At 53.9% G+C, this 69,602-nt stretch overlaps 2 protein-coding genes across 3 annotated transcripts; one reads left to right on the plus strand and one right to left on the minus strand.

Annotated features, from left to right (window-relative positions):
- Positions 1-2,742: 2,742 nt before the first annotated feature.
- Positions 2,743-27,867, minus strand: NSUN2 (NOP2/Sun RNA methyltransferase 2). Of its 2 annotated transcripts, XM_062211701.1 has the most exons (19): positions 27,745-27,867; positions 27,504-27,661; positions 27,065-27,169; positions 23,568-23,673; positions 21,184-21,255; positions 20,350-20,434; positions 18,885-19,077; positions 16,852-16,926; positions 15,135-15,265; positions 12,141-12,214; positions 11,432-11,562; positions 10,983-11,079; positions 7,778-7,962; positions 7,395-7,487; positions 6,584-6,719; positions 5,428-5,508; positions 5,045-5,183; positions 3,766-3,805; positions 2,743-3,603 (listed from the first exon to the last, which is right to left on the minus strand). In XM_062211701.1, exons 1-19 carry the CDS (start codon positions 27,838-27,840, stop codon positions 3,330-3,332), a joined length of 2,271 nt encoding a protein of 756 aa, XP_062067685.1. In that variant the 5' UTR covers positions 27,841-27,867; the 3' UTR covers positions 2,743-3,329. The 2 variants fall into 2 exon arrangements, with proteins under 2 accessions (XP_062067685.1, XP_062067683.1); XM_062211699.1 differs by lacking the exon at positions 21,184-21,255 and having other exon boundaries at positions 27,745-27,840.
- A 391-nt stretch (positions 27,868-28,258) lies between these two features.
- Positions 28,259-57,987, plus strand: SRD5A1 (steroid 5 alpha-reductase 1). The gene is made up of 5 exons (XM_062212147.1): positions 28,259-28,660; positions 42,871-43,037; positions 47,737-47,838; positions 52,087-52,237; positions 56,541-57,987. The coding sequence occupies exons 1-5, from the start codon at positions 28,380-28,382 to the stop codon at positions 56,605-56,607; spliced, it is 768 nt and encodes a 255-aa protein (XP_062068131.1). The 5' UTR covers positions 28,259-28,379; the 3' UTR covers positions 56,608-57,987.
- Positions 57,988-69,602: the final 11,615 nt, after the last annotated feature.

Raw genomic sequence — 69,602 nt, forward strand, 5'->3', positions numbered from 1 at the left:
GCGAAGCGTCTGTGCGGTGGCAGCGCCCTCCCTTGCTGCCCACTTCTTCCTGGGACCTCACTGCACTGACCACCAGGATTCTTGACAGGAACTGACCGAGATGCTGTTGACGGGCTCCTGTTTGTACTGTTATCATCTCGTATGGTGTTGGATATAAGACTTTTAGATAATTCTCTTTATTAAGTTAAATAAAGTTTTTAATATTTTTAGATTAAAAAATTAGCCTTGAACTTTATTAAATATTTGTTTTTAACATCTCCACAGTCCTTATGCCTTAATTATTTATAGATTCATGTATAATTTACAATATATAAATTATTCACACATAAATGTATAAACATACAATTATTGGATTAACTTCATGAACACATCACAAAGGATTTGCTTTTCCAACCTTGCTTCCTCCATTCTGGTGTTTTTTATTTTATGGTTTCTTTATTTGAAAGGCACAGTGAAAGAGATCTTCCATCTGCTGGTTCACCCCTCAAATGGCCACAAGTGCCCTGGCCAAAGCCAGGAGCCTGGTCATGGTGTGGGGTTTCCAGTCTGAGAGGGGGTACACAGAACAGGGGAGAACAGTCAAGCCCAATGTTGAGAAGAGAGTTTCTGGTGTGGGATGGTTTTTAACAGTTTATATTGGGGCTGGCACTGTGGTGTAGTGGGTAAAGCCACTCTCTGCAGTGCCAGCATCCCATATGGGTGCCAGTTCGAGTTCCGGCTGCTCCACTTCCAATCCAGCTCTCTGCTATGGCCTGGGAAAGCAGTAGAAGATGGCCCAAGTCCTTGGGCCCCTGCACCCACATGGGAGACCCAGAAGAAGCTCCTGGCTCCTGGCTTCAGATCAGCACAGCTCCAGCCGTTGCGGCCAGTTGGGGAGTGAACCAGCAGATGGAAGACCTCTCTGTCTGTCTCTCCTTCTAACAACTCTGACTTTCAAATAAATAAATAAATCTTTAAAAAAAATTTATAGATGCTTCGTAAGGTGAACCTATCACTAAGTAAAAAGTGCATTCCTTGGGGCCGGCACTGTGGTACAGGTTAGGCCTCCACCTGCAGTGCCATCCACTTCCAACCCAGCTCCTTGCTGGTGGCCTGGGAAAGCAGCAGCAGATGGCCCAAGGACCCGTGTGGGAGACTCAGAAGCAGCTCCAGCCGTTGTGGCCATTTGGGGAGTGAACCAGCAGATGGAAGACCTCTCTCTCTCAACTCCGCCTCTCAAATCAATCAATCTTAAAAAAAAACAAAAGTGCTTTTCACACACTCGCTGAACACTGGCTTACCTTAAATGTGCTCGAACTTCCACTAGTGTATGGAGTTAGGCAGAACCATGCAACCAAGCCACCTGGCTGAGTACTGAGTAACCTCAGGTAGTTGGCTTTTGCTAATTTTATTTATTGGAAAGACAGAGATCGTGCATCCACCGACTCACTCCCCAAATGCCAGCAAATAGCTGGGGCTGGGCCGGGCAGAAGCCAGAGCGCTGTGTCCAACATGAGGGGCTGGAGTCAGAGCCACCGAGCCACCGCTGCCACTCGGCTGCCTCCCGGGTGTGGTCGTTGTCAGCAGGAAGCTGGCCTGGGAAGGCATCCCGAGCGCTGCCTTAACCATCATGCCCAATGCCCGTCCCTATGTAACGTACAGGAACCTGCACCGGAAAAGCACGGGCACACACTGCAGGGTCCGTCACTGCCTCGACTGTGACCCACAGGAGCTGTGCCCACGAGAGCGTGGCCCACAAACCCAATTCCAAGCACAGTTCCCACTGAGCGCGGATCACTTCCACACCTTCCTGAAGCCGAATGACGGTTAACTCCAGTCACCGCTTAATCACACAGCACGCGAGGGGCTGCCGAGCTGTTCCCGGGGGAAGTGTGCTATGACAGCGCCGGAAGTGAACAAACGGGAGGGCAGAGCCCCACTGTCTGACCCAGGGGCTGTGTGGAAGGAAGGAGCAGGCAGTCACGTTCTGCAGCCCTCCCGGGGAAGGAGGTGCGGCACGAAGCCTGGTGAGGAACAGAGGGCAGGGGCAGGGCCCGGCCCCGTGACCAATCAGCCACGTGAGGGAAGGGCCCCCAGCAAGCCTCTGCTGCGCCACCACCCACGCCACACCAGCGACAGCAAACTCAAGGACAGTCTGCAGTGACCCGCCTGCACCCCTCAGAGCTGTCTGGGTCTGCAGACCCTCGGGGAACTCTAGAGACCACCGGCACAGGGACATGGCAGACTGGCAGCCTCGAAAGCGCACCTGCTGGCCCCATGGTGACCCTGCCTGTGCTGCACTGATGCTAACCGAGACTTCAGCGGGTGAAGCAGGAGCTTCAGAACAGCCTTGGGAGACCACCAAGCAGGCGCAGTGTGCACTGTGCGTGTGGACAAGCCAATGAAAACCCGAGATGGACAGAGCTGACCACTCAGCTGCTCAGTGGTCAGTCCTGGGCGTGCAGTAACCTCAGCCTGGAAAGGCTCACAGGTGGACACGGTGTGGGGACTGACTTCTGAAGGGGGGGCAGTGTTTACAAAGAGGGCGCTAAGACAGGGGCCACTCTCGCTGCAGCCACTCCCCCTTCTGTGTAGGCTGGGCCTGCAGGGCCTGGAGCCCAGCGCTCCCCTGGGGCAGAGCAGCCAGCAGGGTGCACTCTCACCACTCAGAGACCAGGCAGCAACTCTACCATTTCCCTTGCACCAGAACTAAGCTTGTTCTCGTTCCTTCCAAGAGAGACGTGCGCACACACAGCATCAGTAATAACTCTTTATTTAAACACTCTTAGGATCCCAAACCCCATTTAAAAATAAAAACTGCAAAGCACCCCACAAACGCCCTCCCCCAGCGCCGGCGCTTCCGACACAGCTCCTGCTGAGAAGGCACAGTAGTCACGGAGGCCTGCCGGTCCCCCTTCCGCACTGCGGAGCCAGCGTGTGCGGCTCAGCGCAAGCGTGGAAGCTCACATGGGGCCGAGAACTCGCACGGAGCTGAGCTATCGACTCTGTAAATAACTTAGAGACTCTGGACCGCAAGAGCAGTAGGGGGGCAGCCGAGGGGACGGACACCCCTGCCCAGGGAAGGCTTCCTCCCTGGCGGAGGAGCTGGGAGGTGACAGAAACCCCGACGTGGAAACAGCAGGCACAGCTTTGCAACGGAGCCACTTCGAAGACACTGGAAGAGCCCTCTCCTGTGAGCCCGGGAGTGGGACGCCTCCTCCCACTGCGCCCTCAGCCCAGCGGCTTCCGGGTTCCCATCCAGGTCCTTCCAGGTCAGAAGCGCTCCCGGAGCTGGGACAGCAGAGGCCGGGGTGGACACCAGGTCACGTGGGCGCCCACCCTGGGTCCCCTCACCGGGGCGGCTCGGGCCCCGCCGGGTCGCAGGCTGCGGGGCCGTCAGCCTCTTCCGTCCTCTGCTCCTCACTCGCCTCGTCCTCCGGCTGCTGGGCGCCGGCTGCGCTCTCCTCCGATCGCGCGACCCCTTCTTTCTTCTTTTCTCCCAGCACCTCCAGCCCCATCATCCGGAGATAATGAAGCCGCTCGTTCTTGGGCACGAAAGTCCGAATGGAGGTCTTTCCCCGCCATCCGCATAACACGATGGGGCACTGCAGGGCCTCTGGCTTCCTGTAAGCACAGAGCTTCCGGTGAGTGACTGTCCCCCACCTGCAGCCTGGCCCGTGTGTCCAGGTGCCACTCACTCCGCACCACAGGAGCAGGCAGCGACACCACGCTCGCTCACGGAAGGCCCCCGGGAGCGCCAAGGCCGCAGGCAAGGCGGGTACTTACGCAGGGTCCGGCTCGTACTTCAGCACGACGCTTCCCTTCGCTGCAAGACAAACAACACAGGTGTCAAGCTCTCCAGGCGGGGGGCATGTCTATACAACTAATGCCGGGGCTGCATTAGTTTGAGCAAGGCGAACAATGAGGAACCTACTCCAGGTCTCAAGATGGCGACACAGGAAGCCACGTCCCCCACAAGTCGGAAACTGTGGACAGACTGAGGCCAAAGGCACGGGGTGACCCAGGGAAGCCACTTACGCGTCACTCTCAGGAGGGAGGCTGGGAACTCACTACCGGTTACCTCCCAAAATTCAGAAGCAGGTAGGTTACAGAGACAACTCTCAAAAAATAGTATAACACATAAAAACTGCCCAAAACCACAGTGCAATTACCGCAAAGTGAGGCTAAGAGCGTACACAAAACAAGCACACAGGTTCCCCGAGCCTTTAGGATATGCGGAGGGGCCTAGGCCGCGGCCGCAGCCTCTCCCCACAGGCCAGCCACCTGCAGCACAGGAGTGCACAGGAACTGTGAGAACGGCTGTGTGCATCTTAGCAACAGGACAACAGTCAGTAAGGAAGACAACGTGGAACAGCTTGGCCAGGTTATTTTTATGCTTAGGGAAATGCCAGCAGGGTGATCTATGTGGAAGTCAGACTCCGCTTTGACACGTCTGGCTAAGACACAGACGTGCCATCCTGCACACCCAGCGCCAACAACCAGCCCGGACACCAGAGACCTGCTTCCACCTGGCGCTCCCTGGGCACCTGCTGGCAGTCAGCGTCAACACCGGCTGCTGGCCCCACCAGGGCTGGTTTCAGCTCAGCACCTCCGAGAGGCGACCCAAGACAAGGACAGCTCCAAAGGCCACACAGAGCACCAGGCACTCCACCACGGCCTGGGGAGCAGAGCACCTCTAGCACCCTTCCAACGCTTACTGGGCACCCCGAGATGTCAATCGCATCTCTATACAGCCTTCCAGAATCCGACAAGCCACAGCGACTGGTCTCAGGACTGGGCCCTGTCTCCCTTCACAGGTGTCAAAATCCGCAGATGCCCGAGTCCCTTCTGAAGGGGCCCTGCTGCACGTCACCTCAGCACAGCCTGCCACACACTATGACCGCAGGAGCTAAACGCCTGCTGAGTGGTAGTAGCGCGGTCGCCCCAGCACTCCCCAGCCCGCCAGCGGAGCCTGCGCACTCAGGGCCGCCTGCAGAAGGTCGCCACGAGAAGCTGCACACGGCCAGTCTCAGCAGGGCACGCGTCCCGGCTCCTCGCAGCGTACCCAGGTCCTTGGCTTGATTGTAGGTCTCACTGCTGAGCTTTCTCAAAAATGGATTTTCCTGGGTCAACAGTATCTTAACATCTTCCATGGATACATTAATAATCCTTGAATTAATAAATGGGTACAGTGTATATATTCCCTGTGGGGATAAAGACAGGTCATCAACATGCCACTCTTAAGTGACAACAGTCCCAGCCCCAGACCCTGCCCCCCTCAGGAGCATGGGAGACAACACTGCCCTCCAGGAACTGAGTGAGTTTCCAGAGCCAAGCAGCTACAGGCGTCAGCCCCACCCTCACTCACTCACTCAGACCCCACTGGCTGGCTAGGAAGCGTCACACTTATTGGTGGCAAATGCTAGTCCAGTCTCCTCCCAGAATTACCTCCTGTGCCAGCCGGAAGGCACAATCGAAGTCTTCACCACTGTTATTCCGACACCAGACTTTTATCCCTGTGTTAATGACCTGCAGGTGAAAAACGGCGCAGAACACACACAGGCGCATGGAGAAAGCAAGTAAACAAACCCTTCCGGGGGAGGCTGAGCACGGAGCTACCACAGGGAGGGGAGGGAAAAGTGGGAGCAGCCGGGAGAGCCGCCTGCCTGGTCCCTGGGAGCAAGGGGCCTCTGCCGAAGTACCACAGTAGGGGCTAACAGCACACATCCTGGCCATCAAGGGCTGTGTCCCACAGCACCAGCCCAGCAGATACCCACAGCAGTGGACAAGACCGGCAACGTCACTGTTGTTCCAAACACACCTCTGACCTGGTGAAGCTCAGGGTGTGCCCCACGACCAGACAGGGTGAAGCTCAGGGTGTGCCCCACGACCAGACAGGGTGAAGCTCAGGGTGTGCCCCACGACCAGACAGGGTGAAGCTCAGGGTGTGCCCCACGACTGGACAGGCAAACTGGGGAATGTGCCTGGACAGCAGGGAGGCAAATGGAGAAGGGACCAGGAGTGGCCCAGGTCCAAAACGTGTGCCGGGGCTAAGCACGGGGATGCACGGGGCACCGAGTAGCACAGCCTCCCGCCCTGAATGCTCTCCTGGCTTGTGTGTGTGTGTGTAAGACCAACCACGGGATGCACGGGGCACCGAGTAGCACAGCCTCCCGCCCTGAATGCTCTCCCGGCTTGTGTGTGTGTGTGTGTGTGTGTAAGACCAACCACGGGATGCACAGGGCACCGAGTAGCACAGCCTCACACCCTGAATGCTCTCCCGGCTTGTGTGTGTGTGTGTGTGTGTGTAAGACCAACCACGGGATGCACAGGGCACCGAGAAGCACAGCCACACACCTTGCATGCTCTCCTGGCCTGTATGTGTGTGAGACACAGGGCACCATCCATCTGGGTGTGTATGTGTGTGTGTATCACAGACAGGAAACATCCATCCATCAGGTGTGTGTGTGTGTGACACACAGACAGGACACCCACCATCCACCTGGTCCTGGGTGCAGGAGGTCATGGCAGGGACCTCAGCCGACACTGCACCAGGACCTGCTCCCCCCAGCCATGTGCCTGCTGCCCCGCCCACGGGCCGCACCTTCATGCGCTCGCTGTTGTTCACCAGCACGTTGCGCAGCTCCTTGGAGACCATGTAGAGCTGCCTCTTCTTGCCTTCTGTGGTCCGAGTTAACAAGTTCTTCTTTGGGAATGAAGGATCCAGAGCATAGAACTTTCTGGAAACAAACAGCACCGTGCACTCGCACTCAGGCCGAGACTTGTTAGACCTTCTCAGAACCTTACCCCCCCGACAGGACTCCACTCCTGCACCGTGGTGCTGTCTCCCTACAGGCACTCTGCCCTCACCTCCAGCTCCCAGGCAGCGCTGATCTGGGCACAACTAGCTCAGGGGCCTGCCGGAACAAGCGCAGCTCCTTTCCCTAACTGCTGCTCAAATGACGGTGACCTGGCGATGAGAAAACCTACGCTACTTTCCAGCTTCCCCGAGGACCACAGGAGCGACCTCTGGCAAACACACACAGCACCAGGGAGAAGGACCGAGCCCGTCCCCCAAGCACCTTCCCTCTCCGTGCCGCCTAGCTCTTCTTCACTAGTGTGCCCCGCAGGCCCTCCCCAGACCTACGGCTCCTCACCTCCTACCAGGAGCCAACCTGGGCAGCCTCAGCCACTGACCTGGACCGCCAGGGCCCACAACCAACCACAGCTGGGTCACGGTCTGGGTTCCTCATCTCTGCCAGCTCTGCCTTTTCCTTCGACTCGTTCACCCCAGACAGGAAAGCCGAGTAAAGACAGGCTACCCAGAGCTGAACACGAAGTGCAGTGCTGTGCACCCAACTGCTTACCGTCAACCCATTCAAACCAAGAATTCAAAAGGCTGCGTCAATCCTTACTCAATAGGTGGAAACAACGGGTCGTCTTCAGGAATAAACACAAAGGGGTCTTCTTTAAACCCAAATAACTTCATTCTCTTTGACGGAGGGGGGCTGGGAAGAGAGAGAGGAGTGAGGCCGGAGTGGGCAGTAATGCTCAGTGCAAAAACACCTCTCCCTCCCCAGCCCTTCTCACTCAGGTCCGTGTACTGCAGGCCTCAAACAGGGCCCTGGCCCAGGGACCTCCCGCCCCCACCAAACACGGAGCACAGCACCCTGGCTGCACGCGGGCTAACATGTGTGCTGTATCCTGTATCCACAGCTCCACTCGGGACCCCCTTTGGCCCAAGGGGGCTGTGAAGACAGAAGGCATCAGGACCAAGACGTAAATCACCTCTCCCTACCCGCACACGCCATCCTTCTTATTCCCGCCGTCCCGTGAGTTCTCAGCTGCCTGGATGGCTTCCGGATCCTCAGCCCCAGAGGCTGACTGACCGTCCAGGTCGGGGCTGTCTCCAGGTCTCTCTTCTGCAGGTTCTGCAGGGCTGGACTGCGTGGGGTCTTTGGTCTCTGCAGACCTACCCTGCACCTGTAGGGGGGACGAGGTCCTTCAGACACAAAGAGTAGCTTGTTTCACGCTGCTATGAGAAGACTTAAAATACCAAGTTCACAAGATCAGCTCTATTTTCTACAGCTTCACAGAGACAGGCCACAGAACTCCGAAACGCATCATGGTAGCCCTAACTACTATTATCAGCACTCACGGGCAGTTTCTGTGAGGTCAAAGCTGATGCTCCCTGACTGCCACAGCCGGGTTCTCAGCAGAGCCCCTCCCTGTCTTTGCTTAAAAATGCTGACGTGCACCTGCTCCGAGAGAGGCACAGGGAAGCGCACAAAGAATGAGTCAAACATGGCCCCTAAAAGGCGAGTGGGGGGCAAACGACAAGTGCAAGAATAATGGGGACGTGATGGGGCGTGAGCTCTGCTCCACGGCTCTGGAATGAGGAGAGACAGCCCACCTCCAGGGCCCAAGAAGGGCCTGGTGAGGAACGACCTGCTGGATCAGGCAACAATGTAATTTCAGTTGGGCTTTGAGAATAAAAACACATTTTACTTACACTGAAACTTTTAAAAAATACGTGTTCTAACAGGTCACAAGAGCAGCAGTAGTAACTCACGTCCCCCATGAAATAAGGTTACGGTCAGGACACTCCCACAGAGGCAAGTCCCTGCTCGCTCGTGAGTGCACTTCAATGTAGAGGAAGCAACGACACAGAAGCTAAGCTCTGGACGAGGCCAGCGATGTGCGCGGGCTTCCCTTCTCAGAGCTTCTCCAACGGCCTGGCCTCCACGGCGCTTCTGTCCCACCCCAGTCACCACATCAACCAGGTCGTTAAGACCGCCTGTCTCTGGGACCACACACCCTGTGGGGCAGACAACCCAGACACACTGCTCAAGTGGAGAAGCAACTGACACAGTAACAGAAACGGGAGACCAGTGTCCACATGTACGTGAGCGAACGACACCATGTTGTCCTAGAAAGCAAGACAGCACGTCAGAGGCACACCGGGGAAGAGGGAGCCCATTCACCAAGGCAGGAGCGTGGCCCCGAGTGCCCCCGGAAATGCACGCGCCACAGGGCAGGCTCTGCCCCGCACCGTGCGGCTGGTGCGGCTCAGCAGCCCCGTGGGGGCAGAGCTGCACGCCCTGCCTGGAGGCTGACGCACAGCACTGCTGCAACAGCAGGGAGTCAGTGCCTCCTGGTCCTGAACACGTGGCTGCTACGTGACGTGACGCACACGGCTGCTCTCCCTACGATGCGCCACTGCACAGGAAGTGTAGGGTGACTCAGAGAGGTAGCACATGGGACTTCTGCGGCAAACCCTTCTCTTCTTTTTTTTTTTTTTTTTAACAGGCAGAGTGGACAGTGAGAGAGAGAGACAGAGAGAAAGGTCTTCCTTATGCTGTTGGTTCACCCTCCAATGGCCGTTGCGGCTGGCGCATCTCGCTGATCCGAAGCCAGGAGCCAGGTGCTTCTCCTGGTCTCCCATGCGGGTGCAGGGCCCAAGGACTTGGGCTATCCTCCACTGCCTTCCCGGGCCATAGCAGAGAGCTGGCCTGGAAGAGGGGCAACCGGGACAGAATCCGGCGCCCCACCCGGGACTAGAACCCGGTGTGCCGGCACCGCAAGGCGGAGGATTAGCCTGTTAAGCCAGGGCACCGGCTGTTCTGTTTTTTAAAGACTTATTTACTTATTTGAAAAGCAGAGTTACAGAGAGACAGAGATAAAGACACACCCATTGGTTCACTCTCCAAATGGCACAACAGCTGGGGCCAGGACAGGCCAAAGCCAGGAGCCAGGAACGCCATCTGGGTCTCTGACATGGGTGGAAGGGGCCCAAGTACCTGAGCCATCTTCCGTTGCTTCTCTAGGCCTGTGGGCCAGGAGCTGGATCTGAAGTGGAACAGCCAGGCTCAAACCAGTGTCCACAGTGGCTTAGGACACCACACCACAACACCAGCACCAGGAACCCCTTCTAACCTGACATGAAAGCCGTGACAGCTGTGTCCCAAGTGCAGGGTTTGCCCAGACCAGGAGCGCAGCGTGGAATTGCCCTGTTCTCTGAGGGGCCCTTCCCTCCCTGTTTCTCCGAGGGCTAAGCACGTGTCCTACTGCTCAAGCATGGACCTTAAAGAAGCAAATGACTCCAGGCCGCTCTTCAGCTGGGCACGGGCTCCCACACTAGAGCAACACTGCCAGGGCAGATCCCCAGGTCGAGGGCGGCCCCTGTGACCCAGGGCTGGCGTCCTGCACGGCTGAGCTTCACAGCCTCCCAGAGGAAGGAAGCAGCAGGCCGCTGGACTGGCAGGAACAGGGAGGCCTTAGCTGTGTGCCAGCCCTGGTCATCTTCCATCGCTCCTTGTGGCCAGTGCGAAGGGACAGGGGCACGGTAGCACCTGGGACCTGTAGTCAGCTGAACCGCACCGCCCACGGGGCCTGCTACAGCACAGGGGCCTTCCTAGTTCTTCATTCTCATCAAATACCGGGATGCGAGCTGCAGACGAACACCCCCCCACACACACACACACCCCCACGCTGCCTCTCCGGCCTATTCAACCCCTGGGAGAATCCCCACTACCGCTCTGGGGAAGTTCACCTGTAAATGAATTCCCCTCTGCCCAGGCTCAGCTCTCTCCACCCCGAAATCTTCCCCCAAAACAGCCTCGTTTTTCACTGAACTCCTGTTTTTTTAAAAAAAGATTTATTTATTTGAAAGGCAGAGTTACAGACAGAGAAAGAGAGAGAGACAGAGAGAAGTCTTCCATCTACTGGTTCACTCCCCAGATGGCTGCCATGGCCCAGGGCCAGGCCAGGCTGAAGCCAGGAGCCAGCTTCCTCCAGGTCTCCCACGTGGGTGGCAGGAGCCCCAGCACTTGGGCCGTCCTTTGTTGCTTTCCCAGGCCATAGCGGGGAGCTGGAGCAGCCATATGGCATGCTGCCATCGCAGGTGGCGTTTTATCTGCTGTGCCACGACGCCGGCCCCCCTTTTTTGTCTTAAAAGTACAAAAAGATGGCTTAGTGTATTATCCTGGGGGAAAAAACCTTACCTTTGGCTGACGTTTATTCCATGGCATTGAAGATTTCTTCACTAATACTGCCACGAAGAACCCTCCAGTATTCTGATGATGCGGTAATATTCTAAGGCTAAAAGACATACAATTACACTTTTTATCCAATGCAAAATGCATTCATTCGTTTAGCATTAAGACAAACACTAGAGAGATGACATGGAGGGAAGTCTCATCTTATTGTGAACCTGCAGCCCTCACTCAGGGAATGGCCATGAGGTCACCCCAGGCATCCAGGAGTTACCCTTCATTCTAACCCAATCTCTCCTAGAAACTCAACGACAGTCAGACATGGGAACATCTTGGTTGCTCGCAAGTTCACATAGGTGAGGCTGTGGCAATGGTATTGCTGCCTCTCACTCATCCCAACAACGTGAGTCGGCTGGAGGAGCCCACCCTGCCCACCCCCAGGGGGCCCACAGGCTCACCACCGCTCCAAGTGCATGGCCTGCAGCTTCTCTGGGTCCTTGGGCGGGAACATGGTGGGGCGGACCTGGGTATGTCTGCTGTGGGGAACCTCATCCCAGTCCGCAAACCACTGTCCATCTCTCGTCATGACCTGCCAACGAGAGGGCACCTTTCCAGCCTACCGCCCTAACACGGGGACACGGGGAGTGGCGCCACGCCCTCAGGCAGGGTGACGGTGACTCCCAGTGTCTCCAGGACAGGAGGCTGTTTGCAGAGATAAAAATGAAACAGTCTTTACAGATCATCTTCAAATCACACCGATCTGCTGGAAACAAAAGGAACTACTTTCATTCTGAAAACCAGGACAACCATCTCCGGCTTCCTTCTCCTTTGTAAAATACAAGTCTCAGACTTTTTGTGGCCTAGAAAAGTGTAACGGGACTGCTCCCTGTGGGAAATGAAGCTTGAAACAAAGCAAGAAAAGCAACAAAAAAAAGAGAAGAAAAGAAAGAGCAAAGCATACTTACGGACACAAGAACCATCGAGCTACTACTCTGTGGGATAAATGCAGACAAAACTCTCCCGTCACCGGGGAAGTCAGCTGTTTAATCATACCTCTGTCATTCAATCTAACTGCGAAAGTCTCCACTGTCTGACCAGACGTCCCTCTCTGGCCCTAGGTCCAGCGCTGCCCTGCTCTCTGAATTCCACTCCCCGCAGAAAGATTACCTTCCACTGTGTGAGTCCGGGCATCCACTTTAGTCCTGGCAACTCAGCAGACACATCTGCCAGTTCCAGAGCACCTGTATGGCAAAAACCCAGACATAAAGGGTCACGTACGACAGGACCACACATACATGCCCAGGGGGCAATAAATCAACACGAGGTAGATCGACGCGCAGCAATGGGAGGAGGTGCTACTGGGCACCAGGGGCCATCCTGGGAGGGTGGAAATGGCCTGAAGCTGGACTGTGGTGAGGGGCTATGACCTGGCCAATGTACTAAGAATCGCTGAATCAGACCCACTTACAGTGAGTGAAGGTTACGCCACATCAATTATTGCTCATTAAAGCTGCTAAGTCCAGGACCAACTCTGCTGAGCAGGCGACACAGACACACGTGCAGCCAGGACTCACAGCGCCTGGACACACTCCAGGTAGCTGCTCTGGGTCTTCACGACTTCATGTCCAACCAACACCCCAGAACCAAAAATAACACAGAAAATGTGACGGAGGGATGGGCTAAGCTGCCACTTGGCCACCAACATCCCACAGTGGAGTACATGGCCACGCCACTTCAGTTCTAGCTTCTTGCCAATGTGCGCCCTGGAAGGGAGCACGCGATGGCTCTAGGACCTGCCACCCACTTTGAGATCTGGATTGAGGTCCAGGCTCCTAGCTTTGGCCTGGCCCCGCCCTGGTTGGAACAGGCATTTGGAGTGAACCCACAAATGGGAGATCTCTCTACCATGCAAATAAAATAAATCAGCTTCAATTTTAAAAACAGGACAATAGTTACGAAAACACACTAACTTTACGTGTACTCTAACTTCACGTGTCTACAACAAATGACACTACAAGAAGCTCAAGGTGGAACCATTACAGGAAACACAAGTCGGCTCCCACCCCAGCTCACAAATAGAAATCTGACAGCCTCCTGTGAAAGGACAACCCGACAAAGCTCCATGAAAAAGCTGTAAGCAAGAAACTGCACAATTATAAAACACAGGAGTCCCCAAGGTGGACATGAGGCAGAGCCAACCGTTCACGAGTATCTCATTGACTTCTAATATTTGAATATCCTTCCCTAGAAACCCAACGCTGAGTCACTGTGGGTACATGGAGACTGGTGTTCTCACTCCGACACTGTCCCAGGGACCTTCTGAATCGTAGACCTGGCCTCAGGGTGACTCCTGCCCGCGTCCGGTCTACCAGCTGCCCCAGCTCCAGCTAAGTGCCGAGCACTTTCTGGTGGGGCAACGCTTTCCAGTCAGCATTGCAGCAACCGTGGAGACAGGATCAGGGCAGGTGTGCTCACTACGGACTGAGGCATTCCTGTGCACGCCTCCGACACGACTGAGACGAAGCACCTACAATGCAGTCTGAAAACACCCACGCGCAGAGACACAGGTACTCCCTGGAGACCCACCTGCTACTCCACAGGGTAATACAGGCAGCTGATCTACTCTGACATCTGCCAAGAGGAGAACCTGCGCCACCCTGGGATGTCACGCGAGGAGAAAGGCACCACAGGACACTTAGATGCACGCCTTCAACTCTTCAGCACACACCAGGAGTGGAAGGAAACACGGCAGAAATCAACACAGCTAACCTCACTAAGAATCCACACTTTCTTCCCAATAACCACGTCCTCAAACACAAAACCAGTTGGCCCTGCGGGGCCCTTAAGGGGCTCCTGTGCAGAAGCAGAGGCTGACCCCTACAGGACTCCCCCTCCCCTAATCCCTGGGCAACCCCCTGGGGTCTGGGGCCCACTCTCCTTGCTCCACTTTGCTCCTTCTCCCAGTCTCACAGTAGGGTTTGCCCTGAGAACACAGGACCCCTGTGCCCAGTGGTGGGCAGGTGAGCCCGATCCGTGTCTGGAGGCGCAGTCACCTCTACTGGTAATCAAGGTGCCACTGTAGCCCAGGCTGCCTGCTCCATGGCTGTGCCCCACGCTGCAGACCCCCCAGGGAAAGGGGAAATGAAGGGTAGACTTCCTGGTCTCTCAACACCCTGCCCATCTCACAAACACCTCGGAAGGGACACGGCCAGCTGTGTTGTAGCCCAGACACTCAGAGAAGTCTGAAAACTTCTCATGTGCCCATTCAAAAAACCAGCAGTAAGAACCTAACTACAAAACGGGCCGGTCTGAGATTCCTAAACACTGGAGGGTCAGACGGGAGAAGGGCGTGTCCATCAGTGCCGCGTGATCAGTACTGCCTGATCCTACTGCAGCTCTCGTCACTCCACTGTCGCCCGGACAGCTCTTGCTTGTTCCCAATTCTACAACTGGTACACCATGTGTGACACTGCGTCCACTTATCCACCACATAGCAGTGGGCTCCAGGTCTTTCAGTCCGAGCAGGGACAATCATAGGGTGCGAAGACACACGAGAGGCAATGTCTCAACTGGAAGGTGGAACCTGGTGGATACGAGGTGGACCAGCAAGCACCGCCTATGTTGCCGCCAACATAGCGACTGCAGGCAGCCATGGTGGTGACAGAGCACCAGCCTGGACGATCAGTGACAGAGACACAACAGTGGCTTCCAGGGCAGGGGGAGAGGGAGCTCGTGTTTACTGGGGACAGAGTTCTGGCTCTGCAACTCGGAGAGGCCCGGAGACACACGGCGGTGAGGGAAGCACCCCCCGTGACACACCCAGCACCAGAAATGGTGAAGATGGTGCACTCCATCACGTGCCTTCCACTACACCTACAGCTTAATCCAGTCAAGAGTCTCACAGGAGCTGCCAAACTCGGAGAAACACAGGGAGCCAAGCTCCCATTGTTTGCAAACCTCAAATTCTAAGTAACTGACAAGATACAACAAATTCATTACATGAACAAGTCTTTCACTGGGACATCTCATTTTAGGGGTAAAGCTTATAGGTTAAGCACACAAGCCAAGCCCAGGAAAAGGCCTGCAGGAATACACACCAAACAGGAAATCAACATTTCTGAAAAGCACGCGCTTATTCCAAGCCTCGTCGAATCTGCCTACCTTCGCTTTTTTCCAGCAGCGACGCAATGACGGCTTCATCCTCAATGGGGTTCAGCGAACACGTGGAATACACCATCCTCCCACCTTCCGCCAGCTGCTCGGCGCCTCGCGTTGCGATCCGCAGCTGTAAGCTAAGGGAGGATACCAGGTCACCGTGTGCCCAAATGCACGCACAGGTCACGTGCAAAGTGCAGTCAGCACCTATTCTTATGTCCCATCAACCACAAGTTCTTACGACACTTACAAATAAAATGAACTTCTAAAGGTTCTAAGTGAATGTAGGGTAAACTTTTAGATAAAATCATCTATTTCTACAAAGTTTTCATCGTACTGTTAACCTTTCCCAACACGTCACAAAGCTGACTGATGACTAAATTTTATTATTAAGCATCCTCCATACCTGAAAGGTGATTTTTCTATAAAAAATCTGTATTCTTTCATATATTCTCATCCTACTCTGGCCTCTGTTTCACAAAAACGATAGTAATAGGGACTTTGCTGGTGTTGGTGAATATTCGGTAGTACACTTTAGATAACCCTCAGCTGCACATTTACGACTGCATAGGTTTTATGTTAAATGAGAGAACAGCAAGCTCCATAGACAGAACAGTATGTCTGATAAAAGTATCTAAAAAGCTTTGGGCCAGCGCCACGGCTCAATAGGCTAATCCTCTGCCTGCGGCGCCGGCACACCAGGTTCTAGTCCCGGCTGGGGCGCCGGATTCTGTCCCGGTTGCCCCTCTTCCAGGCCAGCTCTCTGCTGTGGCCCGGGAGTTCAGTGGAGGATGGCCCAAATGCTTGGGCCCTGCCCCCGCATGGGAGACCAGGATAAGCACGTGGCTCCTGCCTTAGGATCCAGCGCGGTGTGCCGGCCGCAGCGGCTATTGGAGGGTGAACCAATGGCATAAGGAAGACCTTTCTCTCTGTCTCTCTCTCTCACTGTCCACTCTGCCTGTCAAAAAAAAAAAAAAAAAAAAGAATAAAAAGCCTTACAGACAGGCCAGCAGAGCAGTACAGCAAACGCTAACGGAAGTTACCTACTGCACAAAGATTTTCCTTTCACTTCTTTAACGAGCACTTTCCCAATCATACAAAAAACCAACCTAATGACATTTCTAAGAGCTCAAAATAACACTAAAGAACACAAAATGGAGAAGAAAAAAATTAGCAAGACATAAAGATTAAGATCATTTCATAGACTAATACATGTTTGAAATGTTACAGGAAATTTTTATGGAAGACATTTTTAATAAACATATCTGAAACGCATGTCATTTTTGGCCACTACTATTGAAAGGCTTTAAAAAATAGGGGTGAGCATTGGGGCACAGTGGCTCAGCGGCTGCCTGCAACGCCAGCGTCCCTCTGAGCACCAGTTCACATCCCAGCTGCTTCACTTCTCATCCAGCTCTCTGCTAATGTGCCTGCGAAAGCAAAGCAAGATGGCCAAGACCCGGCCCCTGCCACGTGGGAGACTAGGATGGAGTTCCAGCTCCAGGTTTTGGCTTGGCTCAGCCCCAGCCCTTACAGCCATTTGGGGAGTGAACTGGAGGATGGAAGAACTCTAACAGCCTTTCAAGTAAATAAATATATAAATCTTAAAACAACAATACCTTCTGAACGATAAGCAAACATTCATGAAGATGGCATGAACTGTCACAACAGACACCATTTAACATCTCTCTGCCACAGTGTGACTACCTACAGTGTCACTCACCCGTGCAGCTGCAGGCTGTTTAAGGTGGTCCACTTCTTCCAAACATCAATGTTTTTTCTCATGGTGCCATCTCCGCTGGGAAGAAACTCAAAGAACTTAAAGCTCTGTACGTACACATTAAAGTTTAACAAACACATCATATTCAAGCTAAATTACAAAATTATAAATAGTTAGAAAACACTCTAAACTCACAAACTAAAACTCAACTACCTACTTCTGTTTTAAGGATGCTATTTGCATTTTCACTTCAAAAAGGAAAAGTAGATTTGAAAAGTAAACTCCACTGAACACTGAAGGAGCTACTCATTTGCTTCCATTCGGGACAAATACTAGAACTCACTTTCAGACATAGGACACAGAACCTTGAACAGAGAGAAACCTAGATAATCGACAATGGCATTTAAATCACATTTATATAATGGTAAATCTATATTCACAAAGACTTTTCCACAGTGAATTCAACCAAGCCAATTTAACTGTCTACCAGACTATTCTGATAATCACAGTTAAATGTTTCTGACATTCTACTTTTATTTAATAGAAACCATTTTCATTAATGGAAATTGCTTCCATACAAATCTTACAATAAAGATTTGATTTGTTAACCTCCTGATCATGCCCAATCTTATCCACCTGGTTTTCCAGGGGTAACCACTGCTGGTTCTGTGAGGCTGAGCCTCCCCGACGGTCTGGTCACACGTGACTGAGGTGCAGGGTCCACAGGAGGAAATGTTCTGAAAATAATTCCTACATTTCAATGCCATCCCTGGCTGTATCCTGCTGTCTTGTATGGTGGAAACCTGATTGTAATTTCAAGAATCCACTCAGCTTGCAACTTACTGCTCACAGGATCACTTCCTTTTCAGAATATAGGAAATAAATCATATTTCTGATCAAAAGCACAGAAACTGGAAACCATGGGACCCAAGAGAAAAATAGAAAACTGCAACCTAGAAAGACAGAAATTTAGTTCATGACCTATTTTACTTTAAAGAGTTTCCAGGTATTTTAACATTCACTCATATTCAGTGCTACCTGCTGCTTTCAGAGAAAAGGAAAGGAAAAATAGACAGTGATACAGAAAGTATAGGATCAATCCCAGGAGCGGCTGCACTTCTGTAAATGAGCTCTGTCGAGTGCAGTAAGCCTGCCACCTATCTGAACAAGATTCTTTCATATTGCAGGATCTTACTGAAACACCGTGTTTAGTGCTAAAAAGTTGCAAACATGTGTTGTTCAGAAGGGATTAACCCTGGAGTCATCATCCACACCCTGCTTTTGGGAAATGAACACACGCCTTCAGTTGTGTTTGTTCTTTCTGGAAAAATTCAGTTTCCAGGCGTGCCAGGGAATGTTTTTATAAACACTCATTGAGAGAACAGAAATACTACATCTACAACATCATTCTAAGCAATAATATCCTGAAAGAGTAAGCCGAGAGTTTCTATTGCCTTCAGATATTTTCTGTGTATATTTTAAGAAAATGTTATAAAAACCACTGCTTCTGCAGCTGTTTCCTATCCGGCCAGAGGCCAGCGTCTGCCCGTGGCTTAGGCTCGCAGTGTCTCCTCTTCCACACCCGGGACCAAATCACGCGTGCAGCTTCAGTTTAGTCTGCACTGGATCTGACTTCCTCTGTGGACTTTGGGCTTTGTGGCCCCTTAACAATGCAAGTACCTGGCCGGCACCGTGGCTCACTAGACTAATTCTCTGCCTGCGGCGCCAGTACTCTGGGTTCTAGTCCCAGTTGGGGCGCCGATTCTGTCCCAGTTGCTCCTCTTCCAGTCCAGCCCTCTGCTGTGGCCTGGGAAGGCAGTGGAGGATGGCCCAAGTGCTTGGGCCCTGCACCCGCATGGGAGACCAGGAGGAAGCACCTGGCTCCTGCCTTTGGATCAGCACAGCGCCAGCCGTAGCGGCCATTTGGTGGGGTGAACCAATGGAAGGAAGACCTTTCTGTCTCTCTCTCACTGTCTAACTCTGCCTGTCAAAAATAAATAAATAAAAAATAAAATAAAATAAAATAATGCAAGTACCTGCAGGGGACGTCACAGAGAATACGGTCGTAGAAGAGAATCTCCTTCCTGCCGTCCACGTCCATCTGCAGCCGGGGTATGCTGGACGCGTCGTGGTTGACCACCATGATGCAGGGGCTGCTCAGCCTCTTGGCCTGGTGCACGAGCAGGTAGCAGCGCTTGTTGTCCACATCATTCGCGATAACAAAGCCCTCTGGGAACACAAGATCGCGGGGTCAGAGCAAACACGCCCGACGCGCGGTCATTTCCTGATAGGCTCGTGTCTAGGTCAGAGGGAGAAGCAGCAGCCACCAAACTTGAGACCCAACTCAAGACCGTCTAGAAACAACGCCTGGCGTGCAGAGAGGAGCCGGGAGCTCAGCGGGTATTTTCTAGACATGGAAACTTAAAAACCGCAGTATTCATTTGTTTAACAATCATTCACTGGGTACCGATTACGGTGCCAAATGTCTCTTCTATGACGAGTGGTAATGACAAGGAAGGATAAGGAGCAAGAGAAAGGTGTAGAAAACAAGAAAATCACCTGACCAGTACTCAAAACCCTGCCCACGTGCAGGGCATCCTACCCTGTGAAGCAGACTCCCGCAGTGTGGCCAGAGCACCTGCACCGGGAGCTGCCCTGGGACACTCGGCTGGGTCCTCGAGGCCAAGAATCACTGCTGGGAGCTTCACTTGGTGTCGTCTCTGCTTCTGGCTCCTCTCAGACCCAGCAACACTTACGACTGACTTCATTCTTCTAAATAGTAACATCAATCAAACAAAGAACCTCTCCTGCTGGCCCACTCGGGCTCCTTACTATTAACTCAAAGAAATTAAAAACGGGAATAAAACGAGGCTTTTGAGCAACATCACCTTGGGACAGTACTTAGGCATAAGGAGAGACTAAAAACACACACCGCTCACAGGCGGCCCACTGTAACACAGAACAGAGCAGTGGCTCCCAGGAAGAAAGTACGATAACGGCTGACTTGGCACTAGGAACCACGAACGGTCAGACCTTCACTTCTTAAAGCGGTCTGTGTAAAGGAGCCGAGGTGATGCTACAGAAACAGCTGTCGCCTTCCGGGCACCTTGCACCCCTCCAGCTTGGGCAGAGATGCTCCATCCCACGCACGACGTAGCGCGTGTCACTTCAACTGAGCAGTAGGCCGTGGCACTCGAGCTAAGGACCCAACAGCGGCTGCCAGCGCTACATTCCCCCACCTCTCCCGTACGGCCGTCAGTCATTAGAAACAAGAACGGAAAACTCAAACTGTGAAACCCAGCTACTCTGCGTAGGGCTGCCAGAGCACGGTGCCGCTGGCAAACACAGTGTCCCTCCACGCACGGACGTGTGGGTTTCAGAGTTACTGATGGCCGTTTCCAGAAGCGCCCAGTTCTCTCAGCACACAGGAACTTCAGGACCTCCCCCTGGACACAACCCATCAAAGGAGCACCCCCCTCCAGAGACAAGTCCAAGGAATACCTGGAAACGGGACGTTCATGTCGGCATGGAGCATTTCAATGAGCTGTGTGGTCTTTGATCCGGGTGCCGCACACATATCTAAGATCTATTAACAGAGCAAGACAATGCCTGATGTTAAAAAAAAAAAAAACCACAAATATTCTACATTTAATCCACAACAATTCTGTAAGTCATTCTAGTGTTTTAATTTCGATGCCAAGACCTAAATACATTTCCTTACAAAATGAACCTATACCACATTTCCTTATAGGCATCCTGCAAATCATGCAACAGTAGAGGTATGGCCTCCACAGGGCTTGCAACATAGTATGTCGGAGACAAGTGAGCAAGAATTCTCATGAGGACGGCTCAGGGACACAGCTACCTGCACTCAAGTTGTAGTCTGGCCATTACTAAGTCTGCAATCCCGGGACGTCACTTTCCCTTTCTTCTACTATCTGGAAAATGCAGTTACAGCAGCCACCCTTCCAGGGCCACACGTGTGGGGTAACTGCACAGTGACAGCAGCCCCCTTCCAGGGTGGCGGGGTGAAGGGACGGGTTCCCAGGAAAAGCTCACCACACTCCCTGTGGTCTCCAGCCTCATGCAGCCAGGCAGGATCACAGAGAGAATCAGTGCGGTACACAAAGCACGAGCCAGTTTTAAAGGGCAAGAAAATATCTACCTGAATCCTAAGGAGTAAAATGGCCAAAAGTGCAGAAAAGAACATAAACTATGTCTAGGTCCCTATCCAAAGGGGAAAGAAGGAACGACATGTTAATAATTTGTTAAGACAAAGAGCCTGAGCAACGCCACGGGCTGGCTGGCGAGCGCGGACGCCGCGCCATCCGCTACCTTGTGATGGGGCTGGACGCTGAGCAGCAGCGGGGGGATCATGCTCACCGCCTCCTGGCGACTGATATTTCCCTGCGGAGAAAAACCAGCAGCTATTGTAGAGATGGCAGGCAGTGGAGAAGCGCACAGAATCTTACACCGAGCAGCCGAGGTCCACCTTACAGAGCAGCCAAGACGCCCACGCTGCCGGGTCAAGGTTGCTGCTGCAGGCTCCCTGGGGATGACCACCGTCCCAGTGCGGCCCTGAGCTCTCGGGAAAGGGGTCTGCACTCAGCCCCACTTGCCAGTCAGACGGCCAGACGCTGCCAAGCACCTCTGACGGCAGCCGTGCCCTCTGAGTTCCAAAGCCTGGCACCTTTTCCCCTCTTGACTAAAATTCTCATTTCTATTTCTTTGTCCTGCAATTTTCAAAGAGCCATGTCCACTTCTTCCTCATCCTGCCTTCTGAAGACATAGACACGAGCCACTGACCCTTCTTTCTCCTGACAACCAATACCCAGCTATATCACCACCCGCTCACCTCCCGGGGGCCAGGACGCCGGTCCCGACGCACAGCTCTTCAGAGGCAGGGTTCTCCTGATGCAGCCACTGCTCCCTAGAAGCCTGACATCACACAGCGGCAGCTCCCATGAACCTGAGCAGTCGCCCAGGCAGCCACCAATCTTCCCCTCACACATCCATCAGAACCCGAGCTCACACTGCCCAGAGACACCTGCTAACAACTCTGACCACGCAGGCTTCGGGCCGGCCTCCTCTGCTGGTTGTCTCATCTTGAGGCACTCACCAGGCAAGCAGAGTCAGGCTTTCAGACTGGAGTGTGATTCCACGATGCCCGCCTGCTCCCCTCCAGGCTCACCTAAAGCACTGCCCAGGGTGGGGTAGGAGGCCCTCGGCTATTGCAACCCAGCCGATAGTCACTTGAGTAACATTCTGTGGCTGCCACTTTGAATCACTGGGCAGGCATCACTATCCATCTCAAGAGCTCCCAGCACACACACTCCTGGACGGGTTCCCACACATCTACCCACCCTTCCTCCCATCTCCTATGCCAAGGTGCCCAAACCTGGCCTTTCAAACTTAACTCACTGTGACTCACACAATTTCTCCCAAACCCTAGACTGTTCACAGTGCAAAGCTCACCACTGCACTCAAACTGCACTGATCCACACTTGACCTTGAGTTTCCAACCAGATCAAAGGCTGAGCGAGAGAAACCCTCCTTAGGCAGCCCCAGTACACACAGGGTATATGGCAGCACCTGGCTCTCCCTTCTGGTTACGGCCGGGGAGGAAAAGCCAGGCACGCGCAGGCCCAGGCCAACAGGCTGCTCATGTGCACAGAAAGCAGCTGTGAGTAGGCACAGAGCAGATCCGAGCGAGGTGAAGGCTGCCTGCCACACAGGGGAGGGTGCCACGCAGGAAGACGGAGGCACCTGCTTCTCCGAGTTCAGAGAAGAAAAAGCCAGCGCCACCTGGGGACATAAGAGTGGACACTAAGCCAGAAAAGGCTGGAGAATGGAGGGGACTGCAAAGCTCACAGTCCTCCACCTCCGGCACTCACTTAATCACGGACTGCACAGAGGCTGAGCTCCTTGGATAGGGACAGTCAGACGCAGAGGGAAGGGCAGCGTCCAGAGCACACTCAGGAGCGGAAGGCGGATGTCACCTTACAAGGACGCAGGGCCCCGAGTGCTGTGTTTTTACAAAGGTAGAACACATGCACAGAAACAAAGACAGGATACAGGTGGACTTCAAAGTCTCACTGTTAAAAAAATGTATTTTTACAAAAAAAAAAAAAACAGAAAACAAAAACAAAACCCATGTACTCTGTTCACGTGGCTTTATAATATATGCTAAATTGATCTTCTGTATATAAAGATAATTGAAAATGAATCTTGATGTGAATGGAATGGGAGAGGGAGCAGGAGAGGGGAGGGTTGCGGGTGGAGGGAAGTTATGGGGAGGAAAAGCTATTGTAATTCATAAGCTGACTTCGGAAATTTATATTCGTTAAATAAAAGTTTTTAAAAAATGGCTTTAAACGCACTACACACACCACAGACATCCAGCGTGTGCACCCACGAAGTGCGGACAACCAAAAAGCAGTCTCCTGCCCGTCACACAGCCAAGCCAAGCGCCACCCTCACCTCAACTCTGGACACGGGAAGAGGAAATACAAAATCAAACAACTTCGACTGACACCATGGTAAGGGTCACGTAGTAGATACAGTCCGAAAGTAACAGCGTACATACACTTAGTCTTTAGTCTGTATGGCGTGCTTTCTCTGCCTGTCATTCGAGGTGACACACGATAAAAACAATAACTATGATAAATCTCTACACTTAAAGCTTTAAAGAACTGAGTAAGTCTAAAACATCTACTTACAGATTCAGTTTCGCTAACGAGAAACTGATGAAATCTTTCCAACTGTGGGGACTTTCTCAGGATTTTTCGACTTAAATTTGTATGCCAGGCAAGTTCTTCAGGGTACCTGACCGAAAAGAAAGCAAAATGTTTATGGATTGCAGATCCCACAGTGCTCTGTTGACACGAGCTGCTTACACAAATCAAGTATCAAGTCAAACAGCTGGTTTTGCTCTAACTGCTCATATCCACAGTCCTCTTAGGCACAGTTATAAACACTGAATGATGTCCCCGGACATGAAGAGCACAATTCTACTGAGGTTAGAGCCCTGGGGTCTCCCAAGAGACACAAGTGCAATGTTCCGATAAAATCACAATGGAACATGCCAGGTCTGAGGAGAGAGCAAAGCCCTTTCTGCTCCTCACTATGTTAGGTCGACTGGTGTGGAAGTCATCGGAAAAAAGATAGGAGAGAGGAAAAAATTATTTAAAAAAAAATGCAGATCCTGGGCCGGTTCTATGGCACAGTGGGTAACGCCACTGTCTGCAGTGCTGGCATCCCATGCAGGGGCCGGTTTGAGTCCCGGCTGCTTCATTTCTGATGCAGCTCCCTGCTAACGTGCCTGGGACCCAGCAGGGGACGGCCCAAGTGGAAGACCTGGACGAAGCTCCTTGCTCCTGGTTTTATCGGAGCCCAGCGCTAGCCATTGTGGTCATCCAGGAAAATGAACCAGCAGGTGGAAGTTCTCGCTCCCTCTCTTTGTAACTCTTTCAAAATAAATAAATCTTAAAGAAAAAGTTAACCTAGTTTGCAAAGAACAATAAAAAAAAGTCTTATTTACACTAGCGTTTTTGCCTAGCTTGCTGGCTCCTGCAGAAAACAGCCAGGGGCCGGCACTGTGGCACAGCAGGGAAAGCCGCCACTAGCACCGCCGGCTCCCCTAAGGGCACCGGTCCGAGTGCTCCACATCTGACCCAGCTCTCTGCCATGGCATGGGAAAGCAGTGGAAGATGGTCCAAGTCCTTGGGCCCCTGCACCCATGTGGGAGACCTGGAAGAAGCTTCTGGCTCCTGATCAGTCCAGCTCTGGCTGCTGTGGCCATTTGGGGAGTGAACCAGCAGATGGAAGATCTCTCTCTCGCTCTCTGCCTCTCAAATAACTAAATAAATAAACAGGAAGGACGGAAGAGAGAGAGGGAGGTGGGAGGGAGGGAGGCAGGCAGGGAGGAGGCAGCCATGACAATGACGCTTGGAGAGCAAGTCTGTCCCCTGGAGATGCAGGCTGAGATGCTCCTCCTGGGTCCACACCCCATCGCCACACTGCTAGACACAAGATCTCAGGAACAACTGTTTTCAGGTGATTATGTAAAGCAGCGATTTTATACAAAACACACTAGAAATAGAGACAATCTGAACGGCACCCTGATTCAAACAACGCACAGTGCCAGTACTGTCAATCAGATCTCTGAGGCACTGGAGAGGAAGTACACCTACCACCTGGCTACCATGGAGGACAAAAACTCAGTCCCACAAAGCCCACTGCATCTCAAAAAGGCCACCCACAGGCAGGGCGGCTGCCCTAGGAGTCATGGTGCCCTTGTTCCAGGCCCCTAGTCCAAGCTCTGGCTCCCAACTACAGCTCAAGTGACTGAATTCAGACACCTATGTGGCAGGCCTGGACTGTGTCCCTGGGTCCTAGTTTCAACCCTGTGCAGCCCAGGCCAGCCCAGGCCAGGCCCAGCCATCACAGGCACTCGGAGAGTGAAGCAGGAGATGGAGCTCTTGTTCCCTGCCTCCTCAATAATTCTTTTTAAAAAACTGACACCACCACAGCAGCTACGGAACGCTTCCCTTTCCCGCTGGCCTCCCAGTGAACCTGCCATGGGTCACCCCACAGCAGCCCAGCCCGAGTCATCTCCCTGTGCTGTGTCCTTCAAGCTGTTAAAATCTGACTGCAACGTGTAATGAAAGCACCACCATTTAACTTTTGTTTCCCCTAAAGCTGCAGATTTCTTCTTACATCCCACTAATGTACTCTACGACATGTGGTTTTGACCCGGACTGAAGGTTGATTTTAGTGTTTAGCCATGCATGTTTAGCCGGTGAATCTGCCCAGTGGTTTACCACCCGTGAAGGTACCACCCGTGAAGGTGTGTGAAAAAGGTAACACCAGGCACGTGACTATCTGAAACCTTGAAAGCGCCCCACAACTTACTCAATGCATTTTTGATAGCAACTATTTAAAACTGCCTTTCTCTTTTGAGAACCATGCCACAAAGGTTCCTGCTCAACGAAGGACCTACACCAGCGAGCTGGCGCCTCCAGCATGCACTTGAGCCCGTCCCACCCGAGTGAGCTGGACACAGAGGAAGGGTCACTGCTGTGGGTGGTAAGTGACTGACTCACTCCTTCAAGTTCACAACCTGCGGGGCCTGTCTCGCCTGGCCACAAGAGCTGCGGGGCCATGGCAGCACCAGGAGCACCAAGCTTGGGTACTGCAGACAACAGGGAGACTGGCGGCCGTGCAGTTTGTGTTGGACACACAGGAAGGTGGCCGTGGCGACATTGCCAGCGCGGGGCTGTCCTTTCCTGGAGGGCAGGAGAAGCCACTCGGCAACAGGCTTCTGTTCTTGAGAGACGGACATGGAGAGAGTTTCCCCAAATGCCCTCAAGGACCGTGGCTGGGCCATGGCTGTGGGCTTGGAAACTCAAACCAGGTCTCCCGCATAGGTGGCAGGAACCCAGCCCCTTGAGCGGTCACACGGCCGCCCGGGTGTGCATTAGCAGGTAGCTGGAGCCAGCTGGACGTGGTGTCTTTGCTGCCACGTTGACCACCAGATAGAACGGACTCTCCCCCTACACACAGTTCTGATGTGAGAAAACAAGGCCTGCAGATGGATGAAACTGTAACTTAGAAAAGAGACTAGATGGGCCGGCGCCACGGCTCACTAGGCTAATCCTCCGCCTTGCGGCGCCGGCACACCGGGTTCTAGTCCCGGTCGGGGCACCGATCCTGTCCCGGTTGTCCCTCTTCCAGGCCAGCTCTCTGCTGTGGCTAGGGAGGGCAGTGGAGGATGGCCCAAGTCCTTGGGTCCTGCACCCCATGGGAGACCAGGAGAAGCACCTGGCTCCTGCCATCGGAACAGCGCGGTGCGCCGGCCGCAGCGCGCTACCGCGGCGGCCCTTGGAGGGTGAACCAACGGCAAAAGGAAGACCTTTCTCTCTGTCTCTCTCTCTCACTGTCCACTCTGCCTGTCCAAAAAAATAAAAATAAAAATAAAAATAAAAATAAAAATAAAAATAAAAAAAAAAAAGAGACTAGATGAACCGAAAAAATGAACTAAACTCGGTGACTCAGGTACAGGGAGCTACAAACCACGCCTCAGTACAAGCCCTGGGGTAAAACAAAGAAACAGAGCATCTGAAGCGTGCATCCTGCCCCTTCCAGCCCCACCACGGCCAGAAACACCACTGTGTGTGCGCACAGACACCCAGCCCCCACCCCACCCCGCGCCTACCAGCTCAGGGGCTGCGGAACTTCCACTTTCTGGCCGTCCACCTCCAGCGCCTCCAGCTCCTTGAAATACTTGTTCTTCAGGCAATGCAGGATCTCTTTTGCGTGGCTGGCGACACGAACAAGTCAACACGCGCGCGGTACCGTCTCTCGACCCGAGTCCTCCAACCCGAACCCCGGCTTTGCCCGCCGAGGAGCCAACCGGGGTCATCGCCTTCTCACTACGCTGCAAGCCTGCAGGGCCCCCTGGCTCCCGCCCCGGGCTGGGTCGCTGCAGGGTGACTCGCTGCGGGCCACACCGCCCACCACCACCCGCGATCGCGACTCCTCCTGCAAACGCGCGGAGGAGCGGGGACGCGGCACGTTATCCCGTGGCTCGGAGCGCCAGGCCCCGGCCCCCGAGGAGCCCCCGCGGAACCCACTCCCCGGGGCGGACCCCGCACCTCTTGTACCCCGTGATCCTCAGCGTGGCGGGCAGCGGCTCCCTGAGCGCGCCCATGAACTGCTCCCACTCGCCCTCGGGCACGATGCGGAGCTCCCGGTAGTAGTGCTCGAACAGCTTGTTCTCCTTGACGATCTCGGGGTAGCCGCCTTCCCAGCCCTGAGGAGGGGCAGGGGCGTCAGAGCCCGGGCCCCCAGGCCGGCCCCGCAGGCCCCGCGCCCGCCAGCCCGCCCGGCGCCTACCGCATCGCCGCGCTGCCCGCCGCCCTCGGCGCCGTCCGCCCCGGCCTCGGCCCGCGACTGCTGCGCCAGCCGCCGGCCCCGCGCCCGCCGCCCCATGGCCCACGCGGCCGCGCACGCCGCGCGCAGACAGCCGCCCGCCACCGCCGCCACCGCCACTTCCGGCCGCCGCCGCCGCCGCCACCGCCACTTCCGGCCACCGCCGAGGACCCCGCGCCTTGGGGGCCTGGCCCCTTCCGGGAGCCGCGGGGGCTGTCGAGGACGAAGCCGAAGCGCCACGCCCGTCCTCCGAGAAAACCACGGGCGGCGTGCAGCCGCGGGCCGCCCCGGGGAGAGCAGCTCCGAGGGTGTCCCCGGCCGCCGGGTCGGGGTCGGGCACGCGGGCTCAGGCAGCTCCGCGGACCGCCCGACCCCGGCGCGTGCGCAGAGCGGCCGCCCGGGAGGGGGCGGGGCCTCGACGCAGTGGGCGGGGCTAGCCGGCGGCCCCACCCCGCGCAGGTGACTCGCATCGCTCTGGCCGCGGGGATGTAGGCGGCCGTGCGGTCCCGGGGCAACCGGGTTTCCCGCCCCTCGGCCGCCGCCCTATATGTGGCCCTCCGCGGCTGGCCGGGCATGGAGCGCCCCGCTGTGCCCTGGCCATGGAGCAGGTCGAGCCGCGCGTGCTGGACGCGCTCGCCTACCTGGAGTGCTTCCTGGCCTCGCTGTGCTTCGTGCTGCTGAAGCTGCTGGGCTCGCCCTACGGTCGCTACGCGCCGCAGTGGCCCGGCCTGCGGGTGTCGGCGCGGGTCGCCTGGGTCGTGCAGGAGCTGCCCTCGCTGGCCTGGCCGCTGTACGAGTGTGGCCGCGCGGCCGCGGAGCGCCTGCACCACTGGCCCAGCCGCGTCCTGCTGGCCATGTTCCTGGTCCACTACATGCAACGGTAGGGCCGGGCCCGGGTCCCCTGGCGCGGTTGTGTAGACACCAGTAGGGGTCGCCCAGCCCCGCGCCCCGGCTCCCCTCGCTGAGATAACGGAATCGAGTAGGGTCAGTCTGGAGGGGGTCCTGCGGGTGGTGGACCGGGGCTGGAGAGCCTGTTCCTGACACAGGGAGCCTGGGGTTTGTTCCTCTGGGCCAGGACTGCGTCTCCTACCCCGGGTGTAGGACCATGGCCTCCAGTGAGCCCAGCCGTGTTTAATTTAATTGAAAGGCAGAGTTACAAAGATGGAGAGAGAGAGAGATCTTCCATCCACCGGTTCACTCCCGAACGGCCGCAAGGGCTGTGCCGAGCCGGAGCCAGGAGCCAGGAGCTGCCAAACGTTTCTACTCCAGAGTTTTAGCTCTTTATCTCGGCTGCTGTGTGTAGGGAGTCGCTGGCACTTTAGGTAGGGCGATTTCCTTTTGCTTCTTGTGATAACCAGACACCATGACTTGTTGAAGTAACTTAGCAGAAGGGGAGCCCCCCTCCCCCCGGGGGTTTGGCTCTGCTGCCGCGTCCTCCTTGGGTTCCCCGGGCGGGAGGCTGGGCAGGGCCTGGCTGCACAGGGAGACCTGAGCCCCTAGGCGTCTGGATTCCCTGTGTGCGCTCGGTCTCTCTGGAGCCCCCAAGACCCTGGGGGTGGGGGGCGGCCTTCCAGGCGAGGACCCTGAACACAGAGGCCTGAAAGTGACTTCTGCGTGGCTGACTTTCTGGGAAGATTTCTTTTAAGCATCCGGCTCGGAAATCGTCAGTCCTGTGGGCTTTTGCACAGCCAAGGCAAATGATTGACGGAAAATGTAGTCAGCGGTGAGATGGTTCACTTGATACGCAGAAAAGCCACTCAACTAAAAAGGATGTGTGTGCATCGGAAGAAGCTGAGCTCACTGGCCATGAACCCTGGTGACCCAGAGTTCCAAAGAATTCTGTGTGTTTACAGTTCGCAGGCCGCTGCCTTCGCTTGGTGCCTCACATTCCAGAGAGGAAACACAGGCTCTTAGCGCCCTGAACCCGTGTTGGCACCTGGAGGGGGCCCTGTACTAGAACCTGGGTACCAATGTGTGAAGCCAGACCCAATGAGGATAGAGTCCTCCCTCTGGTTTCCTTTCGCTCTCTCAAAGGTTTGCCTACTTGAAAGGCAGAGTTACAGAGAGAAGGAGAGAGATCTTCCATCCACTGGTGCACTCCCCCAAACGGCCACAACGGCTGTGCCAAGCGAAGCCAGGAGTTTCACCAGATCTCCTATGTGGGTGGCAGAGGCTCATGTCCTTGGGCCATCGTCCGCTGCTTTCCCAGGTGCGTTAGCAGGGCACTGGATCACAAGTGGGGCATCCAGGACTCAAACCAGTGCCCACGTGCGATGCTGGTGTCGCAGGCAGCTGTGCCGCAGCACCTGCCCCGTCCCCAGGCTGTTTGGACGAAGATGCTTAAAGCAGGGGGGGAGGCAACTTTCAACAAAGACCTGGGGAGTACTGTGTACCCAGTCTTTACTGTCAGGCTATTGTGTTTTTGTAAGGGGGTCGGGCATTACTGTAACTTGAGTGTCAGTCATAGTCTCCTGCCTAGAGTTCCCCAGACCCTATGTGTGCTTCTCTGATGGCTGGAAGCAAGCTTTGGGGCCAGGCTGCCAGACAAGGCAAGCTAAATCACAGAGAGATTCTCCTGGGATTATCTGGCAACAGCAGAGGATTGCAGTGGGAAGCCCGGGCTGTCATAAAACCAGGTTCACGCTCAAGGGGGTTGGCAAGGCGAGGTTTTCAAAGGGCAACGAGGAGATTACACAAGACATTTTGTAACTATAATCTTTGACTATAAGGGCGCCGTCACAAGGGTGGCGTCAGTCTAACACTCGGCAGATGGCTGCCGGGCGGGTGTCCTTGCAGAAGTATTTTTTGGGTGAGGTCACGGTGTCTGTGGTGCAAGGTTGAGGTACCACCAGTCTTTCAAGAATAGTTCTTGTTACCAACCACACATGTGCGATCCCCGCCTGCACAGCTTCTCATTTACTTGTTTATTTAGAGGGTGGCTAGGATTTGCCAAAAATGATTCCATTTTGATTCTGTGAGCTTGCACATTTTGATCAAGATCTTTGACAGCATCGCTGATGGTCTCCCTGTGCCAGGATGGAGCTGTGCTGGTTGCTGGGCTGGTCTGACCCTGTGGGGCACGGAGGAAGTGATTAACAGCAAGGAATCCACGTCAGAGCCTGGGCGTAGCCACAAGGAGGGCTGGAAGGGAGTGTTTGTCGGGCCAGGACTGCCTGTCTACCTGGAGTCCATCATTTAGTCCTCTGTTTCATAAGCCTTGGCCATCATCTGAAGGTGCTGGGCCAGTGTTACTTCTGCAGAAACTTGACAGACAAGGGGCGCAGACGTTTAGGAAGGAGTAATTGAAACAGAACCAACACAAGCAAAACAAATGCAGCTTGTGTCGTAGCTCTGGGCGTCGCGATAACCGGCTGGAGAAGTGAAGAGCTTGTGGGGACCAGAGTCCGGCCTCGTTTTGTGCAGTGGAGTCTCGTGTCCCCAGATGGATTTATCCGGGTCCAGCATGCAGCATTAGCACTGCGCATTTCCTCATTCAGCCCATGAGTAATCGAGAGCAGTTTTACTATTTAATATCCCAGGGCTGGGCTGAGTCATGAGAGTTGTAAGAAAGGACCACTAGTGTCACCTGCACAAAGTTGCATGGAGGATGTTGCTGCCCAAAGGTGTCCTGGGTCCGGTCCTGACAAGTCACAGTCAATTCGCGGTCAATGTCTATCAACCTGTGAAAACATAACCATGCCATTGTCCTGTCCCATGAGAAAGGGTTGGTAAACAAGGAGAGGTTAAGTGGATTAAGAGTCTGGTGATCCGGAGTCTTGTCGCATCACCCTGGGAGAAGCTGTGCGCTGCAGGGGAAGGTCGAACCCTACGCGGTGCTTGGCAGATCGACTGTGCCTGTGCTTGTGTGGTGCGGTTTGGCCAGCTTACCGTGTGGACAAGGCTTGCCTGGGGTTGTCCAGCTTCAGCTCCCAGGGCCGTTGGAATGAGTTCCTGTCCTTGGGCAAAGAGTCACAGCCAGGTTGGAGAAAACTAGCAGAATTTAGGATCCAGGCCAGGATACAGGTAGGCAATGAGAAGTGGAAAACAACCAACAGGGCTGCAAACTCACAGCGTGTGTGCTGTGGTTTCCTTTTTTGTTTTGCCAGGAAAGATGTGTTTATGTCCAGAAAGATGTGTTTCCTCATCAAATGTTTTTTTCAGTTTGGAAAAGCAGGCATTTGCCTGCAGACTCAGGTGTGTGTGTGCGTGTGTGTATGTGTGTCCGTGTGTGTGCATGCATGTGTCTGTGTGTGCATGCATGTGTCTGAGTGTGTGTGTCCGTGTGTGTATGTGTGTCCATGTGTGTGCATGCCTGTGTCTGAGTGTGTGTGCATGCCTGTGTCTGAGTGTGTGCACACGTGTGTGTGTGTCCTTTGTGTGCATGCATGTGTCTGAGTGTGTGTGCATGTGTGTGTCCGTGTGTGCGTGCATGTGTCTGAGTGTGTGCGTGTGCACACGTGTGTGCGTGTATGTGTGTCCGTGTGTGTGCATGCAGGTGTCTGAGTGTGTGTATGTGTGTCCGTGTGTGTGCATGATGTGTCTGAGTGTGTGTGTCCATGTGTGTGCATGCATGTGTCAGTGTGTGTGTGTGTGTGTGTGTGTGGTCTCTTCTACAGACTTTAAGAAGTCAAGGGTACCTGAATTTACGTTTAGCACTCACAGAACTGCAACATGTCAAATTACATCAGAAGTTCACTTTAAACATCTCATGTTCATTCACTTCATGTGTTTATTTTTTACCATGCAGATTACATACAGAAACTGAGCTATTAGACCAGCATAGTCATCGTTTTAAGTGATGTTTCTTGTCAAAGAAAAAAACTTTAGAAGTGAAGTTGCTGTGCTTGATAGAAAGGAAAGAACACTGCATTGTACTCTCTGCTACACATTTTTTAAAGACATAACTTAGAGAGCGAGTGAGAGAGAGCAGAATGTGGGTGCACGCTCCCTCTCACTGCTCCACTCCTCAAATGCCTGCAATGGCCAGGGGCCAACCCAGGTCTCGCAGGTGGGTGGTAGGAGCCCAATCATGTGAGCCATGACTGCTGCCCCCCCACCCCAGTTGCCACCACCCCTTCCAGGGTTTCTGTGTATATAGCCATTGTGATTTGGGGACATTTAGATTTTTCAAATGGTAAACATTTTCTGTTCTACCCAAGCGGCTAATTCATTAACAGCTATTTGACCTAAGTTGGTTAGCACTTGGGAGAGAGTCCTACAGGATACAGCATGTGGCATTCTGCTCTGGAGATCAGCTTTCGCAGCCTACAGATGTTCGGGTGCAGGGCACTGCCGACCCTGCCCAACCCAGGAGCCGTGAGGGAGCCAGCAGCTCACAGACCTCAGTAGCTGCACCCAGAGCCCTGGGCTGAACTGGCAGACGGTGCAGGAGTGGGGAGGACCTGCCTGGGGAGTGGGAGGCTTTTGTCCAGGGCTTTCTGCAGTCCGTGGGATGGGACAGAGACAGTGGCTGACCATTCAGGGGCCATGCCGACGGGACAGTCAGCTCCTTTTGGAAAAGGAAGGGGAACATGTGGCATTTTCTACATGGTCCAGGCAGCTTTGCAAGGATGGGTGGCCGGCCTGGCCCTGTGCTGGGGATGTGGGGGCAAGACTTTCCCTTGGGCATCGAGGAGGGAGAGGCACGTGGTGGAGAATCTACAGAGTCTTTTGCCACGAGGGCCTGGCCTGCGAGGGAGACGGAGACAGCTGTGAGGAAGCATGGACAAGCCGCCGGGCCTGGCTCGTCCCCCGCAGAGCAGGCATGGGACATTTCCAGGAATGTCTTCCATCCTTGGCCAGCAGCGTGAGTGTCTCCAGCTTTGGCCATTTGGGGTGGCTGCATCCCATGTGCATTGAGGCTTCCTCCCCCCGATCTCAGGGGGCTGGAGTTCTCAAGGGCAGCTGTGTCTGTCCCGAGTCTGCTGTGCAGGGAGCAGTGTCCCAAGTGTACCCAGCTACCTGTGACAGCCGGGCTCCCGCTGCCACAGCCGGGCCTCCTACATCTCCGTGCACTTGACACTGTCCCGTCACCTGGGGGTCCAGGCCTGAGTCTGTGGAGACTTGGCTTTTCTGCCCTTGCCATCCTCTGTTCCCCGTACCGTGTCTGCACCGTGCTCTGCTCCCTCCTTGGCTCGTGCTGCCACCCTTACACCTGCTCTGCCGGCCACAGCCGTGGGCTCCCGCTGTCACCGGCAGCAGCTCAGGTCTGCGTGCCAGGCTGGAGTCCCTGTGGCACGTGGCTCCCCGCACTGCTGTGTGACCTCATGCTCCTTTCCCTACAGCCAGCAGATCTGTCCAGCGTTTCCTGAGCCCCGGCTCCCTTCCCACCCTCAGCAGTGAGAGCTGTAGGCTGGGGACGATTTCCTCTGGCTCTGGACACTTAGGAAAGAGCCTCAGCGTGCCCCAGCATGAGAGGCTGCTCGCCCTGGGTTATCTCCCACATGAGGGTTAGCTGGGCCCCTGAGTGCAGCTAGCCAGATGGCCGGAGGACTCCTCCTCCTCACAGCTGCTCCGAGGTTTGGGCGCAGTCACGCCCATGTCCCCTGGGATTCCGCCGCTGGCCTTGTCGCTGGTTGGAGTGCCTCAAAGCACCCCACCTGCTTCTGACACCAACTGTGCCCCACAGTCCTAGCAGTGATCTGGGTGTGGCCTGGCCCAGCCTCTCTTGCCACGGGGCCTGCACGATGCTGAAGCACAGCACAGAGCCAAGGGTATTGAAAGACAAATGTGGACACGTGAACATGGTGAAGAGTTTGAGCAGACACCATGTGACTCAGCGCTGAACACGGAACTGGCTTCTGAGATGGCCAAACCCTGAGTGTCTTTCCAGGGGTGTCTGAGGCAGAGCTGGTCGCATTTTGACCCTTGGCAACGAGTACTTCCCCTCCAGCCCTTCCCACGCTCAGCCGATGGCATCCGGCAGGTGAGTGGGGGCAGTTCCTTCCCCACCGGCGGCATTTAGCAGAGGCTCGACCTGCTAGGTCCAGCAGTCCAGAAGCACGGAGGCCCTGTCTGCCGGGGCTGAGAAGTTCTCTGCTTCCCTGGCCTGCGCTGGCCATGCCCACAGCCCCACGGTGGATGGCAGCAGACACACGGGCAGGCTCTGTCACCCGTCCTCACCCTGGGCGCTTGTGCGATCCTCAGGCTCTTCTCGGCATCTTCTCCACTGGTGTGTGTGCGTAGGTGTGTATCTGTGTGGTTAGTGACTAATTTTGCCTTGTTCTCCTTGAGTCTTTTCTTTTTTTAAGATTTATTTATTTATTTGGAAGGCAGATTTAGAGAGACAGAGGCAGAGAGAGAGAGAGAATCTTCCATCTGCTGGTTCACTCCCCCAAATAGCTGCAACAGTGAGAGCTGGGTCCATCTGAAGCCAGGAGCCAGGAGCTTTTTCCAGATCTCCCACGTGGGTGCAGGGGCCCAAGCACTCGGGCCATCTTCTTCTGCTTACCCAGGCCATAGCAGAGAGCTGGATCAGAAGTAGAGCACCCAGGACTTGAACCGATGCTCATATGGGATGCCCTAGTCCTGCAGGCAGTGGCTTTACCCACTATGCCACAGCGCCAGCCCCTCCTTGAATCTTTCCAATCAGCAAGTGTAGCTCTTCAGCACAAATATTTAAGTTCTGCATCTCGCTCAGCCAGCCCGCTCTGGTTCAAGGAGCTGAGATGGGTATCCGTGTTCACCTGCATACAAACCATGGTTGGAATTGGGGCCCATGGTGCTGCATGGAGGAATTCAAGACAGAGCATTTAAATCCCCCAGGTTCCCACGCTTTCCAGCCTGACCACTGCCTCTGCGGTGACCAGTGGCCACGTCCCTGTGTCTCGCTGAGCTCCCACATCCTCATCTGTGAAACAGGGATCATAGAGACAGCTCTAGTATATAAAAAACAAAGCAAAACAGCAGGCGTTCGAGGTGGGGTTAGGGGATGCTGGGAACGTGTGTAGCAGGTGCCAGTAGAAGATGCGCTTCTGTGTTAAACCTCAGCCGGCAAACGGCCGCTGCTGGAAGGCTTGTAGCTTTCCTGGTAGTGAACCGCTCTGTGAAATCTGAGTCTTGTTTCTTTTTGCGGAACAGAGAGCAAGCAGAAGAGGAGAACTGTGACATGGCAGAGAACACACTCTCCAAGTAGTCTCACTCGTCCTGAGATTAGTCACAGACAGAGTCCCTTTGTTGTTCTCTGGGCTCCGGCTCTTCCATATCTTCTGCCTCGTTATCCAGAGACCACACAAGGCTTTCTGGGGCAAGTGCTTCATCGTTCCTCCTGCAGGTGGTTTCTGTCTGAAGAGTTCCAGCTTCTGGCTCAGAACCTGCTTTTCCTGACCGGGAGTGAGGAGGGCGGCCAGGCCCCACCCCGCCTGCAGGGAGGGCTGCTGTGAGTGAATGAGACCGCAGGTGAAAACTCACCGGGTCACCTGTGCCTGTCCCTGTGCAGCCTGGGTGCCAGACCACTGGCCTGTGTCGGCCCATGGGTGGTCAGTGTCAGTCCTTGTCATGTCCGAGGCTCACCACCAGTCCCCAAGAGGGCTCTGTTGGCCCCAATAAACTGCCTGGGCCAAGTGCAACTTCTCGTGTGCTGTTGTCCCCCGGGAGCCTGGAAGAAGCCCAGGGAAGAGCTGTAGCCAGGACTCCCATCCCAGTTCCAGATTGGCCCTGGTCAAGGACAAGCTTTGCTGGCCACAGTTACATGTGCTTACAGGAAAGGAAAAGAGGTGAAGCTGAAGAGAAAGGACCTAAAGGAGAAAGACAACCCCAAAATGCCAGCAGCTGAAGGCCTTGGCAGGTGTGTCCCCAGGGCCCAGCGGTTGGTCTGTGTCCAGCTGGTGTGTGTCCAGGTGATCCATGTTGGAGTCTTCAAGGGCGGGGGGAGGGGTGTGCAAGGGAGGCTGGGGGCATGGGCAGACCCCCTCACCTTGCTTTCCCGGTGATCCCATGGCCAGGCCTGTGGACATTGAGGCCATCACTGCCACCTCCCAGGGCAGGGATCAGAGGGTGACAGAGAGACCTGCGTGGATCCTGCTGAGGCCCAGTTTCCGGTCCTTGCCATTTTTCTGACATTGGCATGAGACCACAGAGGGGGCAGCTGCCCTCCGGGCTCCTGGGTGCCCGAGCAGATGTCGGGTTCCCTGACTGTGTATGTCTCCTCACCCACAGAGCCCGGCCCAGGCGGCAGTCTGCAGCGAGGGTGCTGGTGCCCGAGCAAACGCCTTCGCCAGGGAAGGCAGAGCGGCGCTTGTGGACCACACAGGTAGCGCCAGCTCACAGCTAGCCCTGCAGTCGGCAGGCTTCCCTGGGAAGGACTGGGTAGTGTGCATTTGAGCTTTGTGGGCCAAGAGACTGCATAGATATTCAGTGAGAAAAAGCACACGTTCGGGTCTCTCTCTCGGCTGGCACTCAACCGGGAGAAGCCGTGCTCAGCTCGAGCGCCACGGTCAACAAGCTCCGTGGTGACAAGCTGCAGAAATCAGAGTCGGCGGCTCCTAGGCACTCCCAAAGCTGAACCCTGACCTCACGGCTCAGCCAAAGGAGCTGAACATCATGGTGGCCAGAAAGCCATCTTCATCCGTGCCCCCGGTCCCCAATTCTGGTCTTTCCAGAAAGTCCACTTGCAGCTAACGTGAACCAGAGAGAGGGCTCAGCAGGGAGCATGTTGCCGTCATTGCTCAGAGGAGAATTCTGCTCAGGAAGCATACACAGAAACCCCCAGGAAGCTGCACCATGGGCTCCTGGGGGCCTGGGCCCTCTGAGGCTGTGCACAAGAGAATCTGCTCGGATCTGGGCAGCAGCCGGCTCGGAGGGGCTCGTCCGGGCAAAGCAGCAGCGAGCGGTGAGACTCAAGGCTGGGGCACTCTCTGGTGTCCATCAGAAGCTCCCATGCAAGGATAGGAATTTTGGGTTCCCAGACTTTCCATTTTTTTTAGAAGATTTATGTATTTGAAAAGCAGATTGATAAGAGATGGAGCCCTTTCATGGGCTGGTTCACTCCCCAGATGGCTTCGACAGCTGGGGTTGGTCTAGGCCAAAACCAGGAGCCTAGAGCTCCGTCTGGGTCTCGTGGGTGGCAGGGACCCCAATACTTGGGCCATCGTCTGCTGCATTCCCAGGCTCGTTAGCAGGGAGCTGGATCAGAACTGGGGTAGCCGGGACTCTAGCGGCACTCCAGTACGGGGTGCTGGCATTTCAGGCTGCGGCATAGCCCACTGCAGCGCAACACTGGCCCCTGGCGTTCCAGTTATAAACAGAAGTGACAAGTTTTCCCAAAAGCATTGGTGACTAAATTCCGACTGTGTCTTCATGCCGTTTTTGCAAGAGAGACCTAGTGAGAAAAGTGGGGCTCTTTTTTTTGATTGAGGGAGGGGAGGATAACATTTCACCTGCTGGAGTTCAGAGGGCACACTCCCATCATCCAGATGTGTGTACTTGCTCACAGCTGGTGTGTAATGGGGCTTTGTGGGTTTTATCTGTGAAAATGCAGATGTTGGGGCTGGCACTGTGGTGTAGCGGGTAAAGCCACCACCTGCAGTACCAGCATCCCATATGGGTGCCAGTTCGAGTCTCAGCTGCTCCACTTCCCATCCTGCTCCCGCTAATGTGCCTGGGAAAGCAACAGAAGATGGCCCAAGTGGTTGGGCCCCTGTACCCACATAGGAAACCTGGAAGAAGCTCCTGGCTCCTGGTTTCAGATCGGTCCAGCTCCAGCCATTGCAGTCATTTGGGGAATGCATCAGTGGATGGAAGACCTCTCCCCCCACCCCCGCCTCTGCCTCTCTCTAATTCTGCCTCTTAAATAAATCTTTTAAAATGCAATAACATATAAATGCTTAGAACAGAACTTGGCCTTCAGTGAAGTTTGAGACATGTCAGCTGTTAAAAAAAAAAAACAGAAAAGAAAATGCAGATGTTGTTGTCGGTCGACCAGGGTGTTCTGAACCCCGCTGGGTAGCTGCCATGTTCTGTGTTCTCACACTGCCAATCAGAACCTTCCCATGGGGGAGGAGAGCTCAGAGCCTCAGTGATAGGTAAATGGGTTTTAAATATGGAGACCCGGGCTCGGCAAACACTAATGTACCTGCCATTTGACCTGAGAAATTGGACCCACTGCAGCTCCACGTGGAACTGCAGATCACTTGTCCTGTTTTAATTTTAATAGTGTGGAAAGTACACAAAGCACCTTGGCCTGGCCGACATGGCCAGTTGTCCTTGGCACGACACAGAATAGGCTTTGCACCCGCGTGCTGTTGTTTTGACATTTTCAGTTGAATTCATTAGGCTGCATCGTCAAGTCTGCCACCAAACTGCTGCCCAGCGCTTCAAGGCCACACCACTTGTCTGGAGAAGTTTCAGTCTTGGGTCCAATTCAAATAATGCAGTACAACTCTACTGAGCCGAGCAGGTGCCGTGCCGCAAGGCAAGTCAGGACGTCACGCTTGCTCCTGACCAGAAGCCCCAGAGCTAGTGGTAGCTCAGGTCCTGGTAGACTGGATTTGGCCTGGGGCCGTGGACTGCCTGCCTAGACTCCCACCACTATCACTGGCGTCCACACGGTCAGAAGTCAGCCCCGAACTCGGAACCAGATTGGGAGAAGTCGACCAAAAGCTTCCTGCCCAGGATTCTCTTGCCCAGAGGGACGGTTGCTGCGTGCGCCGCGCCGTGTCCCCACCCCTGCCACCCGCGAGGTCCCGTGCTGCTCCATCCCTCCCTGCTTTTTAAGTCGGTGTGCACAGCCCCAGGTCCTCCTTTTTAAGTGGGGGTGCCCAACCCCAGGTCTTTCTCGAGCCATTCCGTTTACTCTCTGCAGGCTCCCCAGGTTTTCCCTTTGGAACCCTGCCTGTCTGCACTGAGTTCATGGTGGCTTTGTTCAGCTCAAGGGCCCGAACCTCTGGGAACTGAGCACGGGCCACTGCATATCTGTGGCCTCCATGTCCGGGTTCAGCCAACTGCAGATCATAAATGTTTCTCTTAAAACTGCTGGTACAGGGGCCGGCACTGTGGTGCAGCGGGTGAACGCTCTGGCCTGAAGTGCCGGCATCCCGTATGGGTACCGGTCCTAGTCCCGGCTGCTCCTCTTCCAATCCAGCTCTCTGCTATGGCCTGAGAAAGCAGTAGAAGATGGCCCAAGTGCTTGGGCCCCTGCACCCACCTGGGAGACTCCGAGGAAGCTCCTGGCTCTTGGCTTCGGATTGGTGCAGCTCCGGCTGTTGGGGCCAATTAGGGAGTGAACCATCGGATGGAAGATTCTCTCTCTCTCTCTCTCTCTCTCTCTCTCTCTCTCTCTCTGTGTAACTCTGACTTTCAAATAAATAAATAAATCTTTTTTTAAAAATGTGCAGACGGCTTTCCTCCTCATTGTTCCCAAACAGTACAGAAAGACAGCCGCAGGCATGCTATTTGCACTGGGTTAGGCATCGTAAGGCCCCTTAGGAAGATGTAAAGTGTACAGGAGGGTGTGTGTGCCTTCTCCACGCCACGTAGAAGGGACGTGGCCCACGTGGGCTTTGGTGTCCTCGGGGGGTCCTAGATGCCCCCATAACCATTCTGAGGGACCCCTGAGCTCCATCTCACCAGGTGTCTCTAAAGCAGCTCCAGGCCCTGCTGCCCCACAGCTCTGACTCCCTGCCCTTTTTTCTGCATTTCTTCAAACCCAGGTTCTAATACTCTGTTCAGGCCTGCAGTTAGCCTGCTGGGGAGTTTCCTGAGGCCGGGGCTCAGAGGGGGGCTTTCTTTCACGTTCCTTTCCCAGTGGGCTGCTTAGCCCTGTGCTTCTCCTGTGTGCACCCGGGGACCGTGGGAAAGCCACTTTGCCTTCTGCCAATGACTTTTTATCTTCTTGGTAGAAGTCAGAACTTTCTGGGGAGACCTGGGGCAGGGCACTCCCTGACAGCCGTGGCTGCTCACCCTGGCCCCAGACACACACATCCCCTTCAGAACCCAGCCTTTCCAGTGCCCGGTAAGTGCTGGTGGGGGCGGGGGAGGGTTGCAGTGAGCCTGCCTCCCAAATGGCAGCCACCCCCGCCAGCCCCTTCCCCGCTGAGTCGCAGAGGGGACGGCTGGGGTTCCCTGTTCCCGTCCATCAGCCTCCCGGCACCATCAGAGCCTGCAGGCAGCCGACGACAGCTGTGGCTCGGATGTGGCTTGAGCATTTGCCCCAAGGTTGCTGTGTTGGGAGCTGGGTGGTGTTGGGATGGTGGGACTTTGAAGTGGTGGGGCCTGGGACTGGGTTTTGGCACAGTGAGGTTTGCAAGTGCCGGTACTGGTCCAACTCCTGGCAATTCGGCTTCCAATCCAGCTTCCTGCCAACGTGCCTGGGAAAGCCACAGAGGAAGGCCCAATGGCTTGGGCCCCTGCCATCCTGTGGGAGACCTGGATGGAGTTCCATGCTCCTGGCTTCAGACTGGCTCAGATCTGGCCATTGCAGCCATCCGGGGAGTGAACCAGCAGATGGAAGATCTCTCTCTCTCCCCTTCTCTGTGATTTTACCTTTTTGAAAAGCAACTAAATCTGTTTTAAAAAAAGAAGTGAGGCCTGGTAGGTGATCCTTGGGGCCCTAGGGAGCTTCCCCAGGTAGGGCTGAAGACAGCTCTTGTGAGCCTCTGAACTCTCACCCATGTGAGTTGTAAACCTGACCCCAACCCTGAGTCTCTCCAGCTTCCTAGTTTGAGATGCAACCTTTTCCTCCCATGGGCACACAAAATCCACCGTGAGGCCCGCAGCAGAGGCTAACCCCTGGGAGCCAGCCTCCATGGCTCTGAGCTACATCAATCCCTTTGCTTTATGCAGTTGGCCTGCATCAGGTGTTCTGTTGTAGCAACAAAAATCAGGCCAATACAACTGCCTCCCTGCTGAGGGGTCTAAATGGATGATGCTTTGTTTCCCATGAGCACCTTGTCCTACACCTGAGTGAACTCTTCTTTGGGATTCTGGCCTGCTGTGGACCCCTGGGAACGTCTCCCAGGTGCTGAGTGAGCCCTGCAGGGAGACAGTGCCTGGAGGATGCATGGCCAACATTTCTGTTATTGTGCTGATAGATTGCTGTTAATAATCAATGACTAATGATGATTGGACCCTGGAGTAGATGTCCAGAATGGTAACAAAGAGCGAGCTTTTAACATTTTGCTGCTGTGTTAAGGTATAATTTATAAATATCGAAGGTCACGTGTTTTCAGTCTGTGGTTTGAGGAGTTTTGGTGATGGCGTGCAGTCATGTCATCTCACCGAAGTCAAGAACTAGACCAGTCGTATTCCTCTGAAACAATTTCCCTGCCTCTCTTCACGCAGCTCCCTCCCTGACCCTGGCTTTGCCCCCTGTAAGTCCCGTAAGGCCAAGCACAGCCTCACGGTTGACGTACATGTTGATGTCCCCTAGGAGCTCCTTCGAGCCTCTCTGCTTAATCCCCTCATCCCCAGGCTAGATGTTCCTGTGCTAGAATATCCAAGTCCAAGTTCAGATCCTTCCATTGATACAGTGTGAGTCATGCTGTCTGTTGCTTCTTGGGTCACCGTTGGTCATCCACATCTTTCAAGGACCGGGTATACGTCCTCAGGCTGACAAGCTCACGGCTAGTGTCAAGCTCACTAGTTCCTTGTGTTCTCTGCAGACTTGTAGCATGTGTGGTGATGTCCTTTTGCACACTGCATACATTGATGTTACAGAGAAAACCCAAGTGCAGTAGCATTTTCCACCTTCTTTTCTTTTTGAGTTTCGAAGTGAGAGCAGCAGAACCCGAACAGGCCAATGGTGATGGTGATGTGCACAGGCCCCCACTCCTGTTGCTCCACGAGAATGGGTAAATGGTTTCAGGATAGTGGAAGTTCTGGAAGCCTCCTGAAGCCACAGGCTCTCTCTGACTCCCTGTATCTGTTTCACATTCTGGGTGATTAGAATCAAGAGTTGGCTCACCATAGCCTACATTATTGAAACACAGTTAATATTTTATCTAAAAATTCTGTGGTTAGCGTAGATACAGTAAGTCAGTGCAAGAGTGACATGTGCAACAAAGAAGAGAGATTTTAAAAGATCAACCCAGGACATTTAAAACAGACCTACAGAAATCCTGTTTCTTTGAAGTCTGCTTCTGTTTGTTTCCTAAGGACCCTGATCTTCCCATTTCTGATCCGAGGAGGGAAGCCAACACCGGTGTATTCGTGTGCATTGGCGTTCGTGTTCTGTGCCTACAACGGCTACTTGCAGAGCAGGTACCTGAGCCAGTATGCAGTTTATCCTGACAACTGGCTGACAGACCCTCGGTTCCTCTCAGGTGAGTGTCCACAGCCAGGAAGTCCACCGCATTCAAGTCAGCACTTCCATTCTTATGGCCCAGTAGTTTCTAGTTAGCAAAATTCGTCTCTTTTAAAGATGTATGTATTCATGGGAACATTATAGAGTTACAGAGAGCGAGGCAGAGACAGAGAGAAAGAGATCTTCGATCCACTGATTCATTCCCCACAAATGGCCACAACATGCAGGACTGGGTCAGGCCAACCAGGAGCCTGGAATTCCATTGGGGTCTCCCACGTGGGCGGCAGGGGCCCCAGCATTTTCTGCCACCTTCTCGGGCTCATGAACAGGGAGCTGGGTTGGAAGTAGAGCAGCCGGGACTCAAACTGGAGCCCACGAGGGATGCCAGTGTTGCAAGCGGTGGCTTAACCTGCTGTGCCAGAACACCTGCTCCAAGGTAACTTCTGAGCCTCCTCTGGTTTTCTGTTAGGTGAGAGTCACTCTGTGTTATTTTCCTATAATACAAGTGGACTTTGTTTCTTTAAAATTTATTTATTTGAGATGCAGAGTCGCAGATAGAAAGAGAGAGAGACACAGAGAGAGGTTTTCTATCCACTGGTTCACTCCCCAAATGGCCACAACTGCTAGGGCTGGGCTGATCTGAAGACAGGAGCCAGGAGCTGCTTCCAGGTCTCCATGTGGGTGCAGGGGTCCAAGGACTTGAGCCATCTTCCACTGCTTTCCCAAGCAATTAGCAGGGAGCTGGACTGGAAGTGGAGCAGCCAGGACTTGAACCGGTGCTCTTATGTGATGCCAGCGCCACAGGGGGAGACTTAATCTGGTACGCCAACCCCTGCGATTATCTTAACTTGAACAAACTTTTGGGTTTGTGAAGCCTTTGATTTTTTTTCTTATTTGTAGCAATTAATATGAACTGATGCACATGTTCGAGTTGTAATGACAACCTTACAAGTTCAGAGCAAAAATGAAAATAGAACATTCACCATCGACACTGTTTGCATGAGCATTAAAAATACACGCTCCCAGGGACCTTTCCTCTAAGGAAGACTCTTCTATACATTTGTGGGCCTTTAGAAAGGGCATCCCGTTCAGACGTGGTCTGGCAGGAGGCTGGCATCGACCACCCATGGTCTCACACTGCCCTGTAGTACCGGCTTCAAGATACATAAAGTGACCATCCGTGTCATTTTGCTTTTGCTCCCAGCATATGAATTTATCATACTGGAAATAATATAATGATAAATACACACTTTTAGTATAAATAGTTCTAAATGATAATATAATAATAAACAAACTAACCCTCGTTGATGAAGAAATTCTCACTTTTCTAAATATTGCTGTCTCTGAGTTACAATTCTGCTCCAAGAGCAGCGCCTTTGCCCCTGCAGCACCTGGGCCCGGCAGCTGTGAGAACTCTGCGTCCGGCTCCGTGCCAGGAAGGTTGGATGACAGAGCATCCCAGGATCCCTTGCTCGCTGCGGAAGTTCCGCACAGCGCTGGACCACGTGGTTTTGGCTGTGTGCTGTACCCAGATACCTTCGGGCCCTGCCAGCTTCCTGGCTGTCAGAAGAAGACAAGTGCCAGGTGTTTGGGTTCCTCCCAGTGCCGCCTACAGGTGACACATGACAGGGCAGGAGGTCAGACGTTGGCCCCACGTGCAAGTCTAGCAAATGGCAGCTCAGCGATTTCAACCTTTCCCCCCACCCCCAACAGATCCCACAAAAGTGGGCAGCAAAGAAGAAGCAGGGAGATTTCTGGTTTGGTTTGGTTTTTAAATTAGGATGTCCATGGCCAGCGCTGTGGCTCACTTGGTTAATCCTCTGCCTGCGGCGCCGGCATCCCATATGGGTGCTGGATTCTAGTCCCAGTTGCTCCTCTTCCAGTCCAGCTCTCTGCTGTGGCCCGGGAGGGCAGTGGAGGATGGCCCAAGTGCTTGGGCCCTGCACCCACATGGGAGAACAGAAAGAAGCACCTGGCTCCTGGCTTCGGATCGGCGCAGCGCCAGCCGTAGTGGCCATTTGGGGAGTGAACCAACGGAAGGAAGACCTTTCTCTCTCACTGTCTATAACTCTACCTGTTAAATAAAAAAAAATTAGGATATCCAGGCTTTTAAAAAGAAAAAAATGTGTTTATTTTATTTGAAAGGTAGAATGGGGCTGGTGCTGTGGCACAGAGGGTTAAAAGCCCTGGCCTGAAGTGCCGACATCCCATATGGGTGCTGGTTCGAGACCCAGCTGCTCCACTTCCAATCCAGCTCTCTGCTATGGCCTGGGAAAGCAGTAGAAGATGACCCAAGTGCTTGGGCCTCTGCCCCCACGTGGGAGACCCGGAGGAAGCTCCTGGCTCCTGGATTCAGATCAGCGTAGCTCCAGCCATTGTGGCCAGTTGGGGAGTGAACCAGCAGGTGGAAAACCTCTCTCTCTCTCTCTCTCTCTCTCTCTCTCTCTCTCTCTGCCTCTCCTCTCTCTGTGTAACTCTGACTTTCAAATAAATAAATAAATCTTGAAAAAGAAAAAAAAAAGGCAGAATGACAGAGAGACAAAGAGAGATCTTCCATCCACTGGTTTCATTTCCCAGATTACTGCAGCAGCCAGAGCTGGGCCAGGCCAAAGCCAAGGGCCTGGAACTCCATGCTGGCCTCCCACATGGGTGGCAGGGGCCCCAGCAGGCGGGCCATCACCTACTGCTTTCTCGGGTGCACTAACAGGGAGCTGGATCAGAAGCAGAGCTGGCTGGCCCTCAACTGGTGCACAGCCATGGGATGCTGATGTCACAAGCAGCCGCGACCCCCTGTGCCAACAATGCTGGCCCCAAGATGCAGGTTTTAAATCAGCTGAGATGCCCAGAGGACGCATCTCTAGGATGAGTTGTTTGGGTGCTTTTGATGGACAGCATCAGCAAGGGAATCTTTGCGTCTCTGCATTTTCAACGTCACTTGAAGCAGCTGGATGCACCTGTGAGGTGGGTCAGAAAGTTCTGTACGGACCTCTGCACTGCTCTACGCTGAGCAGGATTTCCAAGGGAGAAAGGGTACCACTTGGGAAACAAACTAGCTTGCCTGTGTTTGTGTTGTGTGCATATCACAGAGTTCGTTTGTGTGAGGGAACAGGAAATTGTGTGCACTCTGGAGAACACCTATGATAGTTTTCATGTCAAGCTAAGTAATAGGAAAATTACAACAGAATAGTTTCCCTCACAGTGAAAGTAGATAGTCGAAGAGATTTGCCAACCTAAACAACCAGCAGACAGAGACTCTCCAAAGAGCAGGAAGTTTGCTGGGGACCTGGCAGTGACTGGAACTGTGGGCATGTTCCAAGAGGGTGCAACCCAGGACTTTTCAAAGGTAGAAGGAGAAGGACCACACTGGGTGTTCCAAAAACAACCATGCTCAGCTCCCCACACTGACAGCAAGGGTGGCAATGTGGGACACAGTTGTTGGACAGCGTCTTTGGCCAAGTGTCCGTGTGTGAGGCTGCAGTGGCCTCTGTGCAAGGCTGTAGGTACAGTGAGGTCTTTTGTGATGGTTCTTATTGCCAGGCAACCATCATGGGCACCTGTCTGTCACAACCTCCAGCCTTTGTCCTCTCTCTCTCTCTCTCTCTCTCTCTCTCTCTCTCTCTCTCGTAGGGCTTGATTCCATTTTGATTCTGAAAACTTTCACATATTTTAGGCAAGGACTTTACACATAGAATTGAGTGTTCAGCTTAGCACAAATACTATTTTTCTTCCAATACACACAATAAAGGGAGCTTGCCTTCTGAGAGAGAAACAAAGCACACACATAATTTAGACCACATAATTCTTTCTAGAACCTTGTATTAGAAGCCGAATCACCTTGGGACAACATGTTGAAATCCAAAAGAAGGTAGCAAATCCATTATACATTTGTGGATCTGACTTATAAAATCTATTTCAAAGTATGGTACAACCTGCTTAAGAGGGAAAGCCACCCCAGCGGCAACACCAGGAGCTGTCTATGGACATGTCTTCTTTGAAGAATTACTCGGTGTCACCCCAAGTGTCCATTTCTTTGGTACTGGATGGAAGCGCCAATCTGCCTTTCACATTTGTTTTGATAGAACAATCAAGTTAACCTCTTTTATCAGTATTAGTGCTGTCATCAAACGCCAGGTAGGCATTTTACCTTTCCTTGCTGGAATTAGCTGAAGGGAGGCTGAGAAGTCTCCCCTAAGTGATGGTGCCCCTGACGGCTTGTGAGAACAGGAGAGGAGACGCTGGGCAGCCCCAGGGCTCCGGGAAGAGCCGTGCCCTGGCATCGGGAGCTGAGGAGGTAGCGCTGACCACAGGTGCTGACCAGTGGACAGCCATGGACATGCATGCCATTGTTCAAAGGAGGTTGTGGGGAGAGCCGAGGACCGGAGCCTGGCTCCCAGACCTGCCTACAAGCAAAGGACGGCCACCCTGCTGTTACGGATGGAGCAGGTGCCAGCCTCCCGCCGTCCGCGGTGTGGAGACAGTGGCCTTGCTCACCGAGCTGCTATGACAGAAGAGCAGGATCCGTTCGTCTCCCTGATGCTGCTGACACCTCAGCTGGGAGCCTGGGCCACCCCTGTATCCTCAGGCCCTAGGATTTTGAATGAGTCGATGATGGAGTAGGACTGTTGGAGAAGCGCCCTGTGCCGCCTCCCCCACAATGGCGGGTCCTGCGCTGTGCCGCAGAGAGGGTTCATATTGCTGACCTCCTCCTTTGTTGACAGGCTTTGCCCTGTGGTTCCTGGGGATGCTGATAAACATCCATTCGGACCACATCCTGAGGAATCTCCGGCGACCAGGGGAGACGGGATACAAGATACCCAGGGGTAGGTATTGAAAGGGGAGATGTAGTAGAAAAACGCACTGCTGGTGCCGGTGCCCCTCTAGTCTCCTGTTCTGAGAAGTGGCAACATGGTGTTTATATGCTGAGAGTCACTACTGTTGCTTTATTAGAATAACAAAAGAACCTTCCACACTGGCTCCAGGAATGGCACGCAGTGAGGCAAAAGGCAATACCTGGATTTGAAAAGAGGGGATGAGAAAGGATTTGTGGTTTATGAGGAGAATGGGGACCTTCTGTCTCTAGCAATACAAAATAGGACAGATAGCTTGTTGAAAGCAATTTAACATGTCGGGCAAAATTTTTAAATAATCTCTTTTTTAAAGAGTTATTTATTTTTATGCAAAAGGCAGGGTTACAGAGAGGGAGAGACAGAGAGAGAAAGAGAGAGAGAGATCTTCCATCTGCGGGTTCACTCCCTGAAGCCAGGAGCCCAGAACTCCATCGGGTCTCCCATGTGGGTACAGAGCCCCAAGGGCTTGGGCCATCTTCTGCTGATTTCCTAGGCACATTAACAGGGAGCTGGATCAGAAGTGGAGCAGGCAGGACTCAAACCAGCACCCATACGGGATATCAGTGTTGAAGCAGTGGCTTAGCCTACCGTACCACAGTGTCAGCCCCCAAAGATTCTTTTTAAGAGCATCAATGTCCCATAGAGAGAAGAAGTAATTTTCAGGAGAGAAAATCTAAGTGACTGCTGGAATCCAGGAACACCTTATGAGAATTGAGAGCCTGCAGCCACTCTCATCCCCGGATGGTGTGCAAAGCCTCAAGCCATGAGTGAAGTTCCAGTAGGTCTGAGGGTGGAGGCACAGGGGAAACCCAGTCCGCAGTGGGGCTGCCTTCCACGGGAGCGTGCCGTGCAGAGTTAGAAAGGGGCGTGCTCCAAAGGGGCAGGGTCCCCGAGGAGTCAGGACCACGAGCAAGCTGGAGAGAGCTCCAAGCTCAGCGCTAACAGGAGGACAATATGAAGTGAGCGCTTGCAGTATCTTTCAAGGGGTTGTGAAAGTACAATAGGAGAGGACCGGGCAGGTGTTAAAGTAGAAGCCAATCGCACTTCTGAAAGCAAAAGAGAAACCAACACATGAGGGAAAACTAACACCTTCCTGGACAAACTGCCTGGCACCGCTTCATTTGACCTGCTTCTACTGATGTTCCTGGAAACCAGACAAGAATAACAACAAAAACAAACGGACCAAAAAACTCTGCCAGTCTCCAGCGACGAAAACCGCGGCCCTGCGAAGCTGGATCGCCAGCCGAACCAACATCTGGAAGTCGCAGTGGTGTGACAGCCCGGGCAGGGAAGAGGAGCTGCCGTGGGTGCTGCCAGCACCCTCAGCCCCTGCCAGGGTGGGTTGCAGGAGCCCACTCTGGCGGTGGGCATGTCAGCAGACTGTACCCTCATGTGGTCTCAAAAGGAGCCCCTTCCTTGGGAGGGGGCAGGGGGGTCTGGCCGGAGGCCGCTCCATTCCCTACTCCACACCCTAGGGAGCTGAACACTTCCCTGGAGAGACCCTGCCTGGAGGAGGGGCTGCCATGAGCCAGCCTGAGACTGGGCAGGGCTCAAGTCCTGGGAGGCAGGGTAAAGAGATGCAGGAATTGTCAGGAGCCATAAAGGTGGCAGATCTGAGAAACTCCCCTTCCAAAAGAGAGGGTGTCCCCGGGGCAGGGAGTGCCTGCCCTGGCTGGAGGAACCTGCCTCCAGGGGCACAGCCACACGGATACAGACTCAGCGTGGCTGGCCTTCGCCTCCATCTGCTGCCAGTGGCTGACACTGCCCCCTCCCCCTTAGTAAGATTTATTTATGTATTTGAAAGGCAGAGTCCCAGAGAGAGGGAGACACAGAGAGATTTTCCATCCATTGGTTCCCTCCCCAAATGACTGCAACGGCCGGGGCTGGTCCAGGCCAAAGCCAGGAGTTTCTCCTGGGTCTTCCACATGGATGGCAGGGGCCCAAGGACTTGGGCCATCTTCTGCTGCTTTCCTAGGTGCGATAGCAGGGAGCTGGATTGGAAGAGGAGCCGCTAGGACTCGAAGAAGCACTAAGCTGGGACGCTAGCACTGCAAGTGGCAGGTTAACCTGCTGAGTCCCAGCACCAGTCCCATGATGCCCTGTTCTCATGCCACACATTGAAACCTCAGTAACAAAAGGCATAGCGACCGCACCTGTGCAAGCCACAGAAGAAACAAACCTGATTGGCAGGGACGTGTTCCACAAAGCAGAGGACTGCAATCCAAACTCCAGGGTGCATTTTAAAACAGAAACAAAGCAATTGCAGGGTCAAACTCACAGTCTCCAAGCCTGGTTTCTTAGAGGTTGTGGGGAGGGGCCTCATGGCACAGCCAGGACGCTGGCCAGCTCCACTGGCCTCCCAGGCCATGTCCGGCTGATGGGCGTCCACGGCAGCTCTGAGCACAGGCCAGGCAGAAACACAGACGGCAGGAGCCGACCCTGGAGACTGAGTGGAGAGCAACAGGGAACCCCTCAATCGTAGGGCAAACTCACCTCTAACATGCATTCGTTCTGATCAGCAAAGTAAAAAGCACACACACAGAAACACACCTGACAGGACAGAGCAGACAGAAACCGAACAGTACAGAAACGAAGTTGGTATTTTCGTTTTTCACGATGGCTGTAAAAGACAGGGAAGCGGTGCCCTCGGACGGTTGTGAAACCACAGGAAGAAACCCCGAGCACTGGGACACAGCACGTGTCTGAACAGTCGATTCCAGGAAGCCTGTGTGAGGAGAAACGAGACTCAGGTCCACCTTTTGAAAAGGCCGGCAGCAGGAGCGCTGGCCAGGGAGGTTCCTCAGATCTGCGGCGGCACCGTTTTATGCCGGAGTCCAGGAGGCGGCAGGGGGACAAGGACAGATGAGGAAGGTGGAAGCCAAGAGTCCCGCCCCAGCCCGTAAACGATGGCTCAGGGTATGTGGCTGCCGCTCCGGGCTGAGTGACAGCTCTTTCTCCGTCTGCGTGCTCTGATCTCCGGAGGGCTTGTCACTCCGCTGGTCGCCTACACACAGCTGTGCCCCCTGCAGCCTGTGGCAATGACCTTCAGAAACCTTTCCAGCGCTTGACAGTCACGGTGACTGGTCCAAGACAAAGGGAGCAGATTACAGACAAACACCGGCTAGGGAGACACAAATAGATGCACGGGAGGTGGGCGCCATCTCCCGTGCAGCCCCAGTGCCTCCAGCGCCTGTGCAGTCCAAGACGTGGTCTCTGTGCCATGCCGAGTTCTGATGGGAACTGGCTTCAAGTCTTAGGGTGCAACCCTTTCTTCTCTAAACATTCTACCTTTGCATCCCACAGATGATCCTCCTCCCAGCAGACAGCAGAGTTAGAACCCAGAGACCCCCTGACACCCTTGGCAGCCCCAGTCACTACCCACAAGGTCACAGATGCGGACAGACCCCAGGGGTCTCCTGAGCCCCTCTTCCCCTGGGGCTTGCAGGGTGCTGGCCATTGCCCTCTGGCCTTGGGACCTTTACTGTGGCTCCTCCTCCTCCTGGAGCCCTCCTGCCCCCAGGGACTGCTGGCCATGGACAGACCCGCGCCTTTCCAGTGGGCCCAGGCCCCCTTGCCCTGCTCTGCCCCTCAAGCACTCTCGCCCTGTGCACCCTGTGTGCCTTCCTGGAGTCCATGGTTTTAGCTGGTGGGAAGGCTGTGCAGAGCCTGGTGCATAACACAGCCTCCATGTATTTGGGAAAATTCGGTAAGTGAACCAGTAAAGCTGTGCTCGAAAACAAACATTGTCTTCACTTGTTGGCAGGGTCCTTGTGGGTCTGTTTCATTAAGCTCGTCCTTGTTGAGTGCTATTCTCTGTGCTGGCATAGCTATTGTCAGCACAGTCCATTGACTGTGAGGTGGAAGCCAACATCTTCCAGCGGAACTAGAGATCTGTACAGTATCTGTGTAGATAAACAGACTGCTGCGCTCACGTGGCTGACGGCCAGGGGCTATGATGAAAAGCAGCAAAGCTCACGCTGTTGGGTGAATCTCATTGATCAGCTCTATCAAGGTCATGTCTTTCCATAGCTGAGTTTTTGCTGGCAAAGAGTTCATGGGAAATGCAAACTGTGAAAAAAAAAAAAAAACCACACACAGGTTTCAAAATCTTTTGCACCAAAATAATAAGCTTACCCTTTAATTTCCCTTTCCCACGAACTTCTCCGAGCAAGGATTAGCATCCATCAGGAGCTGTCACTGCTTTGCCTGTGTCTTGCCTAGGAGGCCTGTTTGAGTTCGTGACCGCCGCCAACTACTTTGGAGAAGTCACGGAGTGGTGCGGTTTCGCCCTGGCCAGCTGGTCCCTGCAAGGCAGCGCCTTTGCCATGTTCACGTTCTGTGTCCTGCTCACCAGAGCGGAGCAGCATCACCAGTAAGTCCTAGTGCGCTTGTCCCCTGTCCTGTGACTTCATCCTAACAGCCTTCAGGTTCGCTTTCTCAAATGTCCTGTGAAGTTGCTGAATCCCCAGTCCCACTGCCCTTGGGCTAACCAGGAGGAAACCAGACGAATCTCTGCCCTGGGCAGTCCTCAGACCCACGTCAGCACGGTTTTCTCTGCCGCGTTTGTGGCCTCTGAGTTTATCCTGCTGGAGTCCATGGTCAAGTTGAATACCAAGCAGCGGACTCAGGGGTCTGCACTGCCCAACACTGATGAAAGCTGAGGCTGTACCCGGGAACCAACTGCTAGAGGGAGCCCCAAAGCCGGAGGAAAACTGGAGTCGGGCCCCACTCACAGGTCTCATGCACATGGGCGCCTCCAGCTGGGTGGTGGCTCAGGCCCTGGCTCTGAACCTGGGGTCCCAGGTAGGCTGGGGGCTCTTGGCACCCCCTGAAATGACACCATTCCCAGAGTGGCTCCTGCACTTCCATCAGCTCCCTGGAAGCACCTGTGAGCCAGCTCATAAGCACTCAAAGGACGTCAGAGTTGAAATGAATTCAGATGGCGTCTTTCTAATCCAACAGATGAAGAAGCTGAGGCCAGAGGAGCCAAGTCCAAGGGCAGCCAGAGGCCCATCCCAGGGCCAAGGGGGCAGGACACAGGTTTTTCACCCGCCTGATGCCACACGATAGGAGCATGGCTCCGTGAGCCGTTAGATTTTATCTCTCCAGCCCACTATGCTGCTTCCCACGTACAATCCACGTAGAACATCCCGTCCAAATGCCCAGGACTGCTAATGCCAGGAGGCAGGTAGAAACAGGCCGTCATCACCTGGCCTGCTTTGTGGAGTTTATCACCTCTTTGCAGCTTCAGGGAAGAGACAAAAAGCTGAAAGACCAGACTGATGCCATGGTGCAGGGGGACACGTACAGACTTTTTAGAATCAAGGTACCCGGGTGTGCCTCCCAGCCTCATCCTATCTTTAAGAAATGCTAAGGAGTATGACTGGGGATAGAGACGGAGAAGGTTAGAGCCAGGGTGTCTGCCTGGCTGGTGTTTGAAGAAACTATAGCAGAAGTGTGGCAGCTCTTGAAATCCCAAGGATTCAGCCAGTCCCATGCACCCTCAAGTGGGCTATTTGTAACCTGTGGACAGTGAGGAGGGGGCCGGATCAGGGAGCCAGGACATGTGTGAGTCCCAGAGCTGCTGGAAAAACCACAGGAGTGTACGGAAAGCTGGGAGAGGGGTCAGAGGCAAAGATTTCAGGACAGGGGTTGTGGTACCAAAGGGGCTGGAGACACGGAAGTAGGAAAGTTGCTGATAGGAGGCCGCACTGTGTCCCCCACAGGGAAGCCTCGAAGTCCCACGCCCCAGGACCTGTGCCTGTGCCCTCACTAGGGAAGGGGCTCTCTGCAGGTGGCATCCGTTAAGATGATGCCACGCCGGAGTAGCGTGGGACTCATCCAGTATGGCCCGGGTCCTTCCAAAGAGGGAGAAATTTGGAGACGGGGAAGCGGAGACTGGAGAGGCAGTAGAGCTAGGAACGTGTAGCATCACCAGAAGCCAGAGAGGCAGGAGGGATCCTGTGCCTTCCCCACATGGAGCGTGGCCCTGCCCACACCTGGGATTCAGGCTGGTGCCCCTCCGCCCCCGCACCAGGAGGGAAGCCACGCCTGCTTTTTTTGAGCCACGTGGTTTTGTACTTTGTGGCAGCAGCCACTTAGCCGCTTTCAAATGTCCAGGCCAAAAGAAGGCGAAGGCCACGAGTGGGTGGAAGCCTGCTCTGAGAGGACGTGGTGCGTCGACCCTTTCAGTGTTCCCAGCAAAGGGGAGAAAGTGGGGAAAGCAGAGCCCAGTTTTCAGCTGGACAGTGGCAAGGAGAGCCTGGGCCCTGGGGGTGGCCTGGCTCCCTCCAAGCCTCTCCCAGCCCTGCGCAGCCCAGGGACCCAGGACCACCTGCCCGTGGCCACCATCACCTGGGCAGGGAGCTGCTGCTCTTTCCTGCTGGTGACATCTGATAGAAGGAAACCCACAGAATGGTTCATTGCCCATCATAAAAACACACCAGACAGCACAGTGCTTTCAAAGACCGCACCAGAGGAAGACTGAACGAGGGCCGCCGAGTGTGCCGAAAGACGCTTCTCAGATGAAAGCAGGGAGCAGGAAGACCCCGCCCGACACCTGGCCACGAAGCCCAGGACGGCGGAAGACGAATGATGCCTTTTCCAGATGGAACTGCTGGTGATGAAAACCCAAAGCAGAGGGTTCCTGAGCTGGAAGAACTCTTGCTCCTTTGCTTGCCGTTTTCGTTGGTGTCTGTGTGAAACGGATTTGAAATCCTAAAGAATTAGTCGGTTCAGTTTCACGGATGTGTGTTCAGGAGTGTTGGACTGAGAACCTACCCATTTTTAATTACCCAGTAAACCCCACTAAGTAAACCATCACACAAGTCTGTTCCTAAAGACGATCTGCAGGAAGCTACTTCTTAAGCTATGTTTGATTTATCATAGTGTCCCCGAAGCAGTATTGCTTCACATTGAAATCCGCTCTCACAAGCAGGGCTAGTTCTGAGTTGCTAGCAGGTATTGTTTTTCAAGGGTAACATTTTACAGGGTTCTTTTTAAAATGTATTTATTTGAAAGGCAGAGTTACAGAGAGATCTTCATCCACTGGTTCACTTCCCAAATGGGCTCAATGGCCAGGGCTGGGTCAGGACGAAGCCAGGAGCCTGGAACTCCATCTGGGTCTTCCACATGGGTGGCAGAGTCCCAAGTACTTGGGCCATCTTCCACTGCCTTCTCAGGCACGTCAGCAAGGAGCTGGAGAGGAAGAGGAGCAGCCGGGACTGTGACTCATACGGGACGCTGGTGGTGCAGGTGCTGGCTTAACCCATACAGGGTTCTGAGGAATATTTGCACTCTTTCCTTCTCCACCAGCCTCTGGGCTGCCTGTTTATAGCACAGAGCTGACCACCAGGCCAGTAGCTCTCTGTGCAGAGGGAGCTGGGTGCAGACGTGGGCTTGTCCACGCTGAACTTGCACCAGCACCGGGGGCACATCCTGCAGATGTCGCCATGCTCATCTTTGTGGGAGGAGTCGCTTTAAAGAACCCATTTGGTGTCCTGAAGACACCAGGAGTGAGCGGTCACAGTCAGACTGCCAGGGACACTCGAGACGGCGCTTGTGAGACACTGCCTCACTCTCCCGCTCGCCGCGCGGCGGACACAAACACACACAGCGTGACTCAGGAAGTGCATCTGCACAGTCACTCGTGGTGTCAGCCGTATCCCGAGGGAGACCTGGGGGCCCCAGACTGGGAGCCACGCAGTTGGAGTGCTTGACTCAGTGAACCTGGACCCGGTGTGCTGTGGACATGACCCAGGCCATCACGTGGGGAGGGCCGGTCACCGTTCCACGGAAGGCGGCAGCATGTCAGCTCAGACCCAGCAATGATAAAATCCAAAGTGGAAAAGTCCATCTGCTAAGTGCAGGGCTGAGCCGTGGCCAAGGGCAGATTGCATTTCGCAGACGGTACTGGATCCTCCGTTAGAGCTGTCCCAGAGCCCCCAGCACCAAGTCCACCTAGTAGTTCTGGGGACAGGAGGCAGCCATCGGGGTCACGAACGGCATCTGGGAGTCTCTCCCCACCCCACCCATCACTGCACCCTTCCCCTTGGCGGGTGGGATCGGCACTCCCCAGCAGAGCCATCAGAGGTTTTGTCACGTGTCAGTGCTGCTCCTTCCCAATGGAGGGACTTATCCGAGAGACCCTCTTCTGAATCGCACTTTATGATTATGTCATCGTTCATGGTGAAGGCCAAATGAAACTCTGTATTGAAAATGGCACAGCTTTTATCACTGCTAGTAAATACCCTTTTATTCTTTTATAACAAAAAGTCTGTGGGTCAGCATTGTGGCCCAGCGGGTTAAGCCACCGCCTACAACACCAGCCTCCCATATGGGCACTGGTCCCAGTCCTGGCTGCTCCACTTCCAATCCAGCTCCCGGCTGACGGGCCTGGGCAAGCAGCAGCAGATGGCCCAAGTGCTTGTGCCCTACATCCATGTGGGAGACCCGGAAGGGATTCCAGGCTCCTGGCTTCAGCCAGGGAGTAAGTCAGAGGATAGAGATCTCTGTCTCTCTCCCTCTCCCTTTCTGTCTCTTTTGCTCTGTAACTGCCTTTCAAATAAATAATAAACTTTTTTTTAAAAAAAAACTAATATCCTTTTTATTAGCATTGGGTAAATGTTTGAGTGGTCCAGTGTGTTCCTTTTTAAAACCTGTTGTTCTGTTTTTAGGTGGTACCTCGAGAAGTTTGAAGACTACCCGAAGTTCAGGAAAATCCTGATCCCCTTTTTGTTCTAAGTGCGTTGCTGACGAAGTTAGTTACCTTCATCTGGAAGCCTCTCAGCGATCCCTCTGCAGACTGAAGATGAATGACCGCTCTGTCATTTCCCTGCTTCTTCCTTGTCCTCAAGATAGAGTCTAAGAAAACTGTTTCGTTGTGTTGTGTTAACCTGTAGGCTGACTGGTTATGGGCTAACCAAGCTGCAGTACCAGCCCCAGGGTCACGGTGTGCGCCAGATCAGGAACGGGGCGCTCTGAGTAAGCGCCGCTGACCGTCCCCTGATTTGGGGCTCAGCCGCGTGGGCTGTGCTGAGCCGTGAAGGTGAAGGGCCAGGATGTGCTCTCTGTGGCCTCCAGGCGGCGCTCTCCCTTTCCAGCAAGGTATCTGGCACTTGGACCAGCCCAGCTCATCAGACGGCCTCGCTGGGCAGGATGGGACAGGTGGCCGTGGCAGCCTCTAGGGAGCCAGCTGCTGTGTCCCTGGTGGAGGACTCGGGCCTCTGGGGTGCGTGCGAAGCTGCAGCAGGCCACTCTGGCTGGGGTTCAGGTCCCCACCTGAGCCATCGGCATCCTCAGCCATCATGGGTTCTGTTTGTTCAGCGTGGCTAGAACTGGGATTTTTCTGAGAAACTTGTTTTTCATGTCTTCCTCGATATTGCAAAATAGAATCTTGGAACAGTCTTCTCCTTCAAGTGCAATGCGAGAGTCTGCAGAGATGAAGGGCAGAGATAAAATTTACCACTTAGATAAGGAATGCCGAAGGGAGAGCTGGAGGGAGGCCAGGCGTCTGCCAGGCGTATGGGATCCTGTGAAAATCCAGTAAACTGGTCTTGGCGGTATCTCCAGGGCCTGTCCCTCAGCAGGGCAGGAGCTGAATGAGAGACAGGGACTCGGGGTTCACTCTGTGACCCACCACTGGGGCTAGATGAGGAAGCCCAGGACACACCCACAGCTGTGCACCTGCCGTCTGGGCCACAGCCCGCTGCTGCCCCGGCACCTGCCGGCCTCCCTCCCCTGAATCTCCCACCGGAGCTGCAGGCCCTGCCCCAGTGCCTTCCAGAGTCTCTCAGGGCTGCCGATTTCTTTTGTAATCTAAAGAATGATAACATTTTTAACAACAACAAAAGCACCTTTGAAACTCCATCCTGTCTGTTCCTGGGGAGATCCAACAGGTTTGTGGTTTTGGGGTTCCCAGCAATTACTTGGTCAGCACTAGGGCCAGAGTTCATGTAACAAAATCCCTCTGCGAGAACGCCATGTTCGGTTAAAGCCAAGCAGCTGCCTCGGGACGTTCTCTGGGGCACAAAAACAACAAAAACAGAAAACATCCTAAGAGAAAGAACATTTCAGAGTAGTATTAATAGAATAAAAATGTGAGCTAACTTATTAAAATGCAAAGTCCATTTATAATGCTGTTGAAGATAACATCTGATTATTGCCAATTATTCTGCTGGACTTTTTACTTATTTAGTAGAGTTATTAAGCCTTGACTATAATGTGTGTTAAATACGTTGTTGTGTTTGTGCCACTTCTTTTGCATTTTTCTACACTGATTTGCAAAACCAAGCTCATTAGAGTGACTTTGCTAGATGTTAGAAGTGCCTGTGATAGCTCCCAGGCAGACTGGAAGAACTGAACCTTCGCTCTTCCTCCATCCTTCCCCGCTCCAAGCTCAAAAGTCAAAGTCACCGTAAGAGAACTGAGGGTGAGCGAGGGTGGGAAGGAGAGGGGTCACCAGGGGCTGTGAGCATGGCACCCTACTAGTGTGGAAGCTCCAGATCCCAAGGCCAACAAAAGGCGGAAGTAAAGCAGGCACCCAATGAGGACATGGGCACACAAAGCAAAAGGCCATGTCCCCTGCCTTCCCACTCCCCATGAGAGCACGTGAAGCCCAGGGAGTAGCTCTAGACCCCTTGCTAGGGAAAAGCAGCCTGCCTGAGGCTAGGGTCTTTGCTAAAACAAGCAGTAATTATCTGGAGAGAAGGCAAGCACTAGCGTTGGCATCGCAGGGAAAAAAATGTCTACGTTTGGTCTTTAGCAATTGTGCCCCTTTGTGGCTTGTTCCCTGTGCCTCGTGGTTCAGGGAAGTCTGCAGGGCCAGATGGTCCCCACCCTCACTCACAGGCCCCCCACTCAGCTTTTCTGAGAACACAAACTGATGACCCAAAATCACTGGAAGAAAAATCAATGGCCCTGGAGAAATCCTCACGCCAGGAACAGAAGGGACCTTGAGAAAGGAAACTGTGGCTGCAGGAAGACTGTGAGTGACAGACTGTGGGATGGCACGCACAGAGCAGTGCTGGGCAGCGTATGGGGAGTGCCACACGGCGTGTGGAGGAGCGAGCTGTGCGTGCACACAGCGGGGCTTCAGGAAGTTCACGGAAATGCATCTTGTATAAAACATGCATGGATTTCAAACGCTTTTGCACCAAAATAAACCTATCTTATAATGGTATTTTCCCACAACAACAGCAAGGTAAGGGAGCCTCGTGGCTCCCATCGCTTCCCTCCTGGCCAGCCCTGCCCTAGGCCGTGGCTATGAGAGGGCAGGACCACATCCAGCCATCCACTGCAGCCCTCACTAAGACCCTGTCAGGAACCTGGGACACGGTCAAAGCTCAAAACACATTTACGGCGCTGGCGTTGTGGGGTAGTAGGCTAAGCCTCAGCCTGCGTCACCGGCATCCCATATGCATGCCAGGTCTTGTCCGAGCTGCACCTCTCCCGATCTGGCTCTCTGCTGATGGCCTGGGAAAGCAGTGGAAGATGGCGCAAGTGCCTGGGCTCCTGTACCCACATGGGAGACCTGGAGGAGGCTCCTGGCTTTGGACTGGCTCAGTTCCAGCCATTGCAGCCATTTGGGGAGTGACAGTGAATGGAAGACCTTTTTCTCTGTCTCTCCTATCTGTCTGCACTCAAATAAATAAATTTTTAAAAAACTACATTTGCTAAAGGCAAAAGAACAATGAAAAACACAGGTTGCTTCTTCTGCAAATGAAACCCAAGGTAAAAAGTGAGGCGTGACAGCCCCGACAGGGGGTATGGATCCTGAAAAGATGCTGGAATGACAGGGACAGCACCCCGGACATAGGCCTGGGGGCTTCAGCCGTAACAGTCTGGCAAGCCCAGCTCCTTAGGTGCACAGGCGGCCCAAGGTGGGGACGTCCCCTCAGGGGTTCCCAATCCACTTCTCCACCTGTTCTTTGACCTCAGTCTCAAAGTGCTGACTCCGCTCTAAGAGGGGCACCACGGTACCACTTGGAGCACCTTGGGTTCCCATGGAGTCCAGGGGTGCAGGGGAATCAGGACTCTAGAACCTGTAGCTCCTACCTGTGCCAGTCACCCTGGTCCCCCAGCCTTCTGTGCCCTGGTGAGAAAGAACCCTGTCCCAGCTCAGGCTGCGGACAAAGCACCGGAAACTCAATCACTTATAGAAAACAGAAGCGGATTTCTCGCCATTTGGAGGCTGGGAAGGCCAAGATGGAGGCCCCAGATCCAGTGTCCACTGAGGGTCTTCTTGCTGTGTCCTCACTTGGTGGAAGGCGAGGGGTCTCTCCCAGGTCTCTTTGATAAGGACCCTAGCCCCCTCTGTGAGACTTCACCCTCTTGATCCCACCACCTCCCAAGGCCCCACCACCTAACTCTGTCACCCCGGGGCTCCCCAGGCTTGGACAGTCTCTCTGCGGGGGCCGCTTGCCCAGGCCAGGACAGAGGCAAAGCCCTCCCAGGGCCCCTCCCCCATTCAGAGCCTGAGTTGAGAGGGAGGAGGGGCGGAGCCTCTGGCCGCCCACCCTTACACCTGCCTTCTCCCCACTGGGCCCGGATGCTGGGTGCAGGAGAGGGAGGGGCTGGCTTAGCAGGTAGAGAGTGTTTCACCAGGTGCTTTACCTGTTTGAGACCCATTGGCCTGCTGGGAGCCAGTGCCAGAGCCTGTGGCACCGTGACGCGAGGACGGCTGGCCCTCCAGGGCAGGGACTTGGGGATCCGTCTTTGACCCACTCCTCACCCAAGCCAAGGCTGTCAGTCAGAGAGGCAGACACCTGTAGGACCGAGGGCAGCGTCAGCTCTCTGCTGCCACCTAGAGGAAGGCCACGGCCAGTGACTGTCCAGGACAAAGCTCAAATCCCCCGAGGACAGGGTCCTGGCCCTCCGTGTTCAGCCTGCCGGGCTCAGGGCTGGCATCGTCAGGAGTGATGAGAACGCCCCTGCTGGGGGGTGACAATCAAGGCAAGCATGCGGGGCTCCTGCGTCTCCCTGGGATGTGAGACAGCTGAAGTCTCCGTCCAGGCCCCTGAAGTGATGGAGCCTCATCCACCTTGCCTCAAATCTGGATCTCATACATTCCGGTCCCTCTCTCCTGACCAAGCCCCTTGGGGGGGGGGGGTGCTGCCTCTGCTTGCTGACCCCTGGCCCACTGCAGCAAGTATGGGCTCCATCACACTGCCCGCCCTCCCCAACTCCTCCAGCAACTTCCATCTCCAGGGGTCCAGGCTAGGATTCTGCCCTGGATTCCAAGGTCCTGCAGGCTGGACCAATATGCCCCGATTCCATCTCTAGAACCCCCTGCGCTGTTCATTGCAGCTCAGCAGCTGGGGTCTGGTGGCTTTCCACACTTGGAGAAGCCGTCTCCAGCTGGCAGTCCCCCGCCCTGGCTGGCCTGTGAGTGGTGGGGGACGCTTCTGTGTGTGAAGCCCAGCCCCGGTGACCGCTGGTCACCTGTGTCCTGAGATTGCGCGGTCGCCGTTGGAGGCAGAGAATGGGCACCCAGCTCTAAAATCCTCACTTCAACTGATGCTTTACAAAATTTAGATTCTGAAAGCAGTCAGATTTCATAGATTAGAAATAAAAATGAATGAATGAATGAATGAATGAATCTTAGAACAGCTACAGGGGTTGGGGGAAGAAGACATCAGATAGGATTCAGGAGAGACGAGTGTACACCTTGCTTTTTCCAGAGACATTTGGGAGCAGTCTTGAAGCCCCCTACCCACCCCAGGAGCCAGGCTCCAGAAGCCACACCTCTCAGTGCCTTTGGTCAACAAACACATCGCCAGAAGCGGCACCGCGGGCCCCTCCCCCATCCAGCTTGAGCTCTCACTCCAGCGGCCTCTGCTCCCTGTGGCCGAGCACTCCTATGCCCCGTGCCTCTGCCCTGTGGACAGTGGAGACCGCCTCCCACCCCACCGTCTCCTCCATGAGGTCCAGCACCTGCCGTGCTGCCTGTCCAGCCCCAGTGCTGCTCACGCCTCTTCACACTGCTTCTCTCTGGGCTCAACAGTCTCTTGCAGCCTGGCGCACCTGCTCCTGCCACCAGACCACGGCCCGTTCTCCCCTCCTGCCCCAACCGCCCAGCTGTGCTGAGTTTCAGGAGGCAGAACTAATTAATTAGGGGGAGGGGTTCTCCCACCCTCAGCCATTGCCCCCAACTTAGAGCGACAGGATATGCAGAGAGGTGAAAAATGCTGGCCCGGACCCTGGCAGCACCATTTCAATACCTGTGCCACCAAAGCAAACTAAGGACCACTTGGGGCAGTATGAGCAGTAAATGAGTGAGATGCTGGCACATCGCATTTACGTAGCAAATGTCAGAAAATAACTTCAACAGTCCATGCATCATTGGTCCATTCCTTCCTGCTGCCAGATGCACCAGCCCAGTGCACTCGACTCTGCACCGTGCACTTTGCAATTCACCCACATATGAGAAAGGAACTCAGCTGTGCCCTGGTCTTAGCTCACTGATTCCCTTGTAAACCCATGAGCACTTTTGCCTCCTTATCTTGTGCCCTTTTTTTAAAAAAATATCATTATAATTTATTTATTTATTTTAGAGGTAGAGTTACACACAGAGAGAGGGAGAGACGGGAAAAAAGATCTTCCATCTGCTGGTTCACTCCCCAAATGGCCACAATGGCCAGAGCTGGCCAATCCAAAGCCAGGGGCTTCTTCTGGGTCTGCCATGCAGGTGCAGAGGCCCGAACACTTGGGCCATCCTCCGTTGCTTTCCCAGGCCATAGCAGAGAGCTGTGTTGGGAGGGAAGCAGGTGGGACACGAATGGGCTCCAAAGGCGGAGGCTTAGCCTACTATGCCATAGCCCCAGTCCTTTATCTTGTGCCCTTACAGTGACATTTTCCTACATACGGGGTGGGGGGGAGGTCTTCAGAAAGTTCATGAAAATTCATATTATGAAAAAACTGCATGGATTTTTAAAACAAGTTGTTCACCAGAATAAACATATCTTTTAATTCCATTCACCACGACACGACTTTTTGAGGTCCTCATGTGCCAGTGAATGCCCTGACATCTTTGTAAGATGTGCTGTTGGAGCAGCCCCTGTCTCCTGGTGCTGCACGCGGGTGAGCGTCCCCAAGCGGCAGGATGAATGTCCGGTTGTAATGCCCGTCCTGTAAGGCCATGCCCCGTGCTGCCAGCTTCCTTCTCACGGAGTAGGGAACGGAGGCCGGGCTCCCACAGGTGCCTAGCAAGGAGCTAAAGCCTTCACTCCTGCAGCCACAGGAGCTGAATGCTGCCAGTGATGACGTGAGCGAGAAGCAGCCCCTCCCCAACCCTAGTTAACCTCTGAGGAGACCACAGCCCAGCCAACCCTTGGTTGAAGCCTGGCAGGACCATCGGCAGGGGACCAGGTAAGCCAATCATAGGCTGCTGACCTCTGAGACTGTGACAGCTCCGAGTGTTGTGAGACACCTATAGCTCGTGCGGGCAGGGGGCCCGTGGTGGGCTGCTCTGTGTGGAAGGCGAACATCTCAGAACGGCCAAGCGTCCTTGGATAGGGACATCAGGTGAGCTTGGCAGAGAAGCAGACCGTGTCCCTCACGAGATGGCCTTGTCGGCTTTCTGATCGCACCCTAGCCCCAGTGCGAGCATGTGCTGGAGCCTGAGCCTGGCTGCTTCCAGTGGAAACCTGAACTCCGGAAGAAAGCACATGAGCTAGGGCTTCTGGAACATTCTCCACAGAGTGCAGGAATCTAATTAGCACCATCACCTGCAAATCAGTTCGGAAACTGCTGGAAGCAGAGCACTTTCCTGGGTTTACTTTTTTTAATGAATACTTTTTTAAAAGATTTAATTATTTATTTGAAAGGCAGAGAGAGAGAGAGAGGTTTTCTATCCACTGGTCTACCCCCCAGTTGGCCACAATGGCCAGAGCCGCACCAATCCAAAACCAGGAGCCAGCAGCTTCTTCCGGGTCTCCCACTTGGGTGCAAGGGCCTAAGGACTTGGGCCATCTTCTACTGCTTTCCCAGGCCACAACAGAGAGCTGGATCAGAAGTGGAGCAGCTGGGACTTGATCCGGCACCCATATGGGATGCTGGCACTGCAGGCGGTGGCTTTACCCACTACACCACAGCACCAGCTCTCTGTCTTGCTTCCAAGAATGATGCTGATGGGATCGTGACCAGAAGCAGGAAGAAGAGAAACAAAGGTCGTGGGTGAGCGACACAAGCTTGGGTGATTTGGGGATGTGTCCGGCCTGGGTTCCTGAGAAGGCTGAAATGAGAAATTGAGAGGTGTGCGGGGTCGTGGTTTCCTGCCGCTTTCCGGAGAAAATCCCTGGAGCTGAGAGTGGGAGGGACATAGGGACCTTCTGTTCCACTCACTGGTGGCTGCAGGCTCCTGGTCAGGTCTCAGACTGACAGCCACAGGCCCTGGGACACACGCTCCACTTGGGGGCAGTCCCCTATGATGAAGCACATTGCCGAGAGGATTCTAATTGCCAGCGCCAAGCCAGACGCTGAGAAAGCTCCGGGCCCGCTCAAGCCAACATGCAGGGTGATTTGCAGCTGTTGGCCAGCCCTGCGTGGTCTGTGTACTGAGCCTGCATTTCTCTATGTGGGCCTGCATTTCTCAGGTGACTGTAAACCCCTCGAGGGCAGGAGGAGCCACCGCTCTTACCCTCTCGCTGTGACTGACGTGGTGTACCTTAGGATACGTGTTAATCTCGCATCCTCCCAAACACTGGCTCAGGAAGAATTTGCTGAAGCAAGCACATACTAAATTTAACTTGCATGGTCTGATGGAATTAAACACGAGCTGACTTTCTCAATGAGATAATGATTTCCTTTCTTTCTTAAAATCCAGCTGATCTGTCTGAAACACACTTGTGGGAGGCAGGATTGGAGAAATACCGCAAATTAATTAGTGTCTGGCTTTTGCAAAGTATGTCACAGCCAGGGCTGGTTCCTCCTCCCACTTCAAGGCAGTCGAATCAGTGCTCAGGCTCCGCGTGGCTGGGAAAAACCTGTTCCCTCCTCAGATCCTCTGGGGGCATCAATTATCCTCTGTCAGTCTCAGCACTGACTGTGGGAACGCCTGGCATTAGTATCATTTTCCTTCGCATCTGAAAGGTGTTAAGAGAGTGGTTGGCTCCATCAGTTCAGATATGTATTTCTCCCATAAGAATTTTTCTTTGTTTTGAATAAAGAATTTCTCCATTAGACCGGTGGTGGCAGGGGATCCAAAACCAAGTGGGGGCTGGTGCTGTGTCGTAGCAGGTAAAGCTGCCACCTGCAGTGCCAGCATCCTATATGGGTGCCGGTTCAAGTCCCGGCTGTTCCACTTCTGATCCAGCTCTCTGCTATGGCCTGGGAAAACAGCAGAAGATGGCCCAAGTGCTTGGGCCCCTGACCCTAAGTGGGAGATCCAGAAGAAGCTCCTGGCTCCTGGCTTCGGATCAGTGCAGCTCTGGCCATTGTGACCAATTAGGGAGTTAACCAACCAGCAGATGGACGACCTCTCTCTCTCTCTCTCTCTCTCTCTCTCTGCTTCTCCTTCTTTCTCTGTGTAACTGTGAGTTTCAAGTAAAATAAGTAAATCTTTAAAAAAAGGAAACAATGATGTTTCCCTTCAACCAGTGAATGGATCAAGAAACTGTGCTACCTATATATAATTAAATATTGAGAGTTTAAAAAAAAAAACAGAAAACAAGTCACAAAAAGACAAGAATGCATATTGCTAAGTGAAAGAAGCCAAGGAAGAGGCTACACAACTATCTGATCCCAACTACAGAGGGCGATGTTATAGAAAAGACACAAATGCAGACGCAACAACAATATCAGTGGCTGCCAGAGGCTTGGGTAGGGAGAAGGGTACCCAGGTCCCAGGTGGAGCATAGAGAATATTGGGGCCGTGAAACTCACCTGTGTGGCATTGGGATGCAGGACACAGGGCGTGCACCACCAAGCCTGAGTCCAAGTGTAAACCAAGCACTTCAGTTAATAGCAATGTGTTGTTATCCATTATGTGAAATGATTGCTTTTACTTCTTTTCCATTATCATTTTAATTTTTTTAAACTGGGGAGGCAGAGATACAGAACTTCCATCTGACAGCTCACTCCTAAAATGCCTGCACAGCCAAGAGTGGACCAAGCCCAAGGCCAGGATCAGGGAACTCATCCCAGGGCTCCCTCCTAGGTGGCTGGACAGAACTACTGGCACCATCACCTGCTGCCTGTCCCCCGAGAGTGCACTCTCGGGGGAGGCTGGAGTCAGGAGCCAGAGCTGGGACTGGAACCTAGGTCTTCTGATGTGGGATACGGATGGGATGAGTTTACCAGCATGTCAACCGCTAGGCCGAATGTCCATCCTGAGTATTTAAAGTGTAATCTAACTGTTATATTTAAATTATGTTTACTCTTTATTTTTGTTATTACACTATTAATTAACATGATCATTGCAACAATGCACAACACTATTGCAAACCTGTCGATAATAGGAGAAGCCGTGTTGGGGAAGGGAGACACACGGGATTTCTACTTTTTGGTCAGTTTTCTACAAACCTAAAATGAAAACTAAAATATATTAATTTAAAAAGCACAACTGAGGAGAAAGAGAGAGAGAACATTTTTGCTCCTTCCCTGGCAATGTCTGGCCAGGCCCTGGCATGGGAGTTGGTGCACAACAGGCACCTGTCAGTCCTGGCTTCTGAATACGGCAGGCTGTGGCCTGCTGCCCCGCTGGAGTTCCTACTCCTCACTGTGAGAGTGAAGACATTACTTTGAAAAATTCAGATGGGCGTGCCTTGTGTTCCTGGTCATAAAGGCAAACAGTCTTAGGCAAAGAAGTAGATAATGGATGCAGGGTTTTGTTTATGTTTTCTGAAGAGAAAGAATCTATACTTACGTTTGTATAAAGCAGTGAAGAGTGACTGCCTCCTAGCAGGGCTAATTCAGAAAAACCATAATTGTTTATGTAGCGTGAGTCCCTGTTCATAAGGAAAAAAGTTAAGTCCCATGGGAATAAAACAGAGATTCCTAACCTGAGGAATGGACAGTGCATCGCCCATCATCCCAGCACCACTGAGAAGTCACTGGAAATGAGCAGTTTCTGATTTTTGCCCTTGATAGTTGCTCAGTGTTTTCTGCCCTACCCTGTATGTCCCACACTGTATGTGTAAGTCCGCGCTCAGCTCTGCTTGGATGCTATGCCTCTGTATTGCAGCAAATAAAACCTGCCAACGAGTAAGGCCTAGATACATTTTCCTCTGTGGCTAAAACTCAGACACATAATTACTCAGTAACGTCGCTATTCTGTAGCAGGCACAAAACAGCTACACATCTTCCAGTTGGTACTGGCTGTTAATGGTTACTTTGTTTTCAGGAGTTAGAAGGCTACCTTCCTTTTCTTCCTTGCTACCTTTCCGACACAGGGCAAATGTCACAATAGCGTCTGGCTTGGGCTGCCCGGCTCCGGGGTGAGGGAGGCCTCAGTGCAGCACACATGACCAACAGCTGCGTGCAGCTGCCCACCAGCGCGCACAGCCTGAAGATAGAGGGCGCTCTGAACTCGGGAGAGTGGGGCGTGGCTAGGCTCCCACCCAGCGTCCGCATGGGCCGCATGGGGGCGGGTGGTGGCTTTGTGGTTGCTTCCCCGAGTGACTGGGAAGCACTGGAGGGAAGCACTGGGCTGTCACTGGGCTGTCACAGGATGTTAGGGTGAGGTTAAGTGGCTGCCGTGACAATGTGTTCACATCCCCTGGCACCCTGCAGCCTGGGCAGGCAGGCCCTGTGGTGGTCCTGAGTGGGGTGAACATGCAGTGTCCATACCCACGGAGGCACTGTGTCAATCAAGACATGTCAGGGACTTGTCTGTCTTGTGGCCAGAAGGTTACAGAGGTCAAGGCACCTTTGTGGTACCTGGGAGGCCTCACTGGGTCAGAGGTTTACTTGGCCAAACTCAAAATCAGGAGCAGATATTTTTCTTTAATGACTTATTTATTTGTCGGAAAAGCAGAGTTACAGAGAGGCAGAAGCAGAGGCAGAGAGAGAGACTGATCTTCCATCTGCTGACTGGTTCACTCCCCAAACGGCCACAACAGCCAGGGCTGAAACCAGGAGCCGGGGGCTTCTTCCATGTTTCCCACGTGGGTGTAGGGGACCAAGCATTTGGGCCATCTCCTCTGCTTTCCAGGCGCATTAGCAGGGAGCTGGATAGAAAGTGGGGCAGCCAGGACCTGCACCGGCACCCATATGGGATGCTTTCACAGCGCCGGCCTCAACAGCGAGTATTCTTGACGGAAAGGCCTCCCCGTGCAGGGAGCTGCCCTTTCACTCCAACAACACTAGCTCCGCCTCGTTAGACTCCCTGTCCGGCCTGTTCTTTCCCTTCCATGCTCCTGGACTTGCATAGCCAAGCTCTCTCGGTCACCCATCAGGCCCCAGCTACAGGAATGGCCCTGAGTAGCATGACTGGTCTTGCAAATTCTCCAGTGCCCCAGGGGCCGCCCCAAGGGCTTTACTTTTATCAGTCTTCATTTATTCACTCAGCAAATATTAATGTGGACCCACTGTGTGCACATGGCAGGAATTGTCCAGCTACCAAGAAACAGCAGTGAGCAAAGCTTATGTCCTCAAGGGAAAAGGCAGAAAACTAGCAATAAGTCCCATAAATAAGTGAGACTGACAGCATAGTAGAAGGTGGCAAACATCGTGGGGACAGTGGAAACTCCTGCTAGTACGGGCCTTGGAGGCATGAGTGTGAGGAGGACAGGATGGAGTACAATGGTAGCTATAATAGGCTCAGCCAAGAAGGTGAGACAGGAACAGCCCGGAGGTAAGGGAACAGGCCATGCGGAAGCCTGGCAGAAGCAGGGTCTAGACAGCATATAGAACTTCAGCACAGTCTGTAAGGCAGGTGCCCTCTCCCCAGGCTCAAAGCAGAGCAAGGGTGGCTGGAGTTGCTGAGCTCTGTAGGGCTCGCCTCCCTAGGCACTGTGGCTTCCTCCTGCCACCTGGGAAACTCCTGGAGCAGAGGAGGCCCTGGCTCCAGCGGGGGTTTGGTAGGACCACTTGGGCTCCTGCACAGAGACCAGGGCGGGAGGAATGAGGCTAGAAGCAGGGAGACTCCCGGCAGGCTATTGTCGCAACTTGGGAGTCCTCAGTCTTTGCTCTTAAGGCCTTCGCCTGTTTGGATGAGGCCACCCACATGATCGAGGGTCATCTCCTTTACTTAAAATCAGCCACTGTAAATGTTCATGAGGATCACAAAATCCCTCCGCAGCAATGCTGAGACTAGTGTTTGAAGACACAGTGGGGGCCCAGCGCTGTGGAGTGAGGGTAAAGCCACCGCCTGCAGTGCCGGCATACAATATGGGCACTGGTTTGAGTCTTGGCTGCTCTACTTTTAATCTAGCTATCTGCTATGGCCTGAAAAAGCCATATGAAAATAAAGAAGATGGCCCAAGTCCTTGGGTCCCATGCATTCCATGGGGTTGGAGCTTGGCACAGGTAGATTAGGCTTCTGTTCTGCAGTGCCTGTCTCCCATATGGATGCTGGTTTGAGTCCTGGCTGATCCACATCCAATCCAGCTCCCTAATGGTGGCCTGGGAAAACAGTAGAAGATGGCCCAAATGCTTGAGCCCCTGCACCCATGTGGGAGACCTGGAAGAAGCTCCTGGCTCCTGGCTTCAGATCTGCACAGCTCCAGCCATGGCAGCCATTTGGGGAGGGAATCAGCAGATAGAAGACTTTCTCTCTCCATCTCTCTCTCTTTCTCCGC

Source organism: Lepus europaeus, chromosome 15, assembly GCF_033115175.1.
Source record: "Lepus europaeus isolate LE1 chromosome 15, mLepTim1.pri, whole genome shotgun sequence".
Taxonomy (NCBI): domain Eukaryota; kingdom Metazoa; phylum Chordata; class Mammalia; order Lagomorpha; family Leporidae; genus Lepus; species Lepus europaeus.

What these genes read in the sequence shown, in the direction of transcription:
- SRD5A1 (XM_062212147.1), top strand. Translation starts at nt 28,380, where the DNA reads ATGGAGCAGGTCGAGCCGCGCGTGCTGGACGCGCTCGCCTACCTGGAG. An exon ending in AGACCCTCGGTTCCTCTCAG is followed by an intron (nt 43,038 to 47,736) that starts GTGAGTGTCCAC and finishes CTTTGTTGACAG; the next exon opens with GCTTTGCCCTGTGGTTCCTG. An exon ending in AGAGCGGAGCAGCATCACCA is followed by an intron (nt 52,238 to 56,540) that starts GTAAGTCCTAGT and finishes TTCTGTTTTTAG; the next exon opens with GTGGTACCTCGAGAAGTTTG.
- NSUN2 (XM_062211701.1), bottom strand. Translation starts at nt 27,840, where the DNA reads ATGGGGCGGCGGGCGCGGGGCCGGCGGCTGGCGCAGCAGTCGCGGGCC. An exon ending in GCGGGCAGCGCGGCGATGCG is followed by an intron (nt 27,662 to 27,744) that starts GTAGGCGCCGGG and finishes GCCCCTCCTCAG; the next exon opens with GGCTGGGAAGGCGGCTACCC. An exon ending in CAATCAAGCCAAGGACCTGG is followed by an intron (nt 3,806 to 5,044) that starts GTACGCTGCGAG and finishes TTTGTCTTGCAG; the next exon opens with CGAAGGGAAGCGTCGTGCTG.